Source organism: Dipteris shenzhenensis, chromosome 27, assembly GCF_047967505.1.
Source record: "Dipteris shenzhenensis isolate YYH24624 ecotype China chromosome 27, Dip_SZ_1.0, whole genome shotgun sequence".
NCBI lineage: Eukaryota > Viridiplantae > Streptophyta > Polypodiopsida > Gleicheniales > Dipteridaceae > Dipteris > Dipteris shenzhenensis.
Window position 1 is genome coordinate 24,131,386 of NC_141622.1, and position 72,089 is coordinate 24,203,474.

The 72,089-nt window shown below is 44.1% G+C and overlaps 1 protein-coding gene across 3 annotated transcripts; it reads right to left on the reverse strand.

Annotated features, from left to right (window-relative positions):
* Window positions 1-275: 275 nt before the first annotated feature.
* LOC147884067 (protein PLASTID MOVEMENT IMPAIRED 1-RELATED 1-like) lies at window positions 276-30,893 on the reverse strand. 3 transcript variants are annotated; one of them, XM_087399004.1, is made up of 4 exons: window positions 30,829-30,893; window positions 30,431-30,575; window positions 26,356-30,295; window positions 276-1,633 (listed from the first exon to the last, which is right to left on the reverse strand). In XM_087399004.1, exons 3-4 carry the CDS (start codon window positions 29,292-29,294, stop codon window positions 538-540), a joined length of 4,035 nt encoding a protein of 1,344 aa, XP_087255130.1. In that variant the 5' UTR covers window positions 29,295-30,295; window positions 30,431-30,575; window positions 30,829-30,893; the 3' UTR covers window positions 276-537. The 3 variants fall into 3 exon arrangements, with proteins under 3 accessions (XP_087255130.1, XP_087255131.1, XP_087255132.1); XM_087399005.1 differs by lacking the exon at window positions 30,829-30,893 and having other exon boundaries at window positions 26,356-29,413; window positions 29,507-30,295; window positions 30,431-30,819; XM_087399006.1 differs by lacking the exon at window positions 30,829-30,893 and having other exon boundaries at window positions 276-1,630; window positions 30,431-30,819.
* Window positions 30,894-72,089: the final 41,196 nt, after the last annotated feature.

Consider the following 72,089-nt stretch of genomic DNA (forward strand, 5'->3'; position numbering starts at 1 on the left):
GCCATAAGAAAGAGAGAGAGAGAGAGCTCAAGGGAGCAAAATTATTTAAACTTAAAATAGTATATACATAATGTCCACTCACCAAAATTACAAGATGGCACACACTAATATGTAGAAAGCTCACTCATTAGACATCTGTGCTTAGAAACACAGGAAGTGCAATGAGATGCCATATCAAAGATCAGGAAAGGTATCCAAAAGCTCTAAAGCTGTTAGCACTCAATGACAAACTGAATTCAGTAGAATTTCAGAGAGAGAGTAGGCTGGTCCCAAAAAGACAGCATGAAAAAGCTTGATTGCATTTCAAATGTTACAAAACAAGCAAGCAATAAGCTTTACCAACATATCTAATGTTACAAACCAAGGCCAATTCAACTAAAATAACCTTGCATTTACAGCCTGCAGATAATGACGATTTTTTGTAAAGCATACATAAGAATATCCAACGTTACACAGCATAATCACACAACCTTGGTCTTCTCAATTATCTAGAGCTAGGCAAACCAATTCCTTATGCCGACCTCTTGCCAGTATCTTTTATTTAGTTCGTAAAGTCTGATTTTCATAAATAACATCTGGATTCCTGATATGTGGATTTAGCTTCATCAAATCTTTCCATTTATTACCACTGCCATGCACCCGGGCAGAAATGCTCCAAAGTGTTTCACCTTGCTTGACCTTTACTTTTCCTGAAGTTGACGTTAGGGTAGGCTTTGATTTCAGCAATGGATGACCTTTGGAACCCTTTGACATCCCATTGGCAATAAGCCAACGCGAACCTGTCTGTTGCTGCTTCTGATTTCCCCAGCCTGGTTTCTTTCCATCCTGAGGTGGCTTCAGACCGGCCATGTGTACTCCTGTGATTTTAAATTGTGGCTCTATTTCACTGTCAGGTCCTTCATCCTCGCTATTCCCCTTCATGGAAACTGTCCTTCCTACCTTTGGTTTGGGAGGAATGACCATGCGCTCTGCCTGAACAAATGCCATCATAGGAGCACCAACTGCTTCATTATTTCTTAGGGGATCACGAAGCTGCACGAGCATTGCTATAGTCAGTGTATTTCCCATGCAGCCCCATTGTGTTCCCTTATTTCTAGAGTTCTGCTGTTTCCTTCCCCCATAAATCTTTTCATTGTCACCACCATGGACAACAAGATCCTGGTGAACAGCATGATGAGCAGCCATTAGTGCCAACGCATCCTTATTAGTTTCTGTCTCATCATATAATCCTGCATCCAGGAGCATCCATTCATCCAACGTAATGGCCATATCCATTAGCCCGTTCCCACCGCCAGAAGTTTCAACTGGAGCTTTTGCTCCTTTCAGCAAATGCACCCCTGTTACACCCTTCAGTGTTCCCATGGTACCTTCCCTTGGCATGTCCCTCTTACCCACTTGACCCTCCATTGAAAAAGCATTTAAAGCATATGGAGCATCCCCTTCTGTCACATCAGATTGGATTTTCAGACCATCCACAGCTAAAGCTTCAATCTGCTGCATTGCCATAGGAGCCAGGTCATCAAGGGAAACAAATTCATCATTGTCATGGGAAGTCGGTCCAAACTTTTTGTCATTCCAAATAGTTTCTTTTGAAAGAGACTTGACACCAGATAACCCCTCCAATGCACGCCTGCTATCCCAAGAAAGCAAAGAGATAAACTTTAAATGAAAGCATATAACATGTTGGGAAATTTTTCACAGGCAAAGAGCACACCCACAATTTTACAATTGAAAGCGTTAGCCTTAATTTTCAGTGCCTAGTTCCAAATACTGAAGAGGCAGCTTAGCTATTTTATGACCGGCAGATACCATACAGAAAATCGGCAAGTGAACATACATCTTACGGCATCCCTTGCAGAAAGGCTTCTCCTTACAGCAGAGCACTCAGGTATCAATATTACATCGTTTAAAAACACACTGATTCCCTGAAGTGGATGACCTTTCTACCAAATTGGCAATCCAGTTGATGATTATGTGGCTGCACTTGATATACTAACCAAAAACATACGATGAGCATAAATATTGAGATTCATTAATGAGCCAACATCAAGATCACTCTGTTGGAGGGAAGGGGAAGCAGAAGCAGATAGATGCAAGAGAAGGGAGGCAACAGCTTGTTTTTTAGAGAACTCTCACAATATGTGAGGTATAGCATGTATGAGAGTGTGTGAGAAGACCACACACGTGTCTAGCGCTTTTCTAACCCTAGATGTGCAATGCTACAGGGCAGGACAGATTTATTTTACTTGTGCCTTGCACAGACAAGCTGCAGTTTACGTTATGTCAGAGCTTCAAAATAATTATTGAAATTCAAACTCATCTGATGGCATAAGCTAAGAATTAACTTCCATCACTCTTCCTTAATATTTAATTTAATATTATGCAGTCCTTGCATGTCTCTGCACTACTCAAACTTTCTTCCAGTGAGGGGTTTGGTAAATATATCAGCAACCAGCTGATTCGTAGTGCAAATTAACATGTCCACTTCCTATAATGCCACCTCTCTGCTAATGTGAAACTGCACAAAAACCTGGCATGAAACACAGGATCCTTTGCCATGTATATACAGCTATAGCATCCATACATGGCATCACATGGCTCAACCATGTGGCTTAACATGCTACCATGCTGGCTGCTTGATATACAGCTTCACTAGATGCCAGTACAACAGCATATTCTGCTTTTTACAGCACCAGATAATAGGCCCTGAACCAAGTGAGACATTTACCTATAAATCCAATGAACCTGCCAAATTTTCATCAGTAACACCATGCACCTCTATTGCATCACATTTTAAATAACTTATCTCCAATGCATTGTTATTTTCAAGTACCTCAAAATCTTCTTTGCTGTCCTAGCATGAAGCTTTCTAGACTGACACATAAACATGACTCACTTTGTGCACAGCATAAAAATTTCGGGCATTGAAGTAGTCAAAGTAAATAAAGCTGCTCACCAGCTGCCCATATACAGTTGCATCAACACAAGACGATTCATCATAGCCTGTCAACTTGAAATTGCCATAGCACAGCCCTACATGTTGAACCTCTTCAAAATATCTTTAAGTGATTTGTCTATGAGAGTATAACTGTTCTTTTACGGTCCACAATTGCTCACACTACACTATTGATGTAGCTTCTTCCTTAGAAGTTGCGCTTGCTTGTGATTGCCTAGCCCCACAATGCGATAGCTCCTCCACTCCATGCTTGTGCACGTCCTGTACTCTGAGCTTTTACTTTGCATGCACAATAATCCAAGTCATTACTTTGCAAGTTCTCCGCTCCATGCTTGTGCAAGCTCTCCAGCCCACACTTGTGCAAGCTCTTTTGTGTGGGTTCTATGCTTCAAGCACGTAATTTGCAATGCATGCATGTTGATGCAAGCCATTGCTTTGCAAGGCTCGCTCCAAGCTTGTGCAGGTTCTTTGCTCAAAGCTTTTGGCCTGCATGCATGTTGATCCAAACCACTGCTTTGGATTCGCTTCACTAAATTTGCAGGACAAATCTTGTTCCAATACAAGCAATGGTATGACTAGCAACAACAAATAACTACATGGTCTACGATTGGCAATGCGCTCAGCTATGCAACCATAGGTACACTACAACAGTGAGAGACCCCAATTTACAAACATATCGATATCTCCAAGAATTTTGCAAGTGTACTCATTATGAGCATTCAAGCAGGCTAGCTGGAGCAACACTTCACTGTCAGAATTTCTATGAAAGAATAATTTCTTTTTTTTTGAATGAGAGTTTTGCTATTCCATCATGGTATTGTTTTCAAAAGCTTGTGTTTAACAATCCTCTATAATTTAATGATGTATCCTCATCACATGTTATTGCACATTAAAATATTACCACATGGAATATAGAACAATAGATATCCATGAGTGTGTCATGATTGCAACTTATTCAAAGGAAATCACAAGAAAAATACCAATTGCCCAAAGTGTGAAGAGCAGTGCCTCAAGTACAAAAATATGATAGCCAATTGGTAAGGAAGGTGTTGTGGGCACTGCGGAATACATCATGAAACCATAAAGATAAATAAACCCCTCAAAATGAGGTGGAAAACAATCAAGGCTGAGGCTAAAAGTGCCACCTCAACCCTGTAAGAGTCTCAGAGAAGAAAGGAGAATCCTTCCATTCCCTGAAGAACGAAGCCCTCCTAGCTGAGGCTGCACGGGAGTCTCCCTGCATACTCGTCCATACAGCCATCAAAGTATGTATGGTGTCTGTCCAGATACTAGCCAATGTGTGCGAGGAATGAACTTGAGTTCCCTCCAATGCTTCTGTGCATCTGGCTCTCCAGATATGCCAGGCTGCTATGCTCGCCAGTATCTCCCAAGAGGTATCCACAAAGGCATATACAGCTGCAAAAGGAAGGTGTGGTACCACATCCAAAGAACAGGACTCAACCTGATGACATTGAATCGAAATGGCCCGAGAAGAGTCATGTCTCTCATAAAAGACCTAAGGCCCAATAAAAGAAGGTCAAGCCACTGAGCCCCATGTCATAAAGAATGGGAAGTGCACAAAGTGACTGAAAATCCTGGCTACCCCCATCCAAATCATCCTCACCTGTCTGCAATCCCATAAGCAATGCTGAATCGTCTCCAAAGCAGAGAGGCAACGAGGGCAAGTAAGGTCGGCTCCGAATCTGGATCTCCAAAGGTTCACTGCAATCCCACCATGGATAGAAAGCCAAAAGAAAAGAGTGATCTTGGGTCGGCTCCGAATTTGGATCTCCAAAGGTTCACTACAATCCCACCATGGATAGAAAGCCAAAAGAAAAGAGTGATCTTTCTATTCCTGTGGAATTTCCAGAGTCTCCTCTAGAAGCACCTCTGCAAATGCGCAGTGATATCAAATGCCTCCCAATGAGGAACTCTGGAAGGTCTCCAACCTCTACTACTGAGCTGAAATCTCCTAGCATTGCTGACCGTGTAGCGAAAGAAGGAGATGCTCTTCTCTCGATGCCCTGCATCAATCCACTCCCACTCTCCAGGGTCCCACTGCAAATACCTAATGGGAACTCCCCCGTAGAGCCAAAGTCTCCAAGATCCAGTGGAGAGAAGCCGGGGGTCTGGGTCAAGGAACCATTCTAAATCTGATCCCTACACCAAAAGACCTACAATCCTGATAGGCTGAAAGGCAGACTCAAGCAAGATGTCCTCTATGGACTTGAACAATCTGCCACCATCATGCACATCAAAAACCAAGGCATCCCCATGTACATCTCAAAAGGCCAAAACTTGAAGAGGAACACCCCCTCTCGTAAAAGCACCTGCCCAAGTGGAGCAATCCTTGTCTACCCAATCCACTGGAAGGGCCGCCTCAATCTGCAAGATCCTCCCTGCACTCCTTCTGAGATGTCCTGTAAATTGAGATTTAGTCTCCTCTGGAAGCCTCCGGAAAGCTTTCCATGATCCCAGAGATGAGGCAGGTCCCCTCTCCCATCTCGACCAATGCATGTAGAGTGAAGCACCAAGTGGTCTGCCAAGATCATCCAATATATTGTCATTCCACATGACCGGTTGCCTAACAATCTCTTCACGAGAGGAAGGGGAAATCCTCCGAAGAGTGCTCTTGAAGCTGGCCCATGCTTTCAGGATGGCAACCATGAGAGGGGACGAAGGAGACCTGAGGTGTGCTGCGGTGAAGATCCATCTAATACTGCCCATCCAGTCTCCCCTTGACGAAGGTGGGCACTTTTCCATTTTGGACATTTTGATGCCAATATTTGGCCAAGTATATGGTTTGGCATAAAAATAAATGGGGCACAGATGGATATGGCATATTCATGTTGCCCATTGCAAGACATTTCAATATATTGAAAAGATGTGGCATCTTTGAGTCTTGCACTTGCCCTTTGGAATTATCAAGGGCCTTGTCTCTTGATGATGCCATTCGTCAAAGGGCTTTGAAGTGCAATTGTAATGGTCTTGTGTAACCCCAATATGGGGATCATTAACAGACCCAGGATGCCTTCTTGTACCACGAAGGTTTTATGAAAGATGTCGATGTCCTCCTAACCTTCATCCCTTCAAGTCATTTTAGACAGAGCAGTATGTATCCCAATATGGGGATTACATTGGCAGTGATGGGAGGCTCTCTGCACCTCTGCAGATGGACACCTTATATTCTAGGCTGACCCGTTGGTGTACATCCATTGAGTGCTCCCATGAGCACCATAGGGCCTTTTACCACACTAGTTAGCATGCATGGAGAGGCACTGGGTCCACACTGCAGTCCAACAGTGGGACTCCAAACCTCGTCTCAGTCTTTAAGTTCACAAAGTCTACATCAAATTGCATTTGGCAAGATAGTACAAGGAGTTCTGCCCTACCTTGGTGAGATCAGAGGGCCTAGTGCCTTATATAAAGCCCCCTGTGTGGGCACTCCAAGCAGTCATCTCTGCAGGAGCTTTGTACTATCCAAGAGCACACTGAGGCACATCTCATGTAGGAGAAGTCTATAGAAGTAGGAACAGCAAGCAGTGTCTGATTTTGATGCCCTATCTCAGCAGATGTTTGCTAAAGGTGATGGTACTCTCTCTTTATCTAAAGTGTTTACTCTCTATACATACATGCAGACGGAGTGAGTTGGCATTTGAAGTTTTTGTTGTGCAATCCCGAGACATTTATTATGCTGCATAGGAGTTGGGAGTACATACAGATGCACAGCTAAACAATCTCATATATAGATATTAGATCCAAGAATAAAATTGTTTTCAGCAAGCGACTCCTTTCTATAACACAATGCCTGTGGATTTGGGGGTGACCGAAACAAAAATTATATTTCGAAGGATGTCAAAGATAAGCTGATAGTGCACAAATTTAGGGGAAGAGGGAAACATTCGTACACCAAATGAGCTGGAGGAGTGGATCATGAACCTAGAAGATTATTTCCGCTTCTATCCCAAACATTTTGCTAGTATGCATCTGCAGGACCATGCTCACACTTGGTGGCACTATATGCGAAACTCCACGCACATACCCACCACATGGGAACAATTTAAGGGCTTGATGGTCACCACTTTTGTGTCCATGCTTATCTTGGAGGAATACTTGGATAATTTTATGCATTGTCACAGATTCACTCGGTCTCATAGTATTTGCAGTAGTTTTGGAGACTTTCCCTCTCTGTGCATGGCATATCAGGGAAGGGAAAGTTGCGGCATTTCATTCAAGGATTGCACCCTCCCCTGGCATCCTATGTGAGTGCTCATGAGCCCCAGCCCATTAAGCGAGCTATCAAGCTTGCGGAGGTATTTGAGCTGAGCTATGTTAACAGGTACAAGCAAACTGTGGGCAGCACACATACGAATGCACTCAAGGCTGAGAGGAAGCCCAAAATGCTTGGGTAGCATGACAAGAAGGCTGCAGCAGCCCCATTTCTCAGGCACCAGACAATATCTAGCAGCAAAGTGCCCTATGTGAAGCCTTATAGGCCTCCACATGCGAAACCAGGAGAAAAGTCTGATGCTGTAGCAGAAAAATCAGATAATAACCAGCATAATACAGCCATCGTGGAAGACAAGAAGAGGGAAAACTTATGCTTTAGGTGTGGTGAGGAATGGATGCCGGACCATTTGGATGTATCAGAAATAATGCGTACATTCATGCTTGCATCCATACCCAATTCTTACCCACGTAGGTTCATGCTTGCATTCATGCCAACTTTCATGCCTACTTCATCCAATCCTTTAAAACATTCATGCCTACTTTGTCCAATCCTTAGAAGCAACATCAGTTCCTAAACCTTAAGCCAGTCTTCAAAAGACTACAATGTACATGAGAAATGCTAGGACCGCCACACTTAGCATGATATAGAGTTGTCTGATGAGGAGGAGGAGTTGGTGGATGCTTCTTGTCATGACAAGAGAAATGATTATTTAGTTAATTAATAGTCATTAGAACTTTATTATTGTTAGGCGCCAATTTGAAGGTGCGGTTATATGTTTGTATTTATGATCGATCAAGCGGTGTAAATAGTACCGCCAAAACTATGTAACATTGGCCAATGATTAGTAATAAAGATGTGCACACACGTGTCTAGGTCCTAGGGGCAATAGGAAAGGGAAAGGGTGCATTAGAGTGCATTGAATGGTAGGTGCATGGGTCATAGGCTAAGGGTAGGTGTAAATGGGAAGATGGAACTTGAGTGATCTCAAGGGACATTAATGAAAGGGTATCACCCTTTCATTGTGAATCTCACGTAGCATTCTTTCTACCACATTGCATTCATCCGTCATCTCTCTCCCACCTTGCATGTAGGTCGAAAAAGAAACAAGTACTCTCACGAGGGCGCTCTTCCCCATTGGAGGGCCAATCGGCATTCAAATTCTGCATGCATTGCACACATTTGCATTTTCGAAAAGTGTAGATCTTCACATTTGGTATCAGAGCGGCGACGATCCACGAGCGGGACGAGAAAAGGGCGACAGTTGTGAACGACGGAAGTCGCAAGAGAGGTTGGCGGAAAAGGATCACGATCGACCGATCTCGAGGTTCTGAGACAAGGGTTTTTTTCTGAAAAATTTTGGCCTTCAACGGCGAACGGCGAACGGGGTGTTCTCTTTTTGCCCCCCCCCCCCCACCCATGTGAATGTACCCTTAAACCGTGAGAAAAAGGGATTCCCGTTCTACCCAACCGGAAGTCGGATCGGAATAAGATTTTAAGGGAGTGATCCACCCATCAAGTAACCCCTATAACGGTATCTAGAGCTCCAATCCGCTCAAAACAAGTAGCCCAAACGGAGCATACCAGTTTACAGCAGAAATACAAGAAGAAAAGCTTGAAAGAGAAGGGAAAGGATGTCATTTTAAGTGTCTTCTCAACACAAACGAAGCGGGAGTCGGATAAGTACCACCACCTCTACAACACTTGAAGTTTGCTGTAAAATAAACCTTCTTTTTTGAAATTACAGCAATACATTTTCTCTCTTGTATTAATAAAAGGAAAGAATGGAAGGGGAAGGGACATATAACAATGAACTTATTCCTTTTCCTCCATTACCCCAAGGAGAGAGAGAAAGAACACCTTCACCCCCTCTTGAAGAGGATGGATCAGGTGAGAGTTATACACATCTTGAGTATGATAACCCACAAATAGATTTACAGCAGTCTCTCCTTCAAGAACCTACTGATAGGGAGTTCTCCTTTCGTAATGAAAGAAGAAATAAGACCAGCCAAGAACAAGGTGATGAGTTCACGCCTTTAACTCAAAACCCAATACACATGGATTCTAATCCAAGTGCAAGAGGAAGAGAGGAGACTCCTGTTGATAAGCTGGTTTTCCAGCTTAGCAATATGATTGAGCAGTCCATTATGACAAGATTAGGGACTAAGAGGACTTTAAACTTCGGGGATGAAGAGTTGAGTAACCCTTCTAAGAGGTCCAAATTCCAACCGCGAGAGAGAATTGAGTTCCCCAAATATGATGGGGCAAGGGAGGCTGACAAAATCCTCAATTGGATTCGTCATTTTGAGCTATACTTTGCCCATCAAGTCAAGACCGAGCAAGAGAAGCTTGCTCTTGCCACATTGCATCTGCAGAAGGATGCTCTAATGTGGTGGTCCTTGTCACAAACAGGAAAAGAGCCTATTCATGAATGGGCTAAATTTGTGGAGCAACTAAAAACCACTTTCATGCCACCGAGGCATGAAGAGAACCTAACCTTTCGTTGGGAGAGGTTTAGGCAGTTCGATAATGAGAGTAATGCAGATTTTACAGCCAGATTTTGGAAACTCTCTCTAGAGTTACCCGAAAAGAGTGAGGAAGATAGGAGAAAGAAGTATTTAGCAGCTTTAAGCCCAAAAGTAAGGTACGAGGTTGAAATGTTTAACCCCACCACGCTTAAGGACCTCACTAAGCTGGCTGAAATAGCCGAGAGAAAGTTGAATCCTCGTAAACCCTTCAATAAGGAGTATGGGTCATCATCTAAGACCAATAATATACCCACTTTTAGGAAACCAAACCGGTTTAAGAATAATAAAGGGAAGGGTAAAGCTCTTGTAAGGAATGTGAATAGCCAATCACGTCCTGGATGGGTGCCATTTCCTTCTATGACTGACGAAGAGAAGAGGAAGTTGATGAAGGAAGGAAAATGTTTCGGTTGTAAGAAACATAAGCCAGGGCACGTATGGCATAAGTGTCCCGTTCTCTTGGCTAAGATTGCCAAGACGAATTCAGTAAAAGGAAAAGCCAAGGCATCCAAGCAGGAGGGTGAGGCTTCTACCTTGTCACCCTCGAAATCTACTGTGACTATTGAGCCAATAGTGAATGCTGTCCATTCAGCCAATACCTTTGGGCCTCATGATCTTTTTAAGGTGTATGGATTCGTGAATGGACAGAGAATAGTGGTTCTCCTAGATGATGGATGTAATTATGACTTAGTAAGTGATAGATTGGCAAAATTACTCCATCTTAAACCAGAACCTATAAAAAACATGTCGCTTTCAGGAGCTTTTAGGGGACACAATGAAGAAGACACATCCATAGTACGAAATATTCCTTTTCGTATACAAAAATATAGAGATCAAGGGATTTTCTAGTAGCCCCTTTACAAGACGTTGACATGATACTAGGTAAACCATGGCGGTATGATTTTAACCCTGCTATTCATCCTCATACTCATCATTGTTGCTTTGTACATAAGGATCGTAGGGGATCGGGACGTGTATACAATTCCATTGATTACTCCTACCCAAGCCAAAAGATTGGTAAAAAGAGGGGTAGATTGTAATCTTGTGTATATACGGGATTCACAAGATCTTCATATCTCAAAAGAAGATCGGAAGAGAAATGAGTTCCTTAGAGCTTATGAGGATCGATTTTCAAGAGATGACTCATTCGAATTGCCCATGGAGAGAGAAGATGATCATGCCATAGACTTAGAGCCAGGAGTTTCCCCTCCATGTAGAGCCCCATATAGGATGAACAGGATAGAAATGGAGGAGGTAGAAAAACAAATTCGACCAAGCAGTTCTCCATTTGGAGCACCTGTATTATTGGTCAAGAAGAAGGATGAATCATATCGTATGTGTATAGATTACCGTGCTTTGAATAAACTTACGATTAAGAACCGGTATCCGATTCCAAGAGTGGATGATTTATTGGATATGCTTAAAGGTGCTAAAGTTTTTAGCAAATTGGATTTGAAATCTGGTTATCATCAACTTCGTATGAAAGCTGGGCATGAACATAAGACTGCTTTTCGCACTCTCACTGGACATTATGAGTTTTTGGTCATGCCTTTTGGCCTAACTAATGCTCCAGCCACTTTTAGTAGGCTGATGAGAAGGGTTTTGCGACCCTACTTGGGAAAATTTGTCATAGTCTTTTTTGATGACATTTTAGTGTTCAGCCAGAATGAGGAAGAGCATAAGGATCACCTTGCTAAGGTGATGGAGCTCCTAAGGAAGGATCGATTGTTCCTAAATATCAAGAAGAGTGAGTTCTTCAAGACAGAAATAGAGTATTTGGGACACATTGTGTCTGCCGAGGGAATTCGGGTTGACCCTAAAAAGGTCAAGGCCATAATTGAATGGCCAATACCCAAAAACATACATGAGCTGAGATCCTTCCTAGGGATGTGTAGTTATTATCACAGATTCATTAAGAATTTTGCACGTCTTGCTTCCCCACTAACAGATTTGTTGAAGAAGCATTCCTTGTATGAGTGGGGAGAGGTTCACCAGTAGCTTTTGAGGAGCTTAAGAGAACATTAGTGACTGCACCAGTGTTAACACTTCCGGACATGGACAAAGAGTTCTTTGTTGTATGTACGGATGCAAGTGGTACCTCGATTGGGGCAGTGTTGATGCAAGGAGGGCATCCCATTGCTTATGAGAGTAGAAAACTTCAAGGGGCTGAATTGAAATATATCACGTATGAGAAGGAGTTATTGGCAGTCATTCATGCTCTAAAGTTATGGAAGCATTACTTATATGGTTCTGCTTTCAAGATTAAGACTGACCATCAAAAAATCAAGCACTTGTTTTCTCAACCCATTGTCTCTTCAAGGCAAATCAAATGGGCTGAATATATTCAATCCTTTGGGCAACCAAATATCGAATATCAGCCAGGAAAGGAGAATTTAGTAGCTGATGCTTTGAGTAGACGGCCCCAAGTTAATCACGTTTCTGTGATTAAGGAGAAATCATTAGGAGCAATGGTTGAAGCTTATCCTTTAGATGAGGACTTCGCTGACATTTATGGGAAGATTCAGTGTAATGAGGTTGGGGATTTAGAGGCTTATTCCATTGTGGATGGATACTTATTTTTGGGACGTGCCATATGTGTACCCAAAACATTTCGGTATCTAGTCATGAGTGAGTTACATGCGAGTCCATATTCTGGACATAGAGGTATTAGAGGAACCATTGACAATATTGAGAGATACTTCCATTGGCCTAAACTTCGCAAAGAAGTTTCGACCTTTGTTCAACAATGTGACGTATGTCAGCGCATTAAATCTGACACAAGTAAGACTGCTGGTCTTTTGCAGCCTTTGCCTATTCCTTCGGAAAGGTGGGAACACATTACAATGGATTTTGTGTCTGGTTTCCCCAAGGTTGGTCAGTTTGAGCAGATTTTCACTGTTATAGATAGGCTGAGTAAACAAGCTCATTTTATTCCCTGTAAAAAAGAGTTGTCTGCTCCTGAAACAGCAAGGTTATTCATTAGGGAAATCTTCAGGTTACATGGGTTACCAAAATCCATTGTATCCGATAATGATGGCCGTTTCATTAGCAACTTTTGGACAGCTCTATTAGAGAATCTCGGAACCAAACTGAAATTTACTACAGCCTTCCATCCTCAAGGAGATGGACAGAGTGAGAATGCCAATCAAACCATAATTACTTTACTTCGAGCTTATGTCCATGACCAACCTAGAAAGTGGCCAGAGTTCTTACCCATGTTAGAGTTTGCTTATAATAACACTGTACATACTTCCACCAAGAAAGCCCCATTTGAAATCATCTATGGGCAATGTTTACCCACTCCAATAACACACTTGGGGGAGCGAATTTTTGCTGCTGACCAGTTTGCTGAGGATATGTCACAGGTTATTGAGCAGGTAAAAGAACATATTAAGAAGGCCCAGGTTCAACAATCCAAGGCAGCCAATAAAAAAAGAAAAGAAGTTTATTACAAGGAGGATGATTGGGTTTTATTGAAGATTAATAAAAGAAGAATCAAGTCAGTGAGAGGAAGTACCAAACATGTCAAGCTAGCACCGAAGTTTTATGGTCCATTTCAGATTTCAGCAGCTTTATATCCAGAAGAAGGATCCAGAGCGTATGAGCTGAAGTTACCAGCCCACTGGCGTATGAAGAACATCTTTCATGTGAGCAATTTGAAGAGATACCCTGGCGATACTTCTGCGTTTTTGGATACTCAGCAGCAAGAAGAACCTGAACTTGAAGATGGGACTGAAGTTCTTACTCCGGAACAGATCGTGTACCATAAAGAGAAGAGTACTCGTGGAAAGAAGAGATATATGTATTTACTGAAGTTTAAAAACCAGCCAGCTAGTGATGCACAATGGATGGAAGAAGAGTTCTTTACAGATTTTCCACAGATACTCGCAGATTACAAAGAGGCGATGCAATGGCAGAAGTAACAAGAGAAAGTACACATAAGAGGAAGAGACAAGCAATAATCCAGAAGAGGACTTCTGCTCATTCAAGCAGGAGGGAGTGTCATGACAAGAGAAATGATTATTTAGTTAATTAATAGTCATTAGAACTTTATTATTGTTAAGCGCCAATTTGATGGTGCGGTTATATGTTTGTATTTATGATCGATCAAGCGGTGTAAATAGTACCGCCAAAACTATGTAACATTGGCCAATGATTAGTAATAAAGATGTGCACACACGTGTCTAGGTCCTAGGGGCAATAGGAAAGGGAAAGGGTGCATTAGAGTGCATTGAATGGTAGGTGCATGGGTCATAGGCTAAGGGTAGGTGTAAATGGGAAGATGGAACTTGAGTGATCTCAAGGGACATTAATGAAAGGGTATCACCCTTTCATTGTGAATCTCACGTAGCATTCTTTCTACCACATTGCATTCATCCGTCATCTCTCTCCCACCTTGCATGTAGGTCGAAAAAGAAACAAGTACTCTCACGAGGGCGCTCTTCCCCATTGGAGGGCCAATCGGCATTCAAATTCTGCATGCATTGCACACATTTGCATTTTCGAAAAGTGTAGATCTTCACACTTCTAACATCCTTCGTGTGACCCACAAGGAGACATAGAGCAAATGATGCAAGGCAAACACCAAAAGCTGGAGTTGGAGATAGCTCCAAGTTTCCTTTTTGACCCATGCGGTTCTACACTGCATGGAAAGCATGCCCAATATACACCAAGATTCAGCTCAATGTGGCAGGATTGTTCATATGCTAGTGGACATCAGAACAACAAGCAGTTTCAAGAACACCAACACCCTGCAGAAAGCTAGGCTTGCAGCCAGAGAGATTGACCATGAGTTGAAGCCTTGAGGTTGCCAATGGACAACGCATGATTAGCAGGCTATGTTTAGGATGCACGGATCCGACTGTCTCATGACTATGATTATGCAGGAGATCTCTTTGCCTTGGATATGGGTCCCATTGACATGTTCTGCGATGTATGAAATCTCTTGGGGAGTTTGGTGTTTGATCTGAATGCCATCACTCTCCATTTTGCACACAAAGGCAAAGCAGTGGTGTTGCAGGGTGTGACAACCCCCCAAATGCAGCTGACTTCAGCAAGGCACCTGGCACGAAACTCAAGAAAGAGATTACCATACATGCATTGCATGTGACCAAATCTCAAATAGGGAATACCCCTCAGGTGAAGGATGTTGACATGCAGCGATTACTTTCAGAATGTACTGATATGCCTCATCCGTTACCTCCAAAGAGAGATGTTGCCCAGACCCTGGCAGCAAGCCCATCAAAAGGCTCCATTTCGTCTCTCTAAGGTGGAGCAGGAGAAAGTAGCAGAGCATGTCATGGTTGAAGCGAAGCACACAACGAATGGATAGGAGCCATTTGAATTGTTGAGGGCTTTTTTGAACTTGTAGATTGTTAGCTGCGCTCCTACTACAAACTTGTTTTTGTCCCTTTTCTGGTTTCTTTTTTCAGGGTGTGTGTTTTCCTAAACTCACCCAAACACAAGCGACTTTTGTGCCAGGCCCTAGCATTCCTTCTGCTCTCAAGTCTATTGGAGCTCTGGGGCCTTGCTTCTCTCACAACTCTTGTCAGTCCCTTGCCTCTCTGAGCTTCTAAGTTCCTCATCCCTCTCTCAACCCCTTGTCCTCTCTCAGCCTACGCTCAGCCCTGTCTCAGCTCTTCTCATCCCCTTTTCCCATCTATCAGTTCTCTAAGCCTCGGCCCCCCTTCATTCTCAGCCCTCCCTCTCATCCCTCTCTCGCCCTTCTCACCCCCTTTTCCTCTCAGCCCTCAGTTTGCCCATGCATCTCTCAAGACTCAGCCCCCTTTCATTCTCAGCCCTCCCTCCTGAGTCTCAGTCCCCTCTAATCCCTTCCTATACGTGACGTGAATATTTTCTCTCCCCTTTCCCCCTTTTTATAATTTTTTAGAAGCTCACACCTTAAAATTTCCAAAAAAAATATTCCAAAGCTTGCACTAATGTGCCTAAAACACTACACACCTAAAGACTTGTACAACCATGGAGCAGGTATATGAGTTGCTTGAGAAGAACTTCATTTCTCATAATAGTTCTCCTTTTGCCTTGCCTGTGCTTCTGGTGAAAAATAAAGATGGGCAGTACCGCATGTGCATTGATTACAGAGATATTAATAAGACCACTATAAAAAGCAGGTTTCCAATCAGCAAGATTGATCACATGTTCAATGAACTCAAGGGTGTTCAGCTCTTCAGTACGATAGATTTCAGGTCAGGATACCAGTAGATCAGAGTGAAAGTGGGTGATGAGCACAAGACAACCTTCCACACAGAAAGGGGCTGTATGACTTCAAAGTAATGCATCGGTCTTCTCAGCATAGTCCTGAATCCGAAGCTCCAACTGGGTAACCCTTTGGTCCCATACTTCAGTTGAACTTCCATCTGCCATCCTGACTGTATACGCATAGTCAGAGGGACTTGTCTTTAATTTCAGCCTCTTCACGAGCTTGGAGTTAATCACATTGTGAGTTGACGCCGAGTCAAACAACACAATGACATCATGACTGGCCACTTGCCCTTTCATTTTAATTAACTCCGTATCATTGAAGGCTGTATACCCCGTTGCTGCAAGCCTAGATAGGATGTTATCAGGTGCACTCGTCACTAACTTAGCAACAAATACACATAACAAACAAGGTACTAACCTTTGAGAAGGTCCCGCCAGTTGCATCTGCATATGTTCCGCATTGGGACTCTCTTGCATTTCCACGTCGCATTCAAATATTATCATATTAGCCGTGCGACGGTCTTTATTCAGTGGACAATCCTTCCACTGATGTCGCTGAAGGCAGCCGAAGCACAATCCTTCTTTTCTAGCTTTCTCTTTTTGTTCACGGGTCAACGAGGACTTTGACCAAGCCCGGGCTGCCATTGGAGTTATTTTCCTTTTCACCCCAACGGTAGTACTTGTTTTTACTGGTCCCTCAACCGGCTTCACCTGCTTGGTTTGGCCACTTGGCTGCGAGACACTTGTCTTTGAAACCCATTTCCTCGGAAGCCCTCCTTTCTTCGGGTACTCATACTGAGTCCCTGCCTGCACAAATCCACCAGATCTGCCTCTGGCATCCTCATAGTTCAGGGCTACTGCTATAGATTCATCTAGTGTAGTCACATATTTAGCCTGAACTTCCATTTTGATCTTGTCATTCAGTCCATAGATATAGTCCTTTAACTGAACCGACATAGGGAGAGGGTCTGTTATTTTCATGACACATTCCCTGAATTTGTCAGTGTACTCTGCCACTGACAGACTCCTCTGACGAAGATTTCTATAAGCATCCCAAGCTCGGGATTCTTCATCAGGTGGGAGAAAGTGTTTCTTGAATTCAGCTTGAAACCCTTCCCAGGTGGTTGGAGCAACTTGATCCTTCTGTTGCTTTATCCACCATCTGTCCGCTGCCTCAATAAACAGATGTGTGGCCTCGCGGATTTTCTTTAGATCGGATCTAATCTCACAAATGGCGAAGGCTTCTTCCCACTTGTGTAACCAAACCTCGATCACATCAGAGCTGCGCTCGGTCATCCGACCAGCGTACTTCTCCGGTCAATAATTAGCGATATTGGGCACTTTGACCCTTGCGCGCTCTAAGGAATGTATACTGGGCTCTGGCTCTGCTGGAGCTTTGCCCTTATCAGTTCTAGACGGTCTAGCCGACAAGGCTTGCACCATCTCCCTGATCTCATTTTGCCCAGCATTCACTTGAAGCTACTGGTTCATAATCTGCTGTAAAGCATCCTCTAATATCGAAATCCTACCAATCAATGTAAGTGCTGCATGATGTGACATCTGTTGTGTAGACTGTACTCTAGACTCACTAGGATTCACTCTTAAATTCTGCCCTTCTGCTTCCATAGGTTCACAGTGGAAGATGGGATTTTTTTTTTCTTTTTTTTTTCTCTTTTTTTTTAAAAAAAAAAACCCAAATAACCAATATATACACCCTTCACTTCTGTCCTGCTTTCCTGGTTTTTTTTTTAAATTACAGTGCAGAAATAACAGGACCAATTGAAAACAAAAAAAAACTGTACGGGGGAAAGAGCTCCCTGATAAAATAATCCGACGTTGCGGAGCCAAGGCAGGCGTTGCCTCACGAGAGAAACTAGGCAGCCCAGTGGGTGGAGGTCCAAGCCCGAAACGATGGCTCAGTAATAGATCTGCATCTCCAGAGTCGCCCTTTAATTTCGCACGCAGGGGTGCCGACGAATGCTCCGAGCCTGCTTTCTGTCGATCTCTACGTAGCCTCACCTAGCGCCGATCAGTTCTGTCCAATGATATTGGGAGGTCACAGCAGAACTAAAGAACCGTCACAAATTCCAGACTTGCCATGAAGGAAGTGCTACGCAAGATGATCACTAGGTTGACAGGCAAGACGGAGAATCCTGCGACCAGCGACGAGCTCCGTGAAGGTCACAAAGCGTGGTCATGAGGTGTTTGCAGGTGACGAAAGTCGTGCCCTCAACGCTCTTTCGACGTCAACAGCGCCCAAGCTCACGTGCAGCTCGACCCGTCTATCCTTCTCTAGACCCTACGCTCCTCTTGGCGCAGATCATCCTTTTTCTTGTTACACCGTCGCTCGCCCAGGATCACATCACGTACGACCCTCGTTATCCTACGCCTTCACCGATTCCATCGTAGATCACGAATCCCTTTCATCCTCTAACCATGCTCTGATACCAAAATGTCAACGATTTTATCTATCCACGATTCTATCTGTAACATGAACCTCTTCACGTCGTTGAAACAATCACGGGCGATGGCTCTCTGTTATTCCACCCAGCCTATTCTCATGAATCATGAATCATCAGATACGTACGTTATTTTTCATACCTATCCATGAGACCCTCAATTCCCTAGATAGTTCTCCTTGCCAAATGTCATCAATTTAGCCTCTCCACTTGGTGCACCATTTTTACCCCTCTCTTGGGGCACATTAAACCCCTTGCCCCTTGGCATTATTGCACATTTTGGTGCACCTAGGCCTTAGCACTCAGAACTACCTAGTCAATGCCATTTCGCCCTCACCTAGGACCTTGGCAGTTACTTCTCTTGACCATTTTAATTACGCACATTAACTATTACAAAAGTTGGTCATCTAAGAGAAAATGCCCACCGATCTATCCGAGGTCATGCTATCTCGGCTAGAGCATAACAATCCAGGCTGAGTACCTTGACTCAACATAAAAAGAGAGATCTGGAGCATACATAGAGATGATTTAAAAAGCATAATCTTCAAAGGATGCCTCATCTTGTGGAGGCACATCAACTGAAAGTAGATTGGCATTTTCTGTCTTTGAAGTTGCTTAATTTTTGGCAACCATTATCCTGGCAATCTTCAACAAGGAAGCCATGTTGGCATTTTCTTCCTTTGTAGCATAACAAGACATTGCTTTATGTTTTGGCTTTTCACATATTTTGCATAAGCAAGCCATGAGAGGGTCTAACCCAGGAATTGGGCAGTGTCTTCTCTCTTATAAGGCTAGAATAACAACTGAAAAGCTTCAAAATATAAGCATTTAATGTAGCAAAGTCTTGTGACCAAATTTCAATCAATGATGCTTTCACTTATATGCTTCACAGAGGTGGCTAAATGAAAGCTTTCCAATCAAATCCAGGTCTAGCAACTTAAAAGAAAGTTGTAGCCACAGTTGTACTAATGCTTTTCAAAACTTCAAAACCTCAGAAATGCTAAAGTAGCATCTAATGTAGCATCACTTTCAAAACCTTGTCAAAACCTTGTCAAAACTGTCAAAAACAAAGGCCTGAACTTGGAGGGCTTGTATCTCACTCTCCAAAGCAAAGAAAAAGGGGCTTTCCGAGGCAAAAGAAAGCTCATATACCACATAAGGTCCACTGAGGAGGAGGGGCGCAAATCCGCGTCAGATCGCCATAGCTTGCTTCTTCAATTTCGACTGGTTTTTCTCTGTTTTCACCTTGAATATGTAGCCATTGCTGCTCAGATTTCCGCACAGGATAGCTCAAGGTATGGAGAAGCTCCCTCTGAAAGGAATTAGAGAAACATGGAGCGGTCTCACAGAAATCGTGGAAGACAGGTTCGACGATCTGCGCGAAATGGCGACTTGCAGAGACGAAGATACGTTAATTCCTTGCAGCCAAAGATTCGCCCCTTCGAGATGTATCTCCAGCAGGAAGGGCTTGGAGAATGGCAGAGAAACGGAGGAGAACAAGCTTTAGCAAGATTTGGGAAGAAGGGGAAGAGATGGTGAAGAAGAAGATGGAGAAGAAGATGATGATGTGGCAGAAATGGGATCAAAGGGCTCTGATACCATGTTGGCAAACTGAAAGGAAAGCATAGAGTGAACACAAACTCAGAATACTTGCATATAGAATGAAGAAGAGTGAGGTCCTTATGTAGGCACCTCTTACATGCTCACTGACATCACTGATGACTTCAGAGCTCCACAATCATCTCCTCAATCTGCTCCTAGATTCTCTCAATCATCCTATGTGGCTTCTACCACCACCTAACTGTGATTATGGGCACCTAACTGTGCCTCTAGCACTCACACATAGAAACCAAGGTGTGCCTGAGGCATACACCTTGAGATATCCCAACAATTGGTGCTCTAGGAGATCTTCGATTCAAGATAGCTCCCCTAGTGCTCAGTCAAGTTTGGATTTGTCTACTCTTGAAGGCTTGTGCTTCCACTCCTTTTTGGCAAATCGACATATGAAATGCCTGTAGAAGGAGGCAAGGCGCAAAAATCCTCTTAGTTGGGTGCTCGTCTGTAAAAGGAGCCTCCACATGTCTCCTCAAGAGATGAGAGCCCAAATTGCCTCTCGGGCTGCAAGAACCACGAGACTACTCCTCCATCTAAAAAAGTTAGCGGTAGCAAGAGGTGGCCATCTCTAGTCGTTCTTGAGGGTCCACGTGAATATGGGCCCCTCATCTTGTAACCGTTGTAGCTGAGTCCCTGTAGAGCATGAACCAATGGTTAGAAAGAACTACCTGGTCATACTATCCCCATCGCATCATAGACACATGATATGAAAACTAAGCCCTATAGATCTGCATGACTTCGAGATCAAGCCACACGCTCGCGTATCTACCTACAAGCCACCTCGAGACAAGGTCCTCAACAAGATCCTTTGGGATGTGGAGACGGATCCCTCTGGAGACGGAGGACCTCCCTGAGTCACTTTATGGAGACCACATCTTGTCCCTCACTGATTGTCGTCACTGAAGTGCCTATGTACATTGCTCATCACTACTACTCTAAATAGCATCTGCTATCCAAGTCCTGTGGGGATCATCCTCTAGCTGCCATATCCCTACTATGGCAGCTAGACCTCCTCCTCTGATAGCAATGCATCAGGAATCTGCACCCCCTTTGAGGGAGTTCTCAATGAGGCTGCTTCAAGTAAAACACAATCGGAGAGTGGTCGAACATCATTGTGCTTGCCAAGATGCCCATGGCCCCAGCTCTACGAATAGCCCGATTCGCTACATAAAATCTCTCCAGTTTCTCAAGTTTGTCATAATGCTGCTAGCCAAAGGAATAATGAATTCTAGCTAGAGTCTAGATAACTCTACCTCACCAAGGATCCTAGGCCGCTAACCGCAAAAATAAACTGATCCCATGTGCTACGCTCGGTCGAAGGCATTGCCAAGGACGAGGCTCCCCCTTGCTTGTCCTCATCAAACTCTGAATATCCAACAATCCAAGAGTCCCACATCTGGAAGGCTCTCAGTAAACCATCTCCAAAAAGGTGCACGCAGTTGACAATATCCTAGAGTCTCCCACCCTCAAGCCTATCTCAACAGCCCATCCTCCTATGAGCTCACCGGGCTAAGACCTAGGCTACTGAAATGAACACACCTTGCTCTAGGGATCAAACCTCCAGATCTCTTCTCAAGAGAAGATGGTGCCGTCATCTAATATCCAAAACTTAAAAAACATGTGCTTCCGTATCATAAGAATATAAATTGACAGTCCCACCAAGGCTCCCTACAACTCCAAGTGAGTATCAACGGTTGTAGCTGCTAACATGCACGATCATGTAACCGTGCACGCTCCAACTCACTATGCTCTAACCCATAGGGAGGGATAGGGAGGGTAGGGGGATGGCAAACAAGGCCTTCCAATGAGTGGAAGCCTATGTGACAGTTGAGGATTTCTGGAATTTCCGTGGGGGGTTTGGATGGAGAGTAGTCTGTGTCCATGCGGCAGCATGCCAAAGGCATGACTGGCTGCCTAGCCTGCTGGCGCACTAGTTCAGCAGTCAGTGTGTAATCTCTCAAAGCTGCTCATCAGGCCCCAACCTAATCACAGCAAGCTGCTAAACCCAAGCCTCGTCCATCTCTCAAAAAAGTGAGCTGAAGGGTGGCAATATGACCATTGGTGATCCAAAGCTCCTTCCCTTGCTGGCCCAACCACCCCTCCATCATGCGGAACATCCGATCCCCCATCATAAAGTCAAAGAGGAGGGGTTTCACTGCTCCTCTCATGTGGCTGCCAAAATTACTCCAGCGCAATGGGGTAATCATCTAGGACGTCTCTGAGATAGTTCCAAGGCCCTAACTGCTAGAACTCTTCGGAGCTGGACAAGGCTTCGATTTTTGCTCCAGCAATAGTAGCAAGCCTGCAAAGATTATAATCCCTCCAACATATAGGCAGAAGCATAGGGTGGAAGCGGTATTGTTGCTTTGAACTTGTAGAAGTATCGTTACAAGTCCCTTAGTCAGTCCACTCTGATCTTTTTTTTTTCTTCAAAGAAAGGAACCTTCTATTAATGCTTGAAAGATTTCATACAAGACAGCAGCCCCGAAGGTGCTGAGTATAGAAAAAACCGGAAAAGGCTGAAAGAAAGAAACTGGCCTGTTCCAGAGAAATCCAGCTCACTGCCTAGGGGATCTCTGGAGCTGGGGCTAACAGCCAAGTGGGAGGACTATACAGCCAGCGAATCCCTCGCGGAGTGAAGATGTAGAAAACACCTGCAGGCCAAGCCTTGCAGAAACGAGCATGCCTCTCAATAGTCGCCTTGGAGCCTGGAGTCCCACGCTCCCAGATGGTCCATAGAGTGTAGATGATATCCTACCAGATGGCAACTAAGGTAGCTGAGGGTTAAACCAAGTGCTCTCCCATCACAAGACTACAACGAGCCACCCAAATGTTCCAAGCCGTGATGCTGGCTACCATCTCCCAAACACTGTCCTCCCTAGGAGGAGGAGCTAGGGTGTCAGGGGGGACTGCCTCGTGGAGTGCAATCCGCTGAATGCTCTGACCCTGTATCCACTAGGCTGGGGAGATCTCATCGATCTGGAACGTGTGTCCTCCCTCTGTCAACCAAGCCACCATCCCCCAGGTGTAGTCTCTGTGCAGACTCTGCATACGTGTCATGATCCTGAGGGCTCTCATCCAGATCCTCACTGCGCTATGACAACTCCATAGGCAATGCGGGATACTCTCCAGGACACCATCGGAGCAACAGTGGCACTGCCCCTCCACTCGCATCTACACCAACCATGGGCCGATGGGCAATCCTCCGTGGGCTGCCAACCAGAAGAAGTATGAGATCTTCCTCCGCCGCAAGCTCGACCACAACCGCGTCCACAACCTGCAGCGAATATCCCGAGCCACTCTCTGGGTCACCCAGTGTCTCTCCCTCGAAAGGGTCCACCTCGACGAGTCCATCTGAAGTCTCCTGCCAATCCGTGTGGTGTAGGAAAAGAAGGGCACCTCATCCACCGTCTCAGCTAGGCCGCCCCTGGAGGGCCAGAACCACTCCCTCGGATCCCACTGGACCTCCCTCAGGGGTCTACCCTACATAGCCAAAGGCGCCATCTAGAGGCGTCTTGCTTTGAGATACTAGGAGGGTCACTCTGCCACTCCTTCCCCAAGCGTCCTACCACTCTGATCATCTGCCAGTGTATCCCATCAAGACTCCCATCCATCTCACGGTCGCTTCCAATGAGGGACTGAAGTAGGTCTCCAGGTCATACACGGAAGAAGCCGGGGGTGCGTGTTGCCGTGCTGCATCAATATCCTCAAGGGAACACCAGTACGAGAAAACTGCCCCAACCATCTGATGTCTCTCCAAATGTGAAGTCCTTCCCACCAGGACTCAGGAATGGCTAAGTCAATCTCACCCATCCGCTGCCCTGCCCCTCGCAGATGCGCTAGGGCGTCGAGCCTCGCCTCTGCCTCCATAGGTAGTCTGCTCCAGCAACCAAAAGACCCTACTGAACCACTGTCCCACTGTGCCTAACCAATGTGAGTCCGCTACCCGAGCATGCGTCCCTCCTGATCTCTGACCTCTGGGTGCCACATAAGGGGCTGGCGCTCAAACTCCTCTCTCCATCTGGGCGGAGCACGGATGAGACCCCCTGCTAGTCTTTGCCAAACTCTGTGAAGACTCCTCATCAGGGGGGAGCCCTTCCCCGTAAGGGGGCCTCTGAGAAGATCCATCTATGTGAAGGCTGCCACTGTCCCCCAGTGCGTGGGGTGTTCCTCAGAAGCCCACGCTGTAAGAGGAGCTTCCAAGGCTCTGCCCCTGGGGTGAGGCCACGAAACACCAACTTGCCCAGAAGGGCCTTGCTCTGCATCTCCAGATCAATGATTCCCAAGCCTCCCAGTGCCTGCGGCATGATCACCGTCTGCCAAGCTACTCGGGGGCCCTAGTGTTCCTCGTGCCGTCTAGACCTGCCAAGAGGAAGTTCCGTACCAACCGTCGGAGCTGCCCAATGCATCCTCTGTGAAAGCACCAGTAGGAGGCTATATACCAAGCCGTGGCAAGAAGGACCTGGTTTGCCACGAAGGCACGACCTGCGAGGGAGAGTTTGGCCGAGCTCCAATAGAGAAGCTTGCGCCGAACACTCTCAAGGACCAGGGCAGTCTGCTGCTCTGCTGTGATGTCAATAACCACCTGGCATCCGAGGTATCTCGCTGTCTGGCCCTGCGGTATTCATCTGAAACCAAAGCAGTCCACTCTGATCTACAATGGCAGAACTATCTTTAACCTGGTGCCACCTGCTGCTCAATGGATATGTCAATCCCAACCTGGCATCCAAGATAAAACACAGAAACTTATTACTTTCTTGGAACACTTTACCAGAACAGTGGGGATAGCCAGGTTAAGACCGTAAACACTTCCTTGGGGGTTGACATTTCCTCCAACCATAGATGGAATAGATCTATGGAGAAAAGAATAGAAGCAGAAAGACCTATTTGGCATGCTCCTAACATCAGTTCTGCTATATGGGGTTCAGGCTTGGGGAGGCAGCCTGTGAAAGACACCTAGAATGAGATGGAAAAACTTCCCAAAACTGTTTCTGACTAGTAAGAGAGACTACACCATACTTTGTTCTCTTTATTAAAACCTGCGAGTCTGCTTTTGGAATTACTTTGGGATAGAGAGAGAAGTTAGGTACATTCACAAAGTACCAGCGATCAAACTCCCTTCCTTGGGGACCCGAGTCCCGACTATTAAACGCAAAAGACGGTGAAGAGAAAGGTCCTAAAATCCAAATGGATGGAGGGCATCAAACACTGGTTGCTGGTTTTGGAGACGATAGGTAGAGCTCCTCATCAAGATACCCCCCTCAACTAGGGATGTCATGGAAGCTTTGCTTGCAGCCTGGTTTCTTCACGTCAAGGGAAAGAAGCATTCACCACAAAACATGCCGCAACCATGACCGACTATTTACACACACAGGAACAGAGGCATGCATTCGGAAAGGCTCACCACTAGCAATGTGAGGCAGCATGTTGGTGTGTGGAGGGGCAGGAGTGGATAGCTAGGGAGAAATGGCTCTATAAGTCAGGACCTTGTCGAGGGGCAGGAATGGGTACCATGGGAGGAGGAGCTCTGTAAGCTCGATAATCAGACCAACATGGAGACAGGCTTGAACCATACAAGATCCAATCCTGCTAATTATGTGGTTAGAACCCATAGAGGAGGGGGGGTCACCTTTCAATGCACAGCAAACAGTGCTACGCAAGGCAATAAACAAAGGACAAGCATCACAAAGGAAAATGAGCTTGAAGAGGCACCTTAACACAGCCATTCAGAGTCAATGGCAGGTTCCTGAATGTGAAAAGATATAAGAGGAATCTGACTTTCAAAATGTGATGGCAGCACATTGAGAGTTTATGATTCCCTCTAAAACCTACTTTGAATCCCCCTAAATTGGGCAAAAAAAATGGGAGCTCTGCTATGCATCAATTCAACCCTGCATGATATGAATAACATCAAAAATAAATTCTCCATCTCTGCAGATGGATCCTGGATAACTGCCCCCACAAGCTAAGATGAGTGGGACACTTGTTCTCAAATGATCATTCGTGACTGAACATGTGAACTAGATCACAACTAAACCACAATGAAACCCCACATCTTCCCTAGAGTGTGCACAGCACAGCGTTGCACTTTGTCTGCCCATACAAATAAAGAAGTGGCCACCAATGGTAATTTATGAGCATCACTATATTTGATGTTCCTACAAAATTTCATTTCCACTAGGCAGATGCCAACAACATAAAGGCAACATAAATGCCTCTGTAAAGTCTAGAAGCACCCACCAATGTCCAAATAGGGATAGAGGCCTGCAACAAGTATACCATATTGAAACAGAACAATACAAAAAGCAGAAAATGTATCTAAAAATAATCAGATAGGACAGAATTACATACCCATTCCTGAAGGATCTGCTGGCCGCCATGCCCTCTATCGCAATCTGCTCTACTGACTTGCCAGTAACATCTTCCAAAGGCATAGCTGTCATGGCTTGAACGGCCATGTTCTCTATTCCCATGGAGGCCATGTTGCGAAGTATATCGACAGTGCCTGAACCCATTTCTGCAGGCAGCACAACTGGCTTGGACACTTGCATGATTAGCTTTCCACTGCCTTTATTAGATTGAAAATGCAAAGGGTTCATGGACCTCAAGGAACCTCCATCTTTCACAGAAATTGCAGCCCCTAATCCCTTCGCAAGCGGAGGCGGTTCCTGCTGCTTGAATGCCTGCTTTGGAGGCGAGCTTACAAAAGCTTTCTCATTCAAGCCCCATTCCTGCATCAGAGCTTCTGTTTCTGCATCTTCTAGCATCTTTGCCCGAGTCTTGCTCCGCAGACTTTGTGTAGCTCGTTGAAGTTCAGATTCTGCTGCTTCCATGATGGAGCTGAGTTCCTTGTCCTCGTCACTATCCCACTTCGAAGTTTTCTCCACTGTAGAAGCAGCCCCTGCTCTCTTTGAGGAAGAAGTGGAAGCAACCCCTGGTCCCAGATCTGTATCATTTGAAGCATCGTCCAGAAAAAGCTCTGGGACTTCTGGAAGATCTAAATCTATACCAAACCCTCCTTCCAACAATGCCTCTTGCTCAAACTGCTTCAACAACCGAGCACGTGGAGAATCTGGCTCACTGTCAGAATTCCGGCCCAAAGGATTGTCCCCTGATTCCAGCATATGTAAAAACTCCCCAGCAACAAGATCAACCTCATCATCTACATTCTCATGGAGGCCTTTCCGCTCTCCAGCTATTCCTATTATTCCTTGCACATTTGTGGTACCTACAGTGTCAGATTGGTCATGCATGGACTGGCTATCTGCTATATTTATCACTTGCTTTTGAGCTCCATCCTCCTCACCAAGACGATGTGTGGCTGCAGGTTGTTCTGATTCTGACAATTCATCCAAAATCTCCTCTTGAGGCTGTTCCTTGGCACTGGTTCCCTGTAAAAGTGACTCCAAGGTTCGCATTACCATTTGATAAGTCACAGTCTCTTTCTTCTCACCCTCCTCCACATTTGCAGTTTTCCCATTTTCATCCACATCTACCTCACTTTTACCCAAACTCTTTTCCAGTACATCAAATGAGTTTGTGGTGGTTTTATCTTGTGCAGATAAAAGCTGTACTTCTTTGTCAGCCTCTAGTCCCCTTTCCTCCTCATTATCTTCAAGCAACTGAGCAGTAAGGTCATCTATATCATCCTGTATTGCTTTTCCCTCGATTTCTCCCTCATCCATAGGACCCTCAACAGACTTATCAATCTCGGTGCCCTGGTCAACCACCACAAATTCTGCCTCATCCTCAGTGGAAGCTTCATCTGCTTCATCTTTTTCGCTAACTGTATCAGCTATTTTAGTGTTTCTTTCAGTATCTGCATTTTCTACAGACTGCCTTGGAGTTGCAGGTGCCAATTTGGGTTCAAAATTAGGAAAGGCATTGAAGGCATCAAGAGAATGAGGAGACTGTCTCTCAAATTGTGAATGCAACTCTGGGAAGCGTTGCTCCTCCAATGCCTGTCGCCCTTTGAGCTCATAAGCACCTTCCAATGAAGAGGGGTCATCCAAGTTCAGATGTTCCATTGCAAGGCCATCGCCATAGTCATTTCCTGGCTCTGAAACACTTGGCGAGTGGTTACTGTGTCCTCTGACAGTGGCACTTCTGGGGGTTCCATGTGCTGAATTTGGAAGACTGTACGACGTGCGAATTGATGATCGATGTGTGGGTGAGCCTCGGAACCTGGAGCTAGAACTAGTAGAAGTCGCAGAATCCTTGTCAAGTATCTCATAATTGAAAGTGATGATCAATTTCCCTCCCTTGGCCTTTCCTGAGAGATCTAAATTAGTGTCCCAGCTGCTCCCTTTCTCTGGTCCACCCTTCTTATCATCCATATTATCAGCAAGCAACCTGCTGAGATCAAGCTGGTGCCTTCCAAGGTCTAGTTCTTCAACATCTGGGGCCATCACAGACACGATGAAGGCCTTGGACATAAATTTCAGGTTGTGCGAGGGACCTTTGCTGCCATAAAGAGTGCACTTCATGAACAGTGTCTCCTCAAACTCTGCAATACCTTGGAAAACACGGCTAGGCATAGTCTGCACGGCATCTTCTTTGGTCTCCTCCTTCCTCATATGCACACAGAGACGGAGGCCATTCATGGCCGCGGGAAGACCCTCAATTGCATGGACATATGCAGAAAAGACGCAATGAAATCGCTGTCTGCCAATATGAGAAAGGGCACGGAGGGGCTTCCAGCTCCAAATGCTTTTTTTCTTTTCCGCAGAGGAGTCAAGCTTGCGACTGGGATCAGGAGCATCATCAGACCAGTCAGGCTCTTCGGGGGCAAGCTTGTCAGAGCTTTTGGAAGGCCAGGGCTGAGAAAGGCGGCGGTCGAGGCGGGAGCGGATGTCGGATGGTTTCTCCTCGCTCCAGGCAGGGAGGGGCTGAGAGGGAAGGGTGGAGGATGGGAAACGGGGGCGGGCATTGGAAGCAGGAGGCTTTTGCTCGAGGGAGGAAGGGACCTGGGGGACAGACATGGAGTGGCGGGTGAAGGAAGGAGGGGTATCAAGGGAGGCGAAGCCTGGGAGGGGAATGGGGTCATTGTGGGTTGAAACGTCCTTGTTGCGCTCATAGGAGGAGAACCGTCTAGCAGGGAGGGTTTCTCTGCGAGAGAGGAAGGAAGACTTCTTGGGTGATGGAGCTGGAGCTTGAGCTTGGTGCTGTGGAGGGAAGCCCTTTCGTTGGGCCTGGTAGAGAGCTTGGCTCAACACCTCCAGCTCTTGCAGCAGCTGAGACCCTTGCTGGCTGCTCCGCCTTGACGGAGGAGAACTCGGTGGTGAGCTCATCTTTCTTACTCTCTTCTTTCTCTCTCTCTCTCTCAAACTCTTCTTCTAACTCCTCCTCTTCTTTTAACACTTGCAACTTTTGCCACACAAGACCGCAGCTTTCCCAGCTACTCCAGTTTCTGCACCAGAATTCTCTCGTTTCTCCTACGTTCAGATCCCAAAATTTCGGCCAAAACAGCAGGAATTGAGAGATCAGAACTTGCTCCACTTACCAATGTTTCTCACTCCAAAATTGAGCGTTCAGAACTGTTCGCCTCTCCAGCTTGCTTCAGCTACAACTGCTTTTGCTTGCCGTGTTCTCCCCCAGAACGAAATCCTGCTGCACCTTGCAATCTTTGTTACGGGGTATCCATGACTCTGAAGGAGCACCTCGGAGGTAACTTACTGCAATCGCTCGCAAATTCTGCTGAAACGCTCGCTGCCGTTAAATTTGATTTGCTTGCGATCCTCCCAGAAATATTTTAGCTCGTTTCGTCGGCTTTATTCCCAAGAGTGCAGCGAAGCCTACGTCCCTCACCTACTCACTCCCGTTTATTCTACCCAGTACGGCTGCTTCTTTGTCCCGTGCTGCTGCTGCTCGCAACATTGAAACTACAATTGCATGCTTTAAAACTCCCAAACAACTTACTGAATTAGCATAAATCTTGCTGCGCTTGCAAGATCGCATGCTCCTCATGTACTTGCCTGCTCTTGTTTGCAATCACACACGCTGAAGCGTACTTACCTTTGCATATTCTGTACAGCCTTAGAAAGAAAGCCTGCTCATCCACCAGCGGTATCACCGTCCCCAGCGTGTTTGGCCCCTCACCTGGTTCCAATTGTTGGCTTCTTCTAACTCAGCTACCTCTCCCGTGCAAACTGGCAAATTGTTTCTTCGCGATCGGTCAGCTGCCTCTCTAATATCTATGTTTCATTGCTCGCGGTAGCTCGTCACCCCCGTTGCGGCTTTTCGACCTTACGATCGATAGTTGGTCATCTCCACGCTCTTGCTCTAACATCCTCTGCAGAGATGCAGCTTTCGGAATATCAAAATCAGGAATTATCTACACCTGCATGTTTTTTAAAGTTCACGATGATTGCTCTGCTATCCGTACGTTATAGATTTCAATCGTCGCACGACCAACCACAGGACTTACCATTGCCTAGGTTAAAACTCCCGCCTTATCTGCAGACCTCCGGATAGTCCGGTGTGCGCATTAAATGCGGGGAACAACCCCAACCGGCCTGCATGAGTTGGACCGCATCGATCGGCAATCTCGAAGCTCAGCAAAAAACTCTCAGCTGCGAAGCCAGGGCACACCCGCAAACATTGGCATACATGTAAAACAATTCATTGGAAGATCAAACATCGAGCCGAGAGCGAGAAATCCTGAGGAAAGAAGGATTTGCGGGAGGCAAAGACACTCCGGAATCCGCTCACAGACTCGTAAAGCACTGCAGCTATGGCTGCTACCGGGAGATGAAAGCAGACAAAGTCCTCGAAAGAATGAAATGAGAGAACGAGGAAGAAGGATGAGATGTATGAGTCATTTACCGCTAGAATTGGAAGAGAAGGAGAGCCTCTTTTCGAGGGTGCCCGCCAGATTTAGTTTAGCTGTGGCGCTAATTTTAGCGGCTCTTGGCCAAGGCTAAACTTTTCACACTGAGTCTTTCGTTTGCTGACATGGCAGTTCCATGTCCACAAACCGTTGGCGTGTCCTTCGTGTTGGCCCATTCACACACATCCCCTTTGTCATTTTCTCCCTTTGGGCCTTATCCCTAGCTTATCTCGTCCCCAAAGGCCCCCCACATGTCTTAATTTTAGAGGAGCAATGCAAAACCTCCTTCTCCTCGAAAAGGGTCCATGCTTGCTCCCAGTTTACGGGCCTTTACACACTGCCCAATCCCCCGCCTGCCAAGCCTCTGCTTCAAAGGCGTTGTGCCACATTGAAAGAGATTATTGGATCCGCCACCACAAAAGGGGGGTGGACAAAGTTGGGCAGCTACGACCCCTCGCCTAAGGGGGTTTTACATCGTTGAAGGCATTTAATGCATCAAGGTTGGTGGGGCTTTACCTTGCCACATACTTTGTAACGACTTGGGCGATGTGTAATGATCCCCGCCCCGCCAGGGTTAAAGACCCTAAAGCTCATATGACAAATGCACCCGAGCCACTCATGATAGCACGTTGCGTGATCAACTCGATCAAACATGATCAACCATGATCCTGTAGGTATTCCAATGGGGAGGAATGCAAGACCTCTCTTTGTGAGCGAAACTCCTCCTTGTCCTGAGGAGCTCAAGAATTGATGCATCTTCCTCGCACTTTCGAAAAGGGTCCGTGGTTGTCTTTGTGCACTCCGAGTATAAAGCTCATATGACAAATGCACCCTAGCCACTCATTCTAGCACATTGCATGATGAATGTAATCAAACATGATCAACCAGGATCCACATAGGATCTTGTAGGTATTAAGATGCGGTGTTAGTATATTTAAAAGAATCACGTGAATATTGAAGGGCTTGATTCACAACTAGGTCATCCTATGTATGGGGACACATACTAGGCAATTGTCAAAAGTAAACTCAAAACCCTTGGGGGTAGAGGCAGGGCAGGTGCCCCTCAATAGCCTCAAACCGTGTGTGTGAGTTGGGTGGGTGAGTCCAAAAAAAAGAAAAAAGTAAACTCAAAACCAAAGAAGGAAAGGGGGCCTCAAAAGGGAACCATCTCAAAGAGTATGAAATCTTGAAGCTACAAAAACTAAAGCCGCCTTTAAAATCTCTCTCTCTCTCTCTCTCTCTCTCTCTCTCTCTCTATAACCATGTCAAACCTCAACCACCTATCAAAAGTCAAAGTATACAATGACAATTAAAAAGGTATCTAAACATGCTTTCGCACATTTCAATTAGCACTTGAAGGAGCAACTTGACATCTAGGGCCTACATAGTGGGGCAAGATACCAAGGCAAATCTTCCATTATAAGCACTAAAAAGGAGTTAAAATTACATGTGGTCATTATGACAATGTAGTAAGTACTTGTGGTAAAGGAAATTAGGGTATGTCATGAGCACTCATTATTATCCCCACACCCCCCTTTCCTCCCCTCACCCCATGCCTTCTTTGTATTAATGGCCCTTTCCACCCCTCTCCTCAATTCATTGTACAAATAAATATCAACTTGAAAGGAGAAGTTTGTCTAGCTCTTGTTGGTCTTGATAGTGGGGGCCTCTCGGAACTCGCGGACAGGGAGGCCCCTATCTTCTTGCATGCGGACATCTCGAGAAGAGAGAAGGAAGCTAAATGAAAGGCTGGAGGGAGTCGGGTTGGAAGCAACCATTCTACAATGATGAAGTACTATGGACCAGATCTCAGGAAGCTTGTCAAAGAAGGGGAGGAGGTAGGTATGTTTTTTTTTAAACCGGGAAAGTCCCCTCATTTGAAGAACTTGAAAGCTATGAGAATATGACTGGGAATCACCATCAAATGCTTTTGAAGTAAAGGGTTTTTCTTGTTATGATGTGTATCTAAGGCAGTTCGCAACAAACTTATGGGATAGTCCTTTATTTTGCTAGTGTAGCTATGTTGGTCTTCCCTTTAGTAGATGAGTTTTCATAAGTGCCCAATTTGGGTTGTGTTTCCTAATCTTCATTGTTGCCTAGAGACTCTCTAGAGTACGTGGAAAGATGTTGCTTATTCCCTCTTTTGCTACGGCCCCATTTGGGCCAAGATCCTTTGGGATCGACGGGCCCAAGAAGTCCCAAATCATTTGGATGTTAAGATTTCCAATGATTTTCCTAACGCATGCTTTGTGTGCAAGGAGCGGGGACGCTTTGCTTGAAATTTCCAATCAAAGATTCGGCAAGAGGTGCATGTAGATGGCATGTTAAGAAGGATGAATATGTGGTTCTAATGGAGCCTAAGCAAGGGGATGCAAGTGTGAGTCTTGTTTATATGGGGTCTATCCCATCTGAGAAGGCCCGATTCAGAGGGATGAAAAATAGCTTGTAGGAAAGAGAAATCGGTGGTTAGTAAAGGGGGTCGAGAGGTAACAGAGACATCTGAGGAATCCTTGGGAGAAAGGGAAAATGGTAAATACAAGGTCATTTCAAAGGAGGGGGTCACATGCAATCAAGAACCAAAAGCGGGGGTGTTGCAACCCCATCTAGGTCTATGGTTAATGATGAATCTTTTGACAACAAAGGCCTCTCGGAGGCTAACCATAAAATTAGGTGTTAAAGATAAAGCTTAGGAAAAACCTATTAAGTATGCAAGTAGAATGAACAACATGTTTACTACAAGTGCATTAAGGAGGCAGCTACAACTTGGGGGGTGGGAAAGAAAACAGGTTCAACTTTTTCAAAGATGTGTATAAAGCCATGGCACAATCAATAAGGAGGAGGGGGGGGGAGTTGAGCAACTTGACATGGCCACCGTTGGTACCTTGGTAGTCTTGTTGTCATAGAATCTCAAAGGGTGTTGTGATAAATTTTATTGCCATTGATTCCTCCCCCTGTAATCCTCTCTCAGAATTCTCCTCTTTCATTCCTCTTCTTCCTCCTCAACAACTCGAGCTTGATTCAATTGGTTTCTACCATAAGCTCTGGGGTTTCCAAACTCTCAATCACAGAGCCCCTTTTACCGTGGAGTCCCTTACCTCTCTCTATAGCCTGTCTTCTGAAGCAGTAGACCAATGTGAAATTGCTGTTTGGCAAGGGAAGTAGTTTCTCTCGGCTGACCTAAACTGCACCCTCTCTCTTTTCTCTTTAAACTCCTTTGATCAAACCAAATGTGCTAGCCACAATGTGTACTTTCGTACCAAGGCCATTCCTATTGATAAATCAGGTAAAAAATATCTCAAAACCTTAAATATTCATCGCCCTTACATCAAAAGTGCCATTGCTCCACTAGAGAATGATCTGGCTGCTCCTCTTCCATTATGTGGCTCGATCAAGTGCTTTGGTTCATGATCCATAATCTCCAAAACCTATTTAAGCTAGAATCCCCCAAAGCCCAATTTTATGGCTTCATTGAATGGATTGCTTCTCTCCCGCTTGAGGCACAAACGAGCCTTATTGCCTATTTTCTATTTCATGAACAATTTCTTGTGGCAGCTCGTAACCTTGCCCATCTGGCTCCCAACTCTCCTCTTCTACCCAAAATAAATCATACCCCTACGGCCCTAGTGATCAAAGGTATCTTAAAACCACCCCTTCCGTCTGATTCTTCCAAAAGCTCTTTTAAAAAAGCCAAATACATATCCTCTCATGGTTCCACCTCCTCTGGCTTGGCAAAACATCCCATGCGTGGTTCCCAATGGTACAATGACATCAATGACACCGTCAAACAGATTACCTTGGTTTATGTATGGGTACGCACCCTATCTACACATGTCAATGGTCTGCACTCTCTATGTACTGAAAGATGTATTACAAAAATGTTTTTTCATGTTGTTTTTTGTTCAAAAGCCTTGAGTTCATTAAGCCCAAGAAAATCTTTTATGAGCTCATATGTTGCTTTGAACCCAACAAATTGAAGTTGTTTAATGATTTTGGATTTGCTTGATCGTATACCCCTAACATTGCCAAATGGTTACACCACCCCTAACATTTTCTTAGTCGTATACCCCTAACATTGCCAAATGGTTATACCACCCCTTTGACACTTTTTCCACATCATATGATGTATCCCACACTTGCACTTGCATGAAATACAAGCGCTTTGCTCCCTTTTTAAAAATGGAATTTCTCAACGAATTACATGTCCTTACCACGGCCATTGATATTTGTCACCACCCTAAATTGTATGAATTCCTTTCAAAAGGACTTAACCACATCCCGCCCTTACCATCGAATCCTTTCATTGTGGTAGAAGAACGGTTTAAAACCTGGTCCAAAATCTACATAGTGCTCAAAATCATGCCCTTTGGTCTTTGCAAAGACAAAATCCGGACACTTTGCCTATCAAAAATTAATAAAAAATGTCCAAACTGGGCTTCCTCTCTTCCATGGTTTAAGGATGAATGCATCCTGAGTGAGATAGACGTTCTTTCCTCTTATCTCTTTATTACTACTGGCCTTGACAAGTCTCCTCAAACCCCCACATTTATATGTAAAAAGATTTGTCACAGGATGGCCAGTCAGAGGAGTTTGAATTTACCCCCCTTGATGAACAAGTAATTAGTACTTCCATTATTGAAAAACTCAACTCGTTAACTTAGGACTTACGACCATATGTAAAAAGATTTGTCTAGAAAGGAGTTTGAATTTACCCCCCTTGATGAACAAGTAATTAGTACTTCCATTATTAAAAAACTCAACTCGTTAACTTAGGACTTACGACCATTACCGCTCTCCCCTTTCTTATGTGTACCTACAAATGTCATAAGTAGTCTTTCCATTGGCTCACCAATGCACATTCTTGTATTTTTTCTCAAGCTACTAGTGTTTTAAATTCTGCACTTGGTAACTTTATTCTTGAAATTAAGAAGATATCCTTTTCATTTCATAAAGATGCCTTAGTATTTTGTGGAAAAAGAATCAATTCTTTTTGGTTGATCAATAACACGACCTCGTTTCTCATCAATCTCCCCCCACTTTTAACCTCCATGCACACATTTGATGTTACAACTTCTTATGAAGCCATACCACATAATGGTAACGACAGCCTCATGGAAGCACTTGGCTACTTAGTAGGCTTACTAAAGAGTAATGGATATAAGGGTTTTAAATGGCAAAAAATTACTCTCCTTCTTACTAAAACTAGTAACCCTCCCTTCTCTTTTGATCTCTTTCTGCATATCGACCATTACATTCTGACCAATGCATTTGTCAAAGTTGGGAATGTTACTGCCAAACAAACCTTGGGAATACCAATGGGATATTCATGTTCCCCATCCTGGTGCAACATTTACCTTCTCAAATTTGAGATTGCGTTTGTCAAAAGACTAACAAGGCTCAAAAGATGGGACATTGTGGAGGCCTTCATTTTTTCATTCCGGTATATCGATGACCTTAACTTTTGTAACAACCCCTTCATCATCCAGTGCCTTGACCCTCTTCAACCTCGATCACATGACGATGCATTGTGGATCTACCCTCTTGATGTCATTAAGTTAAAACCCACCTCAGATATGATAGGAAATATTACCACTCACACTACCTTTCTTAACACTTCCTTGACATTTATTTCATTGGCCTTTATGAGGGTCTATTGCCTGGAAATAGGATAAATTACCAGTTCAAAACATCTCCTTTATTCAGCTTCATAGTAATAGACCCTCAGATAGCTGCTACAAATTATGTATCTCCTAAATTATACCTATCATTTATTTTGCTTCAGATCCATTCCTTGCATGGGTAGACAATTTAAAACTCATTCATCTGTTTTATGCCAATGGCTTTCATTGACATAAGATCCAAAAACTTATTTTCAACTTTATTGCTACCAACAATTTCCTTGGTGCCCAAATCAATACTTCCCCACTCTTATCTTTGTTTGGTGCGGGGCGAGATACCACGTGATGGGTATCCTGACCCCATAATGTGGTATCCTCCTAGGGTCAAGGAGGGTACACACACACACACACACACACACACCCCTCTGCTTTTTATCCCACTCATACCTCCTCACACACATACACACAGCCTTACAACACACTAGCCAGTCCAATTTTTTATGACATCTTTTACTAAGACCTAATCTATTCCTTACGTGGATTTAATGAGCAAAAATTTCTTTTAATGGCTGTATTAGTGGGAGTCAAAATGCATATGTTTTCTTTTCTTTCCCTATCACTACTCCCTCCCCCCTCAGTTACCGTTCTACAATATTATTTGCCACCGCATGGACTTATGAATGAACATATGGGTATCTAAGAACTAATAGATTTATGCCTTAAGTATTTTACGCTTAGATCAAAAGATGGGAGAGGGTGTCATCCTTGGCCTACTTTGCGGTGCATATGGTGGACATTTATTAGTAGGGTGGTGCTTCCTATTTCTAAAGTTCTCCCTCTTCCTTCAAGCTCTCAACGTCCTCTCCACTCTTCAACTCAATCCTCACGGCTGCTCCTCCACCTCCTACTCTTTCCCAAGCACTCATGGTTTCCTCTCAGGTATGTTTGCTCGGCTTCTCATGCTTACTCCTTTCAACACATACGGCTACTTACCTGCTTGCTATGTGAACTACATGGTATGCTGGCCACTTGTGCTCTCTCCCTCGATCTCTGCTGCTGCGGCATTGCTCGCTTGCTCCCTATATCTCCTACCTATCTACACCCTCCATTATGCTTATTCTTACCTACGTGCACCCTCGGTTGCTTGGCTACTTGGATTACTCTCATTGCGTAAGGTCTAGCCGTGTGTTTTGTCCCAAATGTGGGATTGCATCGCTAGATCTAGCTATGTGGCTTCCATCGGTTGCTATCCTTCTCATGCATTGGCACCTCACCGACCGTTCTGATGCACGTTGCCTCGAATGCTTGCTACGGTAGCTTTATGCCTCCTGCCTAACGGGATATTTACCTCTAGTCCTCACGAATGATGGCGTGGATTTATGCGTTGGTTTCGCTCTCCCACTCCATGAGAACCCACTAGTCGAAGCCAATCATCTCTTTTGCAAAACGCTGGGCTCAATGCATATTCTGATCATACGACATTCATAATAGAGTAACAAGAGCCACTCTCTAAAATTCAAAGCTTTTGTCATTATTTTAAAGCAGTGTACTGTCGTTAACTGTCGTTATGTACTGTCGTTAAATGTTGAGAAACAGCATGTGATTGCTCTCAATCGTTCACTTCGCATAATTTGGTTTGTAGAAGTAGATAGGCGATTGACTTAGTTTCGTACACAGCCTTACTCTTCACTTTGCTTACAGACTCCGAGTTTAGTATAACCGACTCCCGTGTGCTCTCGTTTGTTCAGTTTAACCCATAGGTCGAGCTCCTTTCTTATATTATGTCCTATTAATGTTACAATGTTTAGGTGGTCTTATATGTAGTCTAGGGGCTCTAATGTTATAGCTAGCGAATGGTTCGTTTGTTATATGGGTCTCTTTATAGATTTAGTTGACTTACACATTAGCCTGTTTATTATGGCAAGTAGTTCCACCCCAAAAAGGGGCCAAATTGCCTCTTCCATTGCAGCTACCCCCAGATTTTGGTTTCATAAGGTTGGCACTTTCTTAGAAAAGGAAGGGGATTTAATCAAATTTTCAATAATAGTGAGTCCTAGCTCACAATCCATTGAAGAAAAATGTTTGGCATTTGGATTGTCCACATACTCCAAAACCCCCTAGATCATGAATTCTCTTACAAAGAAAAATGTAATAAGAGTTTCAATTATGGGTTTTGATGGTCCATTCAACCGTATGAGGAATGCAGTAAAAGATGTTGCTAGGCTCATACCAGGGTAGAAGAAATCTAGGTGATTCACCATATACCACATGACATGATCAGCCCAGATGAGAGAGCCACCACATTTATTGGATACGCAAGCACACCTAAGGAAAGCGCGTTACCGATTCCACCAAACGGAGTTGTAGTTTGCTACTCTTTCTATGCTAGAGTTAAAGCCCCCACGTACCAATAGCAGCATGTTTGAGTTGGAACACTTCCTTGCATCGAGTGTAGATAGCATTGGTGCACAAGGAATGCTAACCTTTTTGCAATTTATTAGTGAAAGTCCTTTGAGAGCTGCTTGTCTACATTTTTCCACTTCCTCTTTTGAGAAAGAACCCCAAAATTTGAGTATATCAACACTTAGAGTGCCAATAGATTCATATTGTTTAGTGTCCATCAAATTCCACCTCCCTAGCAGATCCCTGCAGAGTAGTGAGATTATCTTTTGCTTCTTGTTCCACTGATATAGCAAGTAACGTGGAGACTGCTCTTGTTCTGATGAAGAAAGATAAGTCTTTTTCAACCATGGGAGATCTGTAGTGACCTCCGTAACATTGGTAGAAGATAGAGCTTTTTCAAATTTAGGAAGCCTTCCTTGATGATGATAAACATTGACATCATCATTAGAGATAATTTCATCAATGATATTTCCCATTTTCGTAAGGATAGCATGGGCTTTTGTTATACTTTTATGGCTAGTAGCAAGGATCAATGTCCATTATTCAATGCCCATAGTGTGTAATAGTGTATTATTTCCCAATTCCTTTTCCATCAACTCATGGTTGATGATCTTCTTGTGAATCTCTTTATTGTCAATAAGAGCAAGAGTAGCTTGCACCACAAGACTAGGAATAGGAAGATTATCAAAGTACCCCAAATCAATAAGATCAGTGTGCCACTGTAGAGACATCTAAAGAATAATCACAAGATGTAGTGTTAGGCATATATTTTTGGAATCAAGGTGACCAAAACTTGATGGAAATATTTGTGTGTGCGTTAAGATGAGAACCCCTTAAGAAGGTCAAGAATATATGCACAACACTGAACTGATATGATTAGAGAAAAGTCTATTTATAAAGAACTAGGTTCTTGTGTTACTGCTAGTTGCCTTGAAGATGATGCAATAAATTGACATGCCTTTTGATAGACTTGCTGTCGAGCAGGTTCTTGTGTTACTATCTCCCTTTTTGAGACAAATTCTTGTGTAACTACTCGAGAGGTGGTAGATGAATTCCTTTGTGTACGATCCTCCTACATTGGTGCTTTTGCCTTGTCCTTGCAAGCAGGTTCTTGCTATTCTTGGCATCTTTGTAGAGTAGGTTCTTGTGTGACTACTACTGGTGCATCTGCACTCATTGATGCTTTTGTATTGATAGATTTTGGGCTCCACTTCTGCTTTTGCAATGGAGATGGTCTACATTTAGGATTAGGGCAAGCATGGATGGGTTGTTGATTGCTATGGCGGTTCTTGGGTACCCATATATAAGAGTTTCCAAGGTAATATCCCTGGGCCTCGAGTAGTCTTGTGGGAACCCATTGGTAATGTACCTTCCTTGCTGGATGGCGTTGTCTTCTTCTTTGATGTTGAGGTTTGTTGTTTACATGAGGGGGTAGCTGCTGGCAATGGTGAGAGTTGATGTTTAGAGGAGGGGGTGGCTTCACATGTTGAGGTTTCTTTGGAATCCAAAAATATGATTCATCCTTAAAGTATCCTTGAGCCTTCAATAGACCCTTTCAGACTCATATTTTCTTGGTTGCCTTTTGTCTTTGTCTTCTTCCTTGGTGGCATCCTTGTTGAGGTGGGGCGGTGGAAGTAGTTGTTAATGTTGATCCTTGGCTAGCGATTGGAGCATCTTGAGGGGATGATTGATCACCAAATAACCCTTTGTAAGTGTCTTGGATCCAACTTTTACCAAGAATGGTAGCTTTCGTTAAGGTACCTATAGGAGCTAAAACTTGCAAGGCACAATGTAATTGTCCAAGGAAACATTCAACATTAAAGAACCAATAACCTTACTAGAGGTACCCTCTATGGACTGAATTTCAGAATCACATACTTGAATGCGTACCTGGCTAAGATGTTTTAATGTTTCCCAGGAGATGAGGTTGTGGCTTGCTTGCAAGTCTGCCGTGGCTTATATTTAGCATGTTGCACCTGCTGATGTCAGCTCTACCCAAAGTTAAGATGGAGTCATATGTATCTCATTAGGATCAATGGCATTGTCAATTCCTAGTTCAATTTGATTAGGTAGTACCCTTATGGTGTAAAAAGGTGTAATGAAGTTAAGTTGTTCATCATCAAGGTGCATCGTCTCAGTGCCCTCTGTAGTTGGTAGATCTATTGCTACCAGTGTATGAATCCAATTAAGTGAGTATTCTAGTTTTGGTAAAGGAGCACACCAAGGTTCATCAAGACTCTTCTCATTGTCCTCTTTCTCATATTTTTTATCTAGCTTTACTGGCACAGACCTATTGGTGGTATCCGATTCAGCTGTGCAAATTTATCAACCTAGTGTGAGCTTTTAATGTTTGGAGATTAACCCTCACTACTTGCTAATCTTTCCTTAGATAAATGTTGTTGGAGTGCCAATCATGGATCAATCATGCCATATGCAAGAAGTCTTCTTCAGACATCCGTTGCATTAGGGTGGATCCCTCTGTTAAAGTGCATGTCACACCTTCTTCATCTACCCTTTCAAGTATTTGCAAGGTTTTTGAGGATGGAGTAGTTATCTCATGTCTTGGATGAATTATATCGGCACTATTGGTTACCTTGAGCCTTTGCTCACATTCCTCTTGCCCCTTTTGTAACAATTTTTGAGCCTCGGTGAGACCTTGTTTCCCCACCCATGGGTTGGGATATTCACAGTGACCCTTAGGTGATATGGCTTGGACATGGGTTGAAGCCATTATCGTTGCCTCATTTGCCTCATGTGGTTGCTTGTTAATGTTACCGTTTTATAAGGTAGCACCAAAGGAGGAGGCTGGGTCTTCATCTGATCCATCTTGGATGATGACCTTATTTTGTGGAGGCATCATAGGGGCTTCTAAGGTGGAGGGTCTTAATTGTGAGTCTTCAAGGTTACTCCTTTGCCCCCTTTTGGGACCCTTGTGAGAATGTGGGTCCAAATCCATCCTCAGAGGATTGTCTATCATCAAAGAATTGGTACGATGGGGGTTGATTGCCATTAGGTATTGTGGGACTTGGTTCCCTGAGTATTTCTTCTGACATCGATGGTTGGGTCAGCATTTGAGGCTCTATCATTGCCCTAGTCTTCCCAATTTTTGCCTCTCCGTTTGAAAGTGTCTTTTAAATTCTATTTGAAGTAGGTCCCATGTGGCGCGCTCTTCCACGAGAAGGTCTAGGTACCATTCAGACACTTCATTAGTTAAGGCCATGGGAAACCAAGCCACCTTGGTTTCATGGGATTGATCTCCACCTGCTTGACATGCGGCATCAAAATGCTGGAGGGATCGGGCTGGATCTCCCCTACCATTATATTTGGGAAGTTTCAATTTTCCCAAGGGGCGTCTGCCTTGATTGTTATTATTTCATCGATTAAAAAAATTGTCAGCCTCTGCATCGAGGTCGATATCCCCATCATTGTCGCGATGGCGTCCGGCCATGTTGGGGCATGGAGAAGTTAAAGGGAGTGATTGAATCTCAAGGGGGATTCGGGGTAGAGGATTGTCGGGGGCGGTGGTTGCAGTGGAGTTGTATGCAGATTTGGTGAGCGGTGGAGTCGGAGGCATTGGCTGGAACGTAGCTGCATGCAGATTGGGCGAGATTTGCCAAGGGTGTCTTTGCCACAAGTGCGAGTGTGGATGAAGTTTTGTGGGGAGGGTTAGAGTGGTGTTAGTTTGTGTAGAGACCGTCATGTTAATAATGTGCCTAAGATTGTCCTACGTGTGTAGGGAAATGTGCTGGTGCAGACGGATCGTTAAATGGAGGTCACAATGTGAAGATATGAGCGAATTTGTGCGAAATGAGGCCCACATGGGGGCACAAATGAGCGAGTGCTAGGGAGGCCGAAATGGTGTGGAATGGGCTGGAAAAATACCCGTAGCATGGTGTTTCTGTGTGTGAAATCTGGGTTCAAATGGGGTTCAGTTTGGGTCCCAAACGGATGAGTTATGAGGGGTTAAAGTAGGGGTAAAATTCGCTTGTTTGGAGGGGGGGTCCTAAGGGTGGTGTGAATGGACTTTAAGTCCAACTGAGGGGTTTGAACCAAGTTAATCTAGTTAGATTAACTAACCTATATCCTCCCAGTTACTATAACTGGGAGGTTAATCTAACTAAGTTCACTAACTACAATTAGTTACTAACTGAAGGTTAGTTAGACTAACCTAGCTATTAGTAACTAACCTAGGTTAACTAGCCTAGGGTTAGGTTTAGAGTAGTTTTTTTTTTTTTGGGACTCTGTGTGGGGGGGGATGTTGCGGCGATCGCCCAGGGGGGGTGGTGGTTTTGCGCAGTGGCGAGGGGGTGGGGGGGTGGTTTCGCATGGGGGGAGGGGGGGAAAGGGTAGAGGGAAGGAGAGGGAGGTCGAGGGGAGGGGAAGGGGGGGTGTAGACAGAGGGGAGGGGAAGGGGGGGCGAAGACAGAGGGGAGGGGAGGGAGGTCGAGGGCACGGGGAGGGTGGAGGGGAAGGGGGTGGCAGGGGTGAGCAGGCAGTGACGGGGTTGCTTGGCACGGGGAGGAGGGCGGCGCTGGCGAGGCGAGCATTGTCGATACACTGCCTTGGGGCAGGCGTTGCCCTTGGCAGCAAGGGCCTTAAGGCCCTTGCTTAGTAGGTTAGTGTAGGGAGTGGCCGACGAAGGGGGGTAGAGAGAGAGAGAGAGAGAGAGAGAGAGAGAGAGAGAGAGAGAGAGAGAGAGAGAGGGAGGGAGGGAGGGAAACAGAGAGAGAGAGAGAGAGAAAGAGAGAGAAAGAAAGAGAGGGGGAGGGAAAGAGAGAGAGAGAGAGAGAGAGAGAGAGAGAGAGAGAGGGGGGGGGGGGAGGGGGTGGTGGAGATGGAGGGGGGAGGGGGGGAAGGGGGTGGCGGAGATGGAGGGGGGGAGGTGGTGGTGGAAATGGAGGGGGGAGGGGGGGAGGGGGGGAGGTGGTGGAGATGGAGGGGGGAGGGGTTGGTGGAGATGGAGGGCAGAGGGGGGGAGGAGATGGAGGGGGGAGGGGGAGGTGGTGGTGGTGGAAGGGGGGAGGGGGTGATGGTGGAGGGGGGGGGGGGCAGAGAGAAGAAAAAAACTTGACGGGCGAAAAACTTTGACAGAAATCCAAAGGGAGAAAGAGGTGGTCACTTGAACGCTCTCCAAGTCTTTCTGGATGTAGCGTGATTGTTGAGGACCAATGGACGGTGGGTGGATGGCTAGGTTATTGCTACGAGATGGGCTCAAAGTCACTTACCATGTGAGGATGGGAGTAGGGTGGTGGTCGATGGAGAGGGAGGAGTGTCTTGTGTAGGGCTTGGAATGAAGAAGAGGATGGAGGCAAGATGTGAAAGATGAAGAATGAGGGGGTGCAGTGGGTTTTTATAGGAAATGGATTTAGGTTTAGGGTTAAACCCTAAACTCCTCCTGAGCCATAACTTTTTATGGATAGCTCGATTTGCTCTTCTGTAAAAAGGTGAAATCATCAAAATTGCAAGCTCTATGCATTCGCATCCACTACCTAGCTTGATTGTTTATCAAGTGGCTTCTATTTAAGAAAATAAGAAAATTTCTTACAGTAGTAACCTAAGGTAGATGCTTGGGGTTGATATGTTTGGCTAGAAATGGAAAAAATTTTACTCTCCTTGTTGCTCTTGAGTGTTATGTGTAAGAAAGTTCAGAGTAGTTTGTTTTTTTTTACACATACCTGTGTATGTTTACTCGTTACTTGAGATGCTAGTCTCCCCGACAGTGGTGCCAAATGTTTGCTCTTTCCTATGGCTTTTGCAGGAAGAGCAAGGTATTCTCAATGTGCAAGGTTTCGAGGCTTTTTGTCACCTAAAAATATATTGGGGTTGTGGTTTGTAGTATACGTGTAGCTTAGGACCTCGAGTTGTGTTCCGGTGAGAGACATAGGCTTAAGTGTGGTAAGCAAATATAGTGCATGCATGTGTAAAAGGAACATGTATCATCATGGTTGAGGTAATGAAGGCCTTCGTCTTCATTGGGTGTTGCAGGGTTTAGGAGGAGTTTAAGGGTTAGAAGGAGGTTCCAAGGTTTAGAAGGAGGTTCTAGAGCTCAGAAGAAGTTCAAGGGTTAGAAGGAGGTTCCAAGAGAAGGAGGTTCAAGGGATAGAAGGAGGTTCCAGGGTTTAGAGAGAGGTTCGAGGGTTAGAAGGAGGATCCAAGGTTCAGGGTAGAGTACATGGTGGAGAACTCGTCTCCCTCGTAGATCATGTAGGTTAACGGTTAAGGAACTAAGGGTTTAGGGGGAGCATAGGTGTGGGAGAGGAAGAAGGCATAAGAGCATGGGGGAAATAAGAGAGGCAGGAGGAGGAGGAGGAGGAGGAGGAGGAGGAGGGAGGAGGAGGAGGAAGAGGGAGGAGGATAAGGGAGGAGGAGGAGGGAGTGTTGAGATATCGAGCTCCACTCGTGATATGCCAGGGTGACTGTTGTGCATTTATGTCATCGACTTGTTAGCTGCAGATGCGGTTGGTACACCACCCATGAATAATAGCTGGATGATAGCTATCCTTATGTACTCTAGTTCGTGGCTCAGTTAGTATGCACTTGGGCTAAGTCGATCTTTTGGCATTGATTTTGTAAGGCCATTCAAGATAAGGCCTACATTCATCAGGCGTGTGAAGAGATGCTTCGATGCATGGAGAGCCACTATAGCTCTAACTCAGCCGTGTTCCATGAGCTCGCTCAAGACTCCTCTTTGTAAGTCATTGGAGCCTCTACTGACTAGAGAAGTTGCTCTATGTGCCTGTGGGCTAAGGCTTGCTGGAGGCCTTGTTGTCGCCAGTGGCACTAAGCCTGCTAGCCGGCTTGTTGGCTTAGCAAAGTTGTTGGCTCTGCATTGTTGATGGAGTTTCACCCGTGGAAACCTGAAGAAGTTGTTGCTAGAGTTTTTATTTGCTAGCCTATGGGCTGCCTTCAAGGCCTTTGAAGTTTGGAGGCATCGTTGGAACCTCCTTGTCTATTGGCACGATAGAAGGCCGAGTTGATAGAAGTCGTAGAAGCCTCGTTGCTTTGGTATTGCATTGAAAGCTCTCCTGTCACACAGAATTGTTCTCATACAACCTCTCCTTTCAAAAATAATAGAGAAAAGCCTCCCTCTCTCTCTCTCTCTTGAACAATCAACTCAAAGAATCTCTCCTCTATTTATCTCTCATAAATCTCTGCGGGAAACACTCAAAGAACTCTCTCTTTCAAGGAGGGAATGAATGGACAAAAATTCTCAATAGATGAAAACTTCTCTCAATGGAAGATAATGAAATGTGATCACAATCACTTGAGAACTCTCAATCGATCTCTCACACTCTCTCAAGGATTGCAATGCCTCAACGAAAGGCAGGACCATGCTTTGATACCATGACAAAATATGAAGAGGGGAGAGGAGAACAAGGGCAATGAGGAGAGAGGGCACAGTTATAGAGCACACCACAAATGACTAATTGTACACTAGATTTAGTTGAAAATGTATACAAACCCGTTTAGGGGTAGGGGTAGGGCATCCAATCCTTTCCTTTATAGCACTCTATTGGGTTAGTGCTATGCACATATGATCACATGATGTTGAGCATGGTTTCTCAACACCCTCACTGCCTCCAATCTTTCTTGGACCTCATGGAATTGAGTCTTTGTAACTACCACATTATTGGAGTCCTGCATTTCCTCCCACACAGTCAATATCGGATGCTCCAAAGTGTTTGCAGGTGCAAAATCTGTGCACCTATCCAATCCCTCTTTTGGATAGCCTAATTTGATACTACTCTCCCAAATGGAGAGTGTGTAAAGAATAAGGGAGAGAGATAGGAGACTCAAGTTCAGCTTTCTTCACAACACACAAAAGAGAGAGGACACAAGGTTGGAGGGTGAAGCCTTTCTTCACTTTTGCACACAACAACAATACAATAGAAGAGGGAAATACCCTATATGTCAAAACCTAGAATACGTGGTTCATATGTGAACCCAAACCAAAAACATACGTGGTAGTCTAACTACACCACGAGTACAACTAACATAGGCGGTGACATAAATGATAGTCATCCAGGAGATATGTCGGGGATAGAGCTTGATATCTCAACACTCCCCCTCAAGCTCAAATCCATCTCACGTACACCAAGCAAGCTCCTAAATCTGTGAAGCTTCTCGGTACCCAATGCCTTCGTAAAAATATCAGCCACCTGCTCCTCAGTGCTGACATAGACAAGATCAATCTCACCAGCTAGAACCTTCTCTCTCACAAAGTGATAATGCACCTCAATGTGCTTCGTTCTAGCATGATAAACTGGGTTATTAGCAAGCATGATGCTGCTAATGTTGTCACAATGAATGACAACTGCTGCATGAACTGACTGTCCCATATCTGCAAGTAGCTTCCGTAACCAAGCTACCTCACATGCAGCCATTGCTGCACCCCTGTACTCTGCCTCTGTGCTCGACAAGGAACTGTTGGCTGCTTCTTGCTGGTCCAACTGATGGCACCACTCCCAAGGGAAAACATAAAACCACTAGTAGATCTCCTGTCTGAGACACTACCAGCCCAGTCAGCATCTGTGTATCCATGTACCTGTAATGCACACCCAGCTTCATAAAACAGTCCATAATGCAATGTGGACTTCACATACCGTAGTATGCGCCTAGCCGCATCCAAATGTGGCTTCCTTGGTGCCTGCATAAACTGACTCACCAGCCCCACAGCATAGCTCAAATCTGGTCTGGTTATAGTCATGTAAATCAAGCTACCTACTATGCGCCTGTACATAGTAATATCTTCAAGAAGCTCACCTATCTCTGCATTGAGCTTCACATTCTGCTCCAATGGAACAGAAATAGGCTTACAGCCTGTCATCCCATATTTGGACAGCATGTCCAAACCGTATTGCCTTTGCAACAGCCATATCCCACTCGGGGATCTAATAACCTCAATGCCCAAGAAGTAACGCAGCTCTCCCAAATCCTTCATCTCAAATTTCTGCTTCAACAGCAGCTTCACTTCATTAATGTCTGCATCACTATCACCTGTAATAATCAAGTCATCAACATAGATGACTATAAGCACAATCCCTCTGTTTGTCCTTTTCACATAAAGTGAAAAATCTGAATTGGAAATCTGAAATCCAATAGTGACAAGATATTGTCCTATCTTGTCTGACCATGCCCTCGGCGCCTGTTTTAAGCCATACAAGGCTTTGCGCAACCTGCATACAAAATCAGGGTGTGCTTTATCCTCATAACCTTCTGGCTGCATCATATAAACCTCTTCCTGCAAGTCACCATGCAAGAAGGCATTTTTAACATCCATCTGATGCAAAGACCATCCCTTTGCAGCAGCCATAGCAATTACTGCTCTCACAGTTGCCATCCTTGCAATTGGGCTGAAAGTTTCCTCATAGTCAATTCCATATGTCTGTGCAAAACCTTTGGCAACCAATCTTGCCTTGTGCCTGCTAACAGACCCATCAGCATTGTGCTTTACTTTGTAAACCCACTTGCAGCCAATAGCCTTCTTATCATGAGGCAAAGGCATCAAATCCCAAGTGTGGTTTGCATCCAAGGCAGCCATCTCTTCATCCATAGCTGCTTCCCAATTTTTATGCCCTGCTGCATCCTCAAAACATGTGGGCTCTGGCTCCTCTAGAACCTTGACCATATAAGCATAGTGATGTGCTGTATACCCATCATATCTCAGCCTGTCAACTGGATACTTAATATGAGTGGACCTCCGTACAACTGGATCAGTTGCAGGCGTCTTTAAATCATGCCTGCTTTTCCTTGCACTAGGTGTAACAACAGAAGGAATCCCAAGTTCCTCATCAAGGCTCATTTTAGAGCCGCTTGACTCTCCATCAACATGAGAGCTACCAGCAGACACATCAAATACTGGAGCATGGTCCACTTTTTCTTTTCCCTTATGTGATACCTGCACAACACTATCAGGACTGCCATGTGACGATTCACTAGATCTCGATCTCCCTGTCCATGCATTAGATCCACTAGTAGAGGACTCTCTGGGTCCACTCAAGGCTTGAGATTGCTGCTCTGCATTTATTGCAGCATTCCCATTTCCTGCATCTGCATCTCCTACCATAACAGTTGGTGCATACCAGCTGCTCATTTCATCAAAAACAACATCTCTGCTCACTTGCATTTTGCGAGTGGAAGGGTTATAACAGCGATACCCTTTCTGGTGCTGAGCATATCCAATAAAGATGCATTTTTCTGCCTTTGGATCTAGCTTGGTTCTCTTCTCATCAGGAACATGAACATACGCTATGCAACCAAATACCTTCAAGTGAGAAATATCTGGTTTTTGGCCTGTATACATTTCTTCAGGCGTCATGCCATGGACAGCTGCAGTGGGGGTTCTGTTCATAATATAAACAGCAGTTGCTACTGCTTCAGCCCAAAAATAATCAGGCATGTTTTTCTCATTTAGGATCGCCCGTCCTACTTCTGCAATATGCCTGTTCTTCCTTTCTGCAACCCCATTCTGCTGAGGGGTAGACCTGCATGAGTACTTCCTTTGAATTCCCTGTTCTTTCAGATATTCACAAAATTCTTCTGAAAAGTACTCTCCCCCTCCATCAGATCTTGGCACTTTAATATGCACACCTTTCTCTTTTTCAACCATGGCCTTAAAAGCCTTGAAATGGCTGAACACTTCACTTTTGTGCTTCATAAAATAAATCCACACCTTCCTAGTGTAGTCATCAATAAACGTCACATAATAATGGCATCCACCAATAGAAGCACCTTTGGTTGTCCAAACATCTGAATGGATCACTTCCAAAGGTCTTCTGCTCACCTTAGCATTTTTGGGAAATGCATGTCTGGCCTGCTTACCCATTTGGCATGCTTCACATACCTTTTGCATTCCCTCAACTCTGAATTTAGGCAAACCTGCAACAATGTTTTTCGTTTGCATAGATTTCAGCCTTTGTATATTCACGTGCCCAATGCGCTTGTGCCATATCTCAATATCTGCAATGACACCTCTCCCATGCGCAAACATAGCAGCTTTCACCTCAGGCATATCAACATCCAAGGTGAACATTCTTCCATTTTTGTTGCCTTTTGCAACCAAGCGGCATTTATTTTTCAAGTCCTCAACAAAGCATCCATCAGGATTAAATCTAACCTGCAGACCTTGCTCAACCATCTGGCCAACTGAAACCAGGTTCTTAGTGATTTTTGGAACATGAAGTACATCTGCCAAGTACTTTGTTTTGCCATCCTGCATAGCCAATGGCACTTTACCAACCTGCGTAATTGGGTGCGCAGTATCATCACCTGTTTCAACATAACCTGGCTTATCCAAATTTCTGACATCATGAAACCACTCACCATGACTGGTCATGTGGTTAGAGGCACCTGAATCAACATACCAAACATCATTGCAAGCTGCAGATCTCCTGACATGGAGTTAACCATATGCTGCATCACAAAAAGGTGCTCATTTCTGTCGTCACCATGCCCACTTGATGATGCATAGTTGCTTTGCTGCAACTTCCCACTTTTGATGTCATTCTGTTTTTTATAGCATGTATTCTCCTTGTGTCCAGGCTTTCCACAATAATAGCATTCTGTGCTGCTATTTACTTGCTGGTTCCTTTGCCATGAACCACGGCCTCTTTGGCTCCCCCTGCCTCTAGAACTACCACGTCCTCCTCCATAGGACTGGTTTTCCTGTTGTTGCTGTTGGTTCTGATTTCCTGCACGGCCACCAGAACGGCCTCTTCCTCTACCCCTGCCTCTACCTGTATTCGAGTAGAAAGCAGTCTCTTGAGAAGTTGAGGTGGCTGAACCACCATTCCTTTGCTCTTCACTCAGCAAGAGAGCAATAAGTTCCTGAAAATCAGGAAATGTTTCACGGACTCCAATGGATGTCCGAAATTGTGCATAATCTTTCCCAAGACCATTCAAGGTCACGGACACTAAGTCCTCATCATCAACAGGTGCTCCAATGGAGGCAAGAGAATCTGCAAGGCCTTTCACCTTCAAGGAATACTCATTTATATTCATATTTTTCCTTTGCACATTGTGCAACTCCTGCTTTAGCTGCATCTTTCATGCTTTGGTATTTGTGCTATACAGCTTCACCAATGTATCCCATGCCTCCTTAGGCGTCTCTAGATCCTGTATATGCACAATCATAGGATCTGAAATGCTAACGGACAGCCAATACAGGCATTTTCTGGCTTTTTCATGCCATTCTTTAAAGGCCTTCAATTCAGCAGGAGTGGGAGCAGCACCCAAAACTGGTTCTGCAGTTTCACCACTGATGTAATCCCAAACTCCCTTTCCCATAAAGAAGTTTGTCATCCTGAACTTCCATGCTTGGAAGTTGTTCTTGTCAAGCTTCTCACTGACAATGGTAGACAGATTCTCAGACATTTTACAAATCACGAATTGCAATAGCAACCTGTAAACACAGCAAATGCCTCAGAAGGGCAAATAGCAAAACTTCTGCAAAGAGCCTCACAGGGGCAGATCTGCAACACTGACGAAAGTGGTATTTCACCACACAGTCACTTCCTCGTGACGATTTTGCATCAATAGGCAACAGGCATGAATTTGCAACTCCCAATATCTCTGCACATAGGCATACGATGCAATTTCTGTGGCACCTTTCCACCGACTAGCCGCGCGGTGGTCGCACAGCAAAAACAGGGCCTTTTTCTGAGTGCTTGCGAAGAACTTCCGCCTTCAAAACGGGCCCCGAAACGGCCTCAAATCAGAAAAATAAAGTCACCAAGGGCTTCGCCTAGTCCCGCAGCATATACTGCGCTCTCGCCGCACCGCGAAGGGCCTCTCAATCTGAAGCAGTGCACTCCTGCACTTCTGGCTGTGCTACCTGCAGAGATTTGCTCCCAAACTCGAAATAGGAAAGCTACACTGGTCCTCTTACCAGGACACCACAAACTTGGCTAGCTTTCTTGAGCTCCTTACCACGAACAAGGCTCTGATACCATGTAAAGAATAAGGGAGAGAGATAGGAGACTCAAGTTCAGCTTTCTTCACAACACACAAAAGAGAGAGGACACAAGGTTGGAGGGTGAAGCCTTTCTTCACTTTTGCACACAACAACAATACAATAGAAGAGGGAAATACCCTATATGTCAAAACCTAGAATACGTGGTTCATATGTGAACCCAAACCAAAAACATACGTGGTAGTCTAACTACACCACGAGTACAACTAACATAGGCGGTGACATAAATGATAGTCATCCAGGAGATATGTCGGGGATAGAGCTTGATATCTCAACAGAGTGCCCCTAGTACTTCATCTTATCTCAACCTTTTGATGTATTCAATGTTAATAAAAAACATATATTCTCTATTTTCAATCAAAACATATGGAAGGGTTTGCATCAAAACCTCATCCATCATACATTCCTCGTCTCCTTCCTCTTCTTCCTTTTTTGGCTATCCCATGGGTGATGTTCTGCTTGCTTCTTTGGGCACCATAGCCACCTCTGTGTGCGCTCCACTTATGTTGTGTGTTTTTCCTTGTCCAATGTTGCACTGGACCACTCTAGAGCAAGGGCAAATTTTGAAAACAGCATTGAGATTCTCTTCAACTTCACATTCTTGTTGTGCTGCTAGAAGAATCTAGGTGGCTTTACCTTGATGAATGGAGGTACATCTACGTCCTACATTTCTAGAAGAATTACACAATCGACTATTTCCAAGGATACAAAATGGATTCCCATAGGACCCGCTTGTAGATCTAACTCTTCATCCTTTGAAATTCTTATAAAATGTTTTGGACTAAGGGATTTACAAATTCTCTACAACCTATGCCCAAAAACACTATCAAGGTGGTGACAATGAGGAGATTGATGGGAACCCATTGTACTCTATCTATGTCTAGCCGAATCATGGGAACCCATTGTACTCTATCTATGTCTAGTCGAATCATGTAAGGCTTAATTTTTTATGTGATGTAATATACCACATCTTTGAAAAGATTCAGGTTCTTGTGGACTGTGCCAATGACATCTATCTCATGATCAAAAATATCATACACCTCCTCTCTACTCAAGCAACAAGTAGAAGCGATGAAGTCATGGTATGCCTCATGGGGTGTGGCCATTGGAGGTTTGTAGAAGATGAAAAGAGCAAGGAGAGGTTGTCTCAAAGGTGAGCAAAATAAAGGCTATGTTCATACTATGGCCCTTTATATAGTTGACTTCAGACACTTTAAAGACCCTTAAAAGTCTACTACAATTTAGGTAATCAAGTATTTGACAATGTAATATATTGTCTTATTTTTTAATAGATCTAGTTCAAAATCCATCACCATGATTAGATGCGATAAATCATGAGGATAATTTAGCACAATCAGTGTTTTAAAAGATTCATAAATATAATGTGGCCTCATTGCATAGAATCCATAAATTGTGAACTAAAAAACTACTAATTTTATTGTGTTAGTACTGTAAGAAAATTATACAACGTCTGTGCTCAACAGATAACAGAATCTTATATACAAGAGAGAAACTAGATAGTATGGAGAATAAAAAATTTGATTACTGTAGAACTGATACAATAGATGGCACTGCCTCCCAACCGTGCGCTTCTGTGAAAGAAGCTTCGACGGCGTGCTGGAAACAGTAGAAGACGAAGGCTGGATGCTAAGGAATCAGGGTTGCTGTAGCCAGTGATGAAATGGGCTTCACGGGCTTGCTCTTATATAGCCACCAATCGTAGTCGGTTAGGCTCAAATTGGTGGCTGACCTAGTCCGGCCAAAACCGTCGACTGGGGGTCAGAAATAGGCCACCGACCATACGATAGAACCGGTGCGCAAAACAGAGCAACTGACCTATGGTCACCGTTCAGCCCAGAGCCATCTGGGATCATCTGAGGCTCCAAACGGGCCCCGCAACCCGAGAGTGGGCTGCCTCGGGAAATGCTCTGTCTACCCTTAGTGCGGTTAGTCAAGGGATGCCTTCCCACACTTGCATGTAGCCTAGTTGGTGGTGTGCCAACTCTATCTAAAGCCGTCCAGCCATCAGGCCACACATGGCCCCCATCTGGTGTCCAAACCAGGACCTACCGGATAACCGAGCTACTCAAATGCCTTCTCCTCATATGGGGGGCTTACAAGTAGAGTTAGCTGGTTCCCGCGTAGCTACACGAGAGTGGAGCATTGATATCTAACAAGTACAAATGACATCACACTTAATAAAAACTATTACATTTATTCAAACACTATTACAACACACTTCTAAAACTATATCATATTTTTAAAACTATTACAACACACTTCAAAAACTACTAATTTTATTAAGTATAGACGCATTGCTAGTAGATTTGACATCACACTTTAAAAACTATTACATTTTTTCAATACCAGTATGAATGGCCAAATTACAAGGAGGCTCCCATATGAGCATTGATGTTCCTTTGAGTCACCTTTTCACTATCTTCCCATTTAGTGTAAAGAAAAATCACTATCATCAAAGGTGACAACAATGTATTCATGAATGTGCTTCAAGCTCCAACTATCTGTGACCTCAAGATATTGGATTTCCCCATTAATCATATGTATCTCTACCTCTTTGGTGTCCACTACATCACAATCCATAGGTATCCATGTGCCATGATTATTTTTCCAACGTCTATAAGAATATCTCATGTAGCAAATACTCTGCACTACTTGATATCTTATTACTATACCTTCTTTGGTAAGTATACATCAAAAAAGGTATCCCTTCTGCAAACCCTTCCTAACATCCCACATTGGGTATAGAAGATTGACAAGAAATTACTTTGCTAAGTGTTTGCATAGTACCCACATGGTCTTTGTTCTGTGGATGAAGACTGATTTGAAAAAATTAATGGTTGGCATAAAGCAACTAACACCCACTGATTTTGAACCAAAAGTTAACTTCATTGGTGATTGAATATCTGATATCATCTATCAATCTAAATGCATCTATAGAGAATAGATCAAGAAGAGGCCATTATGGACTATCAAAGTTATGGAGAGGAATAGGAAGGAGACTTCCATATGCTCTTTATGTTCAAGGTGCTTGGTAAGATGAATTATAGACAAACATCCTAGACTTTGTCAAGGAGGTAGAACTCCATCTAGAGAACATTAAGTCCCCGATGTTTTAATGGAAATCTTGAAATGTTCCCATGAAACTATCCATTGGCTGATATTCAACTTTGGTAGAAGGAAAGATATCTACATAGGACGCAAAGAAAGATGTTAATGGGCCAATCAATATGTCTCTCTCACTCTCTACCTACCTCTCACCTCTCTCTCTCTCTCTCTCTCTCTCTCTCTCTCTCTCTCTCTCTCTCTCTTCCCCTCTATTCTCACCACAACATACCCTCTCTCAAAACACATACACATACAATCATTAGAATGCACAAATGAAGTGACATTATGAAAAAATGGATAGCGTAAAAGAGAGATACAATTTCAAGGAAAGAAATTTTGACTTGCAGGGTCTAAGCTCATGTCTCGAGCCATGTACACGTGCTGAACCTTCACCTTAAGTCCTTTTTTTTAATTACAAAACTCAACAATGCGACCCTTCCAATTCTTCTCTTTCTTTGCTCTATCCTTAAAAAAAAAAAATTAATGGACCTACTGCAAATGGTTGCATTATGACCTAGCACATTAGCCTAAACTCTTGAGGGAGCCAAACATCACTGTCATTCTTCAAAATGCGACCCACACAAGATTGAATTGATAGATTCGGCATAGGGGAAGGGGAGTTTTTCGCCATTGTAGAAAGAATGGGAGCAAGCAAAGAGAAAGAGGTTTGGAGGAGGAAGAGGTTGACAAGAGGAGGCAGAGAGGAGGTTGAGAGGAGGAAGAGGTTGGGAGAAGGATGAGAGGAAGTTGAGAGGAGGAAGAGGCTGACAGGAAGGTGGGGAGTCAATGGGGATAGTTTGGCGAGACTTCTGGTTGGTGTTTGGGGTGGTAGGGACAATTTTGGAAATTTTCATTTTTTTTTGAAGGGAAATAAAACTTGTGAATTTGGGGGCCTACCGAGAGAGGGAGGAGGGCATGGGCACCAACCAAAAGTGAAGGGGGGGAGTAAATTCTTCAAGAGTTAGTGGGGGCAAGAGGTAGGCAAGTGGGAGCCTAGTGGGGACCAAGGGAGGACTCTTCACCAATGAGAGGCCAATATCGAATCCTCCATTCTTTTAATGCCTAGCAAACCTTCCCATTGGCTAGTTTGCTAATCACAAATCTTAAGGGACATCTCATTCAAGAGGCCCTTTTTTAGTCCAAATGCCCCTAATGAGATAGTTACAAAGCTCAAATAAAATTCTACTCGCATTCTGAAGAAGACAGTGTTATCTAAATTAGAATCGATTGGGATCAAAAACTGCATTTTGCATGGGATTTAAAATAGCATTCCAGTTAACAGTTATTATGAATCCATTTTGATTAGAAGTTATAGCAATTGGAGGAAGAAAAAATCCAAAGCTCTTTGATCTTTGATATCATTCAAGAATGTAGACAAGCTTGGGTAAATAGAAACATAACGTTCAAGATTTTCAAAAAAGGTTATCTAGTGATGATGTATCATTCTAAATCGGGTCTCAAACTAAGAAAAATAAAACTCTAATATGATTCCAAGCATTTTAGATAAAGGATGTCTTGGGTGAAGATATGTTCAAAGTTTCAGACAAGCATGTCATTGTTTTTTATAAGTTACCAATTAACGGTTTTAGATTAGAATTGCATGTGGGACCAAAACCTATAATTCATCAAATGACTATTTTAGTCAGTTTAGTGCCTTTTGTCTATTCAATTCATTTGGGCATATTGATTGACTATAACAGATGGGCTATTAAAAAAGCCATCCAAACTAAAAATTTTGCATGTCAAGCATCACACATCTAAATTGTCGCAAAGTATTCATTCTATTTTGTCCATTAATCATCGCTTCTAGACATGACTTCTGACAACCGCTCGTCTAGCATACAACTCATAGGTTTCTTCATCCCCCACCCGTCCCTCTTGCAGAGATCTCTAGGTAGTGAGGTGGGTCCTCTGAGAATAGGTTAGTCAACAACCATTAATCTCTTTGTTTCTCATGATTAGCGTCTCCCGGGTTGCTAATTTGTATTGTTGGTTTTTAAAGAATTAATAGAAAGTTCTTTTGTCTGGAGAAAGAAAAAGTCATTTTGGAGCCATACCTTCAAAGCACCTACAATAGCATTGAGAGGCTTCGGGTCTTGTCTAGTGATAACAATCCAAATCTGCTTTTCCAATGTAAATTGTATTTTCATTTTCCACATGTGAAAGTTTGTGATGTCGAACTTTTCAATCAATCTGGATCCGGATCAAATGAGTCGCCATTTTCAATAACAACTGGCTTGGCAAGATCAATGATCAATATTCATTTGACAACACCAAGTATTGGCACATTGTACGTTTCAATTCTCCCTAGGGTTATCGTAGAATACCTACTTTGATACCACGATAGATTCTCGATACCACTTCCTTGATCACACCTACAAATGTAGCCTATTCCCATCTGTTAAAGACAAGATGTGCCTAGAGATAGCGAAGACGATTGAAGATTATTTTGGAACCCGTTTATATCTAACACACTATCGGTGTCGATTTTGCGATCAATCAAGAGGCTTAATCAAGGCACGGTTTTAGATCTGTTACAATATTGTAAATACATATTAACGACAAGGTGGAGCTCCACTAGCAGGACTCTAGTTTTATCGGAGTGGAGCTCCACTAGCATGTGAAACTATTTGACTGCAATTTTATTCCAATGACTTTTATCGGAGTGGAGCTCCTGTGAAACTATTTGACATCAGTTTTATTCCAAGGACTAGCCACAAGGTGGAGCTCCACTAGCAGGTGAAACTATTCCAGTGTAGTGTAGGAAGTGAACTATGAAACTATTTGACTCTAGTTTTATCCCAAGGACTACAAGATGGAGCTCTCCCATGGCCTCCACTCGGAGGTGAACATATTTGACTGTAGACTGCAGCCGTGTTTCTATAATGGCGTGGTAGTTTCTTCTAGACGATTAGATGGCTCTTTCTATTTGCAGCCACCTTCATGCAATGCCTCGTAAGCTCTCCTCACGGTTGAGTTCATCCGAGCTGCTTCTTGCATGCAGATGGTTTGCCATCTTACAATCACAAATCTCCTCTCTTTGGGTCTTTCAAGTTGAGTTCATCCAAGCTTGCAGCTGGTTTGCCAACTTACGCTTGTGATTGGTTCTCTTTTACTGCTTCTCTGCAATTTATGCGCTGTCTCTTTTACTGCTTCTCTGCACGTTATTCTCTCTCTCTCTCTCTCTCTCTGCGCATGCATCTAGATTCTTTTCTATAGATTAAAACAATTGTATTTGGCAAGGTTCCAACGAATCTGCATGCCGGTCCTGCATCTGACCTTGCCTCATAACCTAGCTCGGCTTTTTTACAGAAGGATCAGTGGTCGAGAGTTCTCATCTCGAAATGGATCGACGCTTGTGTGTTGCGAGTGTAGCACTGGCGATAGCCTTCCTGTTTCCTTTGACTACCTATTCTACAACTTGCACTCCCTCAAATCTAACTTCCCTTTCCCCTTGCTTGAACTACGTGAAAGAAGGGAACACGACGAAACCTGATAAGGACTGTTGCAGACCCCTAGGTCAGGCCGTTACAAGTAATCCCGACTGCTTGTGCGACTTGGTTGACATCGCGAGGCAAACGCCCACTGTCAAAGTGAACGAAACTCGAGCATTAGAGGTCGCAAGGCTCTGCAACGTAAACATACCCAGCAACGTTTACTCATGCTTAGGTACGTATCATGGATTGTCCTTTATTGACGCTCTGTAGCTTATTCTCTGAGTTTTAGAGCCGAGCTACTATAGACAGCCTTGTTTTGTTTTGATTATCTCGATTCACAAAAGATTCGTTATTTATCATAATACATTATATCCACTCTTTGTCAGGACTAGCACCGGCTCCTGCTCCCGGGCCGATGGAGTCTGCATCAAATCGCCTTCAGCTTTCAACAGCGGTAGCTGTAATGGTTGTATTGCAAGCGATTATATGTCATGCCTATTTCTTCTCTTGTAATATTGTCACTGCTTGTTCTCGGCTGTGAAAAGGACAAGAACTTAAAATCTTTTACCAGCGTCGACTACACGATTGTGTGGGGCGCAGAGACTGTAGATTAAAGTTATGTCTTTTCTTTCCATGTAAATAACGGAGGAGCATGTAAATAACGGAGGCCGAGTTCCTAAAGAAATAATGGATTTCGTAAGGACGATAGTTGTAAGTATAATGTTTACCCCCTCCCTCTCTCTCTCACTTTTTTTTTGGTGAAACCCCCCCCCCCCTCTCTCTCTCTCTCTCTCTCTCTCTCTCTCTCACAGACACACGAACAAACGAACAAACTAAGAACCGTGTATGTAAATACTGTCAATTTTCTTGGATACAAAATGCTAGCTTTGCATTCTTACGCATAGGGGATAGTACTGTTACAATCAAATTCTGGGTATGATTTTCTTCTGATTATATAGCGTTCTTTTACTAATCTTATAAGTTAAAGAGAGAGTTGCCCTGTACGGAGCCTTAATTACATAGGTTAACTCACATAATCACAAATTGATTATTCCTTTTTGCAAACTAGGCTTTGAGGTTTGAATGAACAAGGGAGATGTTGGTTATCGTTGCCCAAAATCTAAGTTATGGTGAGTTTCTTTAGGCCCGCTAAGGAAAGCAATACCACGAGACTCTTCCTTCAACACGTCGTGAGGATCTTAGTAGTAAGAAGGTGTGACTGTCTAATTATCAAATTGTTTGTTTAATCCTTGCATCCAACTATCTTAGCTAACTATAGGCAACCTATCTTTTGGCCAGCTTATTTGTCGAACCGCATTTGTTGGTCCTTTGTAAAGCTCTCATCAATAATTACGAATTGTCCTAGTCATGCAGTTCGTCAAATTTCCCTCTTATGACCCAATGGGTACGAGCACGTCTTTCGCCTTGGCTTTTTGAACTATGCAATTTGCTAAAGTTTCCCTCATCATACAACGTTCTAGATCTTGCAGTGATGTTTGCAATTAGGAACCATGCAATGTGCCTTTTCTTTCCATGATCGATAGAAGGTAGCAAGTGCAGGTAGAGTACTTATTTTTCATGGGCACAAGAAGCATATTAAAGTTATGATGTTTGCAATTAGGAACCACGCAATATGCCTTTTCTTTCCATGATCAATAGAACGTAGCAAGTGTAGGTAGAGTACTTATTTTTCATGGGCACAAGAAGCATATTAAAGTTATGGTCGAATTTTTGTTTGTAACGTTCACTTTCATAATCGATGGCCATTTACATTTTCTTGGTGGTGGTTATATTGTATAATGTAGAAGGATCCCTAGGTTATATATAGTGCTAACTAGAAACATATGCTAGAAAAGTTGTATGAATATTATAACTTCATTATCTAGACCCTAAACAAGAGCATAGGCTCTACAAAAGTCATTAGTGTAATAGATTGAGTGATCCATGTTTACTTAAAAGTTTTACTTATGAAAAACTACTCAATTATACTACAAAGACCAGTGCCAATGGTAGTAGTGGAGTAGGATGCCTACCCTTGTCATTTCGGAAATATATAATACTTGTGGGGTGCTTTACATCTTAAATATGAATACTATTAATTTTACATTAGGGGAGAATTTGGGTCTTAAAAGGGCCTCATAAGGAATGGATTAGGGAATGCTTAGTAGGGGCTTGGAGGGTCCCAAAGAGGCCTAATCAGCCCAACATAGGTGGGTTAAGCCCACATTTGAGCCCACCTCTCCCCCCATCAATGAGGGGAGGGGGCCACTTTTTGAAATTTGAATTTCAAATTTTGAATCTCCGTCCCTCTCCCTCCCTCCCTCCCTCCTCCCTCCCTCCTCCCTCCCTTCCTCCCTCCTCCGGCTCCCTCTCCCTCTCCCTCCCTCCCCCTCCCTCCGCCTCTCCCCTCCTCTGTCTTGCTCCTCCTCCTCCCTCCTCCCTCTCCCCTCCTCCTCCTCCTCCTGGCTCCTCCTCCCTCCTTCCTCTCCCCTCCTTCTCCAGCCACCCAGGCTCCCTCTCCTTTGCTCCTCCCTCCTGCAGAATCTCTCCCCTCCTCCTCCCTCCTATAGCATCTCTCCCCTCCTCCGTCTTGCTCCTCCTCCTCCCTCCTCCCTCTCCCCTCCTCCTCCTCCTAGCTCCTCCTCCCTCCTTCCTCTCCCCTCCTCCTCCAGCTGCCTAGGCTCCCTCTCCTCTGCTTCTCCCTCCTGGAGAATCTCTCCCCTCCTCCTCCTTCCTGTAGCATCTCTCCCCTCCTCCTCCCTTCTACAGTAGCTCCTTCCCTCCCTTCTACACTTGTCGCTCTACTCTCCTCCTCCTCTTCCTCTTTCCCTCATATGCTTCTCCTCCTTCCTCTTCCTTGCTACTCTCTCCCTCTCACTGCTCCATCTTTGCCAGCTCTCCCCTACATTTTAGCCTGCATCACTGAGACCTCTCTTTGAGTACTCATGGCACCATTCGAGGACATATCCAGCAAGTACCATGTGAACCTACAACTGGAGGCAGAATATGCAAGCACACGCTCTTTGGGATATAGTGGAACTCCTCAAAGTGTGCTCCATAGTCTTCGATTGCAAGGGAAGAAGAATCTTGACCTTTGGGTGGATGGAAACTTGTATCCTTTAAATCCTGCCACCCAAAAGAGTCCTCCTTTTCATACAGTGCATGATGTTGTTCAGTTTGTTAGCAAGGGACATGCTGGATTGCTCGGTTATTGCAATCGATTGAACCATTCTCAGACATTGGCTATGCAAGCGAGGTGCAGAGAGCCCAAGCAGAAGAACTTGCACATTTGGGAAATATGTTACTATTGTGGCAATGCATAATAGTATGCAGGATCTCCAATTGCAAAACAAAGAACTCAGTGACAAAGCACATGCACTGGACTTGGAGCAACAAGAATTGGAAGAATCAATCCAGAAGCTCACTGAAAGTAAACAAGATTTGGAAAGGTCTATCTATGGCCAAGTTCAACGTGCTGTGGAGAGGAACGAGAGAAGTTGATAGAACGAGTACAAAAGTTGAAGGGAACACCTTTGGGACTGAAGGAGAGGAAAGGACAATTGCAATCTATGGATGCATTGTCAACCAATAGTGGTGCCCAAAAGAGGAGAATACGGGCTGCAAGGTTAGTTCCCCAAATTTTCAATGAAATTTCTTACTCCAAAATATTTGTGGTGTTGCATTCTTTCCACTAAGACTCATTTGTACTCTACTTTAGGAATTTCATGGAGGATGTGATGGGAACAATGGAAATGGATGATAGTGATCCTTCATATGTTCTAAGAAGTTTAATAAAGCCAAGTGATGTCATGGAAGTATTGAAGGACCCTAGACAAAAAGAGCTACGTAAACAAGTTGCTAGAGAGGTAATGAAGGATTTCAAGGGCCTCATGCAAGCAAAGGAGGTGCTTGGAGCTTGTGATGTTGCTGGTGTAAGTCGTGAAGCCTACAACTCTATTTTTAAAATTTTCAAGTCTGCTATGGAGGAAAAGTATAAGATATCTACAATGCCATTGCCAACACCGTGGTCTGTCAGGCTTGCACGTCAAGAAACAAACCAATGTGCTAGAGAAAGCTTGGAGGATACCATTTTGTAAGTGGCACAATGACTTGGAAGAGTAAAAAGAAATATGGCATCCAAACGTTTGAGATGATTGCTTTCAATAATGTTTACGTGGATGTAGAGAGTCAAATTCTATGGGATGAATTCTATGGGATGAGAGAAGAAGGTAAGAGAAATTCCCTCTTCATATTCAACTTTATTTCTTCTCATTTCTATATCCTTACTATATTTCTCTTTCATTGTACATATGGCGAGATAGTATTTGTTATAAAAATGGATGAAGCTCAATTGGTAAAAGAGCACAAGCTAGAGAGGGTGAGCATTTGTATTATGAACGACGCCTTGAGTTTTGCTCAAGGGGATGAGGAAGTTGAGCAGGGTTTCTCAGTCCAATCATATGGTGGCTTGCAGCCTTTGAGACCCTAGAGGAGTGCCACGAGACATAGAAGTGGGTTTTGGAGAGCATTGGCATCCCGTCGATTATTCAACGACAAGAGGTAGGGAAAACATTAATAGTGGATGGGCATGGAATGTTTCAAATTGAATGGCATCTAGCTGGTGATTTGAAGACCCTCAAGTGCTTGTATGGTTGTGATACAAGTGTAGATGCAAAATGGACATGCTTGTATTGCACCCACTCTCAGAAGATCCAAAAGGGAAGCGTACAATCGAAAATGGCATCCTTTCTTGCAACCAAAGTGTAGCCCTTGATCGTCACAAAAAGGATCCTAAGTGGGACCCCATTCTACCAATTCCATTGGAGCGGGTACACGTGTGTACTTTGCATGCTGAACTGTGTATACTTGATAAGTTACTCTATCTCCATCTAGTTTATGCTTGGAATTTGAGGCCACAGCAAGTATCTACACAATGCATTACAAAATCTGAAGAACTACTCTCACTAATGGGACTTCACGGAGGCAATGTGAAGCTTAATTAGGACAAGAAACAATCAGGCAAGACACAAAATCTTCCTGCTAAAGTGTCCATGGGTGGAGGAAAGGCAAGGAGGTTCTTGTCCAACCACAATGCTGATACAGAAAAACATACATTGGCTCAAAGCACCCTAGGTTGGGAGTACTGGAAAGCTTTGTGTGAGTACATTACAAATCAAGGTTCACATCCGCGAATTGCTACTTTGAGAGCAAAACTGTGCACAAAGCTTGATGCATTTATAAAGTTGCTTAGACACGGTCAAACAGATGAGCTTTATTATGAGAGATTCAGGATAGCATTGGGAGAATTCATATCATTGATGGTAGCAGCATGGGGGGAGTCACATATTACACATTACATGGTAATCCTCCTTAGGTTGAAATTTTGTGCTTTAAACTTGAGTCAGTTTATGTTTCTAATACAATGTTTTTGTTTACATCATATTCTTTACGCACATGCACCATGGTTTGTGGAGCAATCGGGCCCTCTGTCCATTTGGAATACTCAAGGAATGGAGAAATCACACTACAGAGCAAAGGCAGCATACTTCAAGAATACAATGCATGGGGGTGGTATCGCGCGAAGCAATGCACTTCATGAAATGTTCGATTGGTTTTATAGATGTCTCGAGGCCAGGACTCTCAAGCGCGATAAGGTAGAGGTCTCAAGACTTACAAAAGCGGTTCAACATGTCAAGAAGACAAGGAGATGTGCTGCTTGGAAGTCCTCAATAGGGAGCCAAGGGGTTGCACTTTGGTTACAACATAGAGTCAGACAGGGGAGGCGTTGGGTCCTAAGAGAGCCCCAAATGTAAAATGTTTGATGATTAAAGTTAACACTATTTTGAGTCAATTAGAGATTCCAAAATCCATAAATTTGTTTGGAAATTGCAGAATTGCATGTGCGACATGGCAAGGCAAAGGGGTGAGTGGGTTGGAAGGGAGGGTGGTGAAGATTAAGTATTACCGAACTGGCGACGACAAAAGACTGGGGGGGAGGGGGTGCACTCAAAAAACCCTAATTTAAAAGAAAAATCCTTAAGTGCTTTAGAAAAGACTATATAAAGCAATTCAAAACCCTAAAATCTCTCATTTCTATGGCACGAGTTAAACAAACTGCTCGACCCACTGGAAGCTGCTTAGATGCTACCCGTTGTCCTCCTCACAACTCCATGGCCTCCGAACACACTGCAAGCCCCAGTGGCCAAGAGGGCAATGATCAGTAGGGATCTGAAGGTGGTTCTCATCATCATGAGTCCAAGCAACACGAGTCCCCACCATCCGACTCTCATGGGGGATCCTAGGGATCTCAGCACCATGAGGAATCCCAGCACAAGGAAGGATCCAAGCATGATCAGGGGTCCTCTCAGTCCTTCCACACAACTAAGCGTGGAAGTAGAGAGGTCTCCCAAGACGGGCAAAATAGTCCAGTCAATCCTGATCAACTACCCCTCCCTCGTCCGTAAGGTCCTGGCATGGAGCATCTAGAGCAATAAGGGGAGCAAGAAAGGCAAAGAGAGGAGATGGAGAGATTACAAGGGCCACAACAAGAGCAAGTATTTGGTGGGCTCACACATATAATTAACCTTGGCCCCAATCCTCCAACCAAGCAGACCGCACGAAAGAGCACCATCAACTCTCTGTGCCTCGAAATTATCAGATATGAGGAACCTCTAGTACGAGCTGAGCAAGAGCCTCAGCATGCTGTCTCATAGCCTCATGAAAAGAAAAAGAGACCAAGGACAAAGCAAACCCCTAGGCGCAACAAGCCACCTCGAAAGACCCACCAGACACAGGAAGAGGAGTCTGAAGAGGTGGTTGCAAGGGAGGAGAGGCGAAAGAAGTTCAATCTTAAGGCGGTTTTGCAAAGAAAAGACCATTCCACAGATGTTGGAGGGATTGCGGATCTTGAAGCAAGGTGATTAGGATGTTATGGACTATGCAACGCAGTTTCTTCAACTTTTGCAACGTCTTTCAGCCAACCAATGACTTGTAATGAATATTTTATTAATGGACTAGCCAAGGATCTGTGATGGCAGTAGCAACGATGGACAACGCAACAATACCTCTGAATGATTTGTTCAATCAGGTGATCCATGTAGGAGAGGCACTCCATGGTGGGATGGCTAAACAACACAAGTCATCCAAGGGGAAAAGTCAATCTAAGAAGAAGTCTTCAAAGAAGAACCATCGAGGCAGTGGCAAATGAGTTTGGCGAAGAGAGTTCAAACAAGAGTTCATCTGACGAGAGAAGTGAGGAGTCGGAAGTTGAAGAGGAGAAGAAGCCCAAAAAGACCTAGAAAAGAGAAAAAGGGGGTCCTTTGGCTTTCGAAGACCACTCACCAGGTCACGAAAAGATGGACCTCTGGTGTATTAATTCAAGGAATCTAGGTCATTCAGCAATGGAGTGTGCTTTAAATGACAAGTTGTGTGCCATCTGCATGACTTATATGTACGCCATAGCTCAATGTCATTACAATGGATGGGGCACAAGATCCCAGGGATAGATTCAATGGACAATACCCTCGTCCACTAAGCCCAGAGCTTTAAACATGCAACAATATGGGACTGCGGAGACCTAAGAACAACCTTCTTCAAGAGGCAGTGATGGAGGAGGCTGTGGCCACAAACGAGGAGGCGGTGGTCGAGGTGGCTCCCAGACAAAGACATTCCTATTCTGCTTAAGGGAAAGCCTTTGGCAGAATGAATGCGCATAGGATCAAGAGTGAGATTGGTAAAAACTAGAACAGAAGATAACCAAAAAAATGCCTAGCACATTCATGGTCCAGATTGTGGATGATGACCCAGCAATCTCACTTGAAGTTAATGTGGTGACACATTCAGGAAAAGTAGTGCGGGGAAAATCCGAAAAGGGGCCAATACTACTACAACGGCCTATTTAAGAATCAGTGAGATTGCAAGTGATCAATTGGGTTCAAGGTGCAACTCCACAGGAAGTGGCTCTAGCACCTAAACCTAGGCCAAAGAAAGCACAGAAAATTCAGTTCGCTACCGCGTTTTGCGGCAATGGAAGTGCCATCCCCGGTAATAAATAGATTCCAGTGTTCGAAGCCCATTCCAAAAGCAATGCAAACTGGGGTGGTAGATGAGGACGAGCAATCAGAGATGGTAGCCATCCATTCTTATGAATCAAGAGTGGAGGATCTCCTGGATGTACCAATTCACATCTTCTTGCGGTGGTTGCTACAATTGGCACCACAATTCCACAAAACACTCATACAATCATTGTTGATGGGTGAAGCGGTAGTACTCAAGGTGGAGGTCCTCCATGCCACATCAGTTTTGGTTCTAGTAGTACCTCTCACTGACATGCGGATTCTGGTTATTTTCGCAAAAGCACACAGCCAAATTTTTTTCATCGCTTGTCAATGGTAGTTTTGGGGTTAATGTTGTGACACTGAAAACGTGTTAGAAGGACATGGGTTGGATGCAATGCGAGCCTACATGGTTTTTGGTTTGGATGGCAGACCAACGACGAGTTCTCCCACTTGGAATATTCAAAGCCATGTGCATGAAGTTCGGAGGTATCTACTTAATTGTTTCATTCATTGTTCTCAATATGGAAGCACCTAGCTTGGAGTACAGCTTTCTGTTTGGTCAACCTTAGCTACGATAGGCTAGAGTCAAGCAAAATTGGTAACTCAATACCTTGTTGTGTGGAGAGGCGGGTAGCATAGTAATGCAAGAGGATGAGGCGGGGTGGTTTTGACTAGTGTATTATGCTAGCCACAGGCTATCCATAACAGAGCGGACCTATTTAGTGATGGAGTGAGAAAGTTCTGGGGATGTTCTTTTTCGTAAAGAAGTTCCAGCACTATCTTTTGGGTTGACGATTTATGTTCCACGTCGACCACTCCACACTATTGTATCTAGTGATGCAATAAAATCTCACCAATCGACTCATGCATTGGATGCTACTCCTTCAAGAATTGATTTCAAAGTGGTACACCAACCAGGTTTGCAGCATGCAGTCATGGAGTACCTATCCTACTTAGAATTGGGTGTGCTTGCAAATAGGAATTGAGCATGAATTTCAGGATTCAATGTGGTCTTTATGGTTGTCGTGGCAGAGCTACTGAGAAGGAGGTGAGTCAAGCAACCCCCTCATCTTGGTATGATGAAATATTCTACTTCATGACTTCCAAATAGATGTTGAAGTACCTAACCAGAGATCAATGGAAGCGGTTGGCATTGGAAAGCCACAGGTTTGAAGTGGTAGCTGGGTAGCTTTATTAAAGACACTTGATGGATGTCCTACTCTGATGCATGCTGCCCCATGAACAAGAAGCATGTGTTCATGGAGGCACACTATGGACTGGCAGGCAGCCACTTTGTGGAAGCTATCATGAACAAAAAGGTGCTAGAGACTAGTCTGTGGTGGCCCACATTGCAGAAAGATGCCTGCCAATTTGCACTGTAGTGTGATTTGTGTCAATAGCTTAGTAGGCTTTGGATCAAGGTCGGATGCCTATGCACCCAGTGCTACCATTGGGACCATTTTAGAAATGGGTACTGGACTTCATGGGTCCTTTCAAGCCCATATCCGTGTGGAACAAAAATATTTGTGTGTTTGTGGCCACTGATTACTGTACCAAATGGGTGGAACCTTGGGCTCTGCAGGATAACACCACATGTTCCACAGTCAAGTGTTTCTATAAGGATGCCTTTTGTCAGTTGGCTGCCCCATCAAGTTGTTTAGTGATCGTGGGAAGCACTTTGTGGCACAGGTCGTGAAGGAGATGACTTTGTTTTGTATGGTATTCCAAAAAAACTCATCTTCATACTATCCCCAAGTGAATGGCTAGGCAGAGTCTTTCAACAAACAATTTAAGTAGATCACCCCTTTGCTGGTGAACAGTCATTGCACAAATTGAGATGAGAAGCTACTATCCATAGTATGGGCATATTGTGCTTCATTCAAAGTGACCACAAGTTTGACACCTTTCAAGCTTGCATTTGGTATGGAGGCTATCACTCCCTTGGAGTATGTGTACCAAGCTTCTGCATTGCAGTTGAAGATAGCCTACTTCTACAAGAGTCAATAGAATTTTGACTGGATGTGCTGGAGTAGCTAGAGGGAGATTGGATGGAAAGTTACTACTTGATACCGGTGGTTTAAGCATGGAGAAAACGGAGAGTGGAATTCGCATAAAAAAAGGAAATTCTCAAGAAGGGGCAACTGGTGCTACTCTTCAATAGCCGCATGTGATGGATTCTAGGAAAGCTGAAGATGTGGTGGTTTGGCCCATTCTGGATCTTTGAATATTCTGGCTCAACCTCATTTTACTTGGCCGATCTTCAAGGCCAGGTGCTACCATTTCTAGTGAATGGTTCTGGTTGCGGAAGCTGAGAATCTCCTCTTACTTCCAATTCTTTAACTTGACTTTGAAGACAACCCTCCAAACCAAGAATCAAAGCATTATACTCAGCTGCATTGTTAGTTGTGATACCTCGAAGCTCTTGTCCTCTTGCCCATACTTCTTGACCTTCATAATTCATCAAGACCATCCCCCCGGCTCCTTGTTGGCATGAAGGACTAAAATTCCCATCAAAATACAAGATAAAAGATATTGGTGGTGTCTCCCTTTCATCATTAATGTCCTCCTTATATTTCTTTTCTTCTCTTAGATCCTGCCATCCTGTCCATTGTCCAAAAAATCATATGATACTATGGAGAATGGCACCGGTGTCATTAATCCATGTCATGAATGGCTTTAGTATCAATCTCCATTACATCATATGATTGTTTGAAGAATGGCACTAGCGCCATTCTCCACAATTTCATATGAACCTTGAGAGAATGCCACAACAATATCCACTACAAGGTATAGGCCATTTTTTGACACAAATACTGACCTTTTTTACACTAAAAAGTTTTTTTTTAATAGGCACAAAAGTTGGTATTTACGTCGCTATTAGCGTCAAAAAACATGCATCGATATATAAGCGTTGATATATAATGATGGTAGGATCTTGAAATCCGTGGCATGATGGGCACTTAACTACTAGTAACATCTAGGTTTTGGTGATAGCCACCATGCACATTGCTCCCTGAGATTAGCTAAGTCCAGTTCTTCCTATTATTCACTCATAGTGCCTCACACTTGCACTCCCTCATCTACTCTATTTTGGTCTCATTCTCAGCTTTATGTTCAACTCTCCCTCGGCCCTTCTCCTCAGCCTTCTCCCTAGCTCTTCGTCAACTCTCACTCTCGTGGGCATGGTGCTTGTGCAGCTCAACACCCTATATCCAATCCTAGTGATTAGTGATGAAATCATCGACTGATGGTTGAGCTAGCTTTTCCTTTGAAGTTTTTCTATAGTATTGACTGGGTGTGTATCATCATCCACCCATAGTTAGTGTAGCTATGCACATAGCTTGCTCAAGGGAATCGGGTGCAGACATTAGATGGGCCGTGCACTTTGACGGTGGAGCTAGTCTATGATTGGCTATTCCCACCCATGGACAGGGAGAGAGAACTTCCCCATGCTAGGCTCATCAGTGATAGAGGTGGAGTTTGGAATACTATCTAGAGGAGAGTATTGCCTCAATAACCATAGCAACACCTAGCTTTGAGAGTGCTACCATTGGCTCTTGGAGGATTTATTTCTATAGGTGAAGACATATACCATATCCATGTGCACACGAGGGATGTTACTGCTGGTGGAAAAGTCACAGCCGATGGCATGGTATTTCATTCTTCTGAAGGATAGAGTGCAAGCAGAGGCATCCACGATTAGCGAAGGCAGCAATACGGGGAGCTCCAATGTCAACAAAGGTTGGGGTCAAGTGCTATGTCTCATATTTCCCATCACAGTTGACACAAAGGTTCCCTTGAGCCTTAGAGCAGTGGTCTCCTCTTTGGTGCTAGATGACCCACGGATCGTGTTACCTACACAGTTGAAGAATAGGAAGAGGAACCATGAGGACAAAAGTTTGGCACAACCATAAATGCCCAATTCGAGTGCCCCTCCATCCACAACAGACTTGGTGGCCCCAGTGCCACCCTTACCAGCACCTAGTTCAACACAACCAGTTGTAGAGGGAGTCAGAACTCGGTTGCTACTCTTAAAAGAAGCCACTGCTTCACTTGTCAATACCACAAGAGACACACAATGCGGTGTTAGTGGCCAGCACTACAGAGTTGCCAAATACAGGAGGAATTATGAGTGCACTTGTGGTGACCAGTGTGGGGACTAGTGCGGGGAGTAATTCTGCTGGTCCCTCCTCTTGGATCTATTTTGGGAGGAGCAGTAGGTTTTGGGGACTCTCTTCAATAGTGGCAAGAGATAATTTCTCCATCCACTGGCACTTTGATTATGGCAGTTCCCATGTCTAGAGCAAGTACCTCAATGGTGTCTACGTAGCCGGTTTGCTCACTGCCTGCCACTCCAGCTTTGTTTGTCATAGCTAGGTCCTCTCCACCAACTTTGGTTTCAAGTCCCTCATCGACACCACCATCACAACCTACCCAGTTGGAGGCTTGAGGCCTTTTTTTGCAGGGGTTTTCAAGACATTGGACAGCATAGCAAGCTGATATCGCATAGCTGGAGGAGTTACAAATTGAGAATAGAGCGTTGCAAACCCAAAATGACGCGCTGCAAACCTAGGTGGTGCAAATGCAACAGAACAAGATTCAACTTTGGACTCTTAAACAGAAAGTATGTGATGCAAAGAAAGCTTCACAAATAATGCCCACGCTCTTCATGAGGAGAGTCTCCAAAATATGTTTGTGGAGCTGCACCACAGATGGACATCGGATGCACTAGCGCACTTTCTAGAGATGGTGCTCAACCCGATGGCAGTCAACGTGGACCTGCTATCAACTTGTTGACCAATTTAAAGGATGAGATGTGACGGGATTGGGAGCATTCTACCTAAATAGTGCGCTAGCAACACACCTTAGTTTCGAAGACCTGCCAAAGCATCATTCGATGGCCCCCAGATCATGGCTGCTGGTGGTTGAGCGGCTGGTCTCTCAGGTGTTGGTGTGTGTTCAAGGGAGGGGGGGGGGACTTTCTATATGCATATGCATATATGTGTGTGTGTATGCACATATATATACATTTGCACAAGTATCAACACACACACACACATACACACACACATATATATTTATATTTATATTTATATACATATATACATGTATATATGTACATACATACATACATGCATGCATGCATGCATGCATACATACATACATACATACATACATACATACATACATACATATAATATATATATATATATATATATATATATATATATAGAGAGAGAGAGAGAGAGAGAGAGAGAGAGAGAGAGAGAGAGAGAGAGAGATTCCTCATCACAATGATGTCCAAAAGAGCACAATGATACAAAATAAATTCTTAAAGCCTCCAAATCCATATACAAAAAGATCCAATAGATCCACATAGAGCTCCCCTAATAAGTTGAACTGTGCTTGTTGAGTATAGAGCAAAGACAACAAATTCAAAAAGATACCATAGATCTACAGAGAGCTCCCCTAATAAATTGAATTACTTTTGTTGAGTAAATTGGGTTATATGAAACTTGAATTTTTGTTTATTGACATTTTAAGATCCCACCTATAGAGTGAGTCTCTAACCCATCGTAGACGGGTGATACAACTAGTTCTCTATATGCAAAGAGGACTTGTTGAATAGTAATGAGCAACACACTAGCT

Excerpts from the sequence above, each read along its gene's own strand:
- LOC147884067 (XM_087399004.1), bottom strand. The coding sequence starts at position 29,294 with ATGAGCTCACCACCGAGTTCTCCTCCGTCAAGGCGGAGCAGCCAGCAA. Across the intron at positions 1,634-26,355 it reads AGCAGATCCTTCAGGAATGG|CAGGCGTGCATTGGAGGGGT; the intron begins GTATGTAATTCT and ends TTCTTGGGATAG.